The sequence below is a fragment of the Nestor notabilis genome, unplaced genomic scaffold, assembly GCF_000696875.1.
Source record: "Nestor notabilis isolate BGI_N333 unplaced genomic scaffold, ASM69687v1 scaffold25467, whole genome shotgun sequence".
NCBI lineage: Eukaryota > Metazoa > Chordata > Aves > Psittaciformes > Psittacidae > Nestor > Nestor notabilis.
The window spans coordinates 45,927-117,042 of NW_009938180.1; the positions used below are offsets into that span (position 1 = coordinate 45,927).

Consider the following 71,116-nt stretch of genomic DNA (forward strand, 5'->3'; position numbering starts at 1 on the left):
AGGAAGCCTGCAGCCACACTGCTTCATTCTGGAGAAGCGGTAGCACAGCTTGGGCAAACATGGCTGGTGAAGGTGATGGGATGGAGCTGAGAGGCCTCAAAACTTTTGGTCCAAATACAGAATCTGACACTAATCCCCACACATGCTGCCAGAGGTCCTGCTTTGATGACAAAAGTAGCATCACTTGTCACAAGCAGCTGTGGAGCCAGCTCCCACCCTTGCCTGTCACACAGTGGAACCCAAGAAGCTGCATGGAAGGAGTCCCAGTGGCTGTGACACACCAGGGCTGTCCACAGTGACATTATTGCCCATCCCTCCAGTGTGATGCATGGCACACAAAGAAATGGGCAGCACTTGGGCTGTGCAGCAGGTGGCTGGGTTCCTTTGGGCACAGGGTTAACAATTGCAGCAGCTTTGCCTCGAAGGCACTGGTGCAGACCCAGCAATGTTTTGAGGAGCTCTCTGCAGGGGCAGTGGTCAGGGATGAAACTAATTTCTTTGTGTAGGGTTTGCACAGTAGTTGTGTCATGCTTTTACATAGCTACAGGCTTTAGGTTATTTTCACATGCCCAGAGAGTGCCCTGGAGAGGAGCTCACTTTGAAATTAAGCATGGGGACCAGCAAGCACAGCTGCTCTTTGAAGGAAGGAGAGTAGCAGCCTCTCAGCCATACACCTCTCCTTGGCTCCCTAAAGAGAGTACCAGAATACAGTGGAGAAATTCAAGATACATGGTGTCACTGCATGATGCTTCACTGCTGCCCAAGAGGCACCCTCTCCCCTGGCTATCCACAGCACTCCCCAGACAGGAAAAGAGTGTGCTTCTCCAGAGAGCCCCGGGCCAGGCTTCAGCCCCTGCAGGTAGATCCTCCATCTTCTGTTGGGAGCCATTGGCTGGTTACTGGGAACTGGGCTTGGCTCGTATCTTTGGAAGTCCCATAAGACAGAAACTCAAACTTCACTGCCCCACAAGCCTGTCTCTGCCAGGGGATAAGCTGCAGCCTCCATGGGGTGGTTTTAATTCTGAGCAGATTCACAGTCTGATCCACACAGCTGGGACCCACTGCAGTGATAAAAAGGACATGGAAGGCAACAGGGAAGGAAGAAGCACAGTGGAAAAGGCAGAGGCCTTTCTGTGCAAGCTCAGAGCTCAGCAGCTATGAGCTAAGGGAACAGGGATGTGAGCTGTGGAGAGGCAGCTCCCACCCTTTGCTGCCGCCTCCAGCACAGCAGTGTTTCTTGGAGGCCAACACAGCACTGCCCCATTCACTCAACTGTACAACCCTGGAGCGGGGAGCAGAGCTGAGGCAACAGGCACGTTCCCCTATAGCACTGCTGGTCTGCCATGGAAGCATGGATCCAGCATAAGAACGCTGCTCCAGCAGCTGCAGTGTTAATGCATGGCACAGAAAAAAATAATCTTCCTTTTTAGTTATTGCATTACAGAGGGTGGAGGCCTAGGGGAAGGGTGTCATTGTACTGGCCCTCGCTGGCAGGGGAGAGATGTCTTCTGGGCTCCAGCTTCCTAAGTTGAAGCCAAGGCATTATCCAGCATAACTGACCTCTCCTCCTTCCATGAAAGCCCCCTCCCTGCAATTAATTCGAGTTCTGGAAACCCCTGATTTCCGCCCTGATTTCCCAGCTCCAGCAAAGTGTCTGAGTCACCCTGCATCTCTCCCACACAGCTCTTCTTTACCAAAATGACTGACTCTGTCATTCAGAGAGGTCTGTGCTTTGCTGTCATCAAGAGGGTCCATCAGACAGCCCCATCCTTGCATCTCTGGGTTTGTGTGTGTGTGCATGTTTTCATGTGCTTCTGTGCTGAGCTGGCATGGTGAGGAGAGGTGGCCTGAAGTTACAGTCTGCTCTGATTTATCAGACCACTTTGAAATCCCAAATCCTCTAAACATGAAAGGTCAGAATTAGACAAATGATTCCAAGCGCTGGCCCTGGAGCACCATTCGTACAACCTGATAAAAGTAGGACACGTCCACAAAACTTCAGCCATCCAAACATCACCTGCTTAGCCCGAGTTCATCATTGGCTGGGTGGTGAGAAGAGGGAAGATGGGAACGGCTGCCCAGTACAGCCATGCAATGCTGGACAGCTGAAGCAAATGCTGAGCTGGCTAGAGCCAGCAGACCCATTCTAGGCTGCCTGGGTAGCTCCTGATGGCTGTATATGGTGGAGATGGTCTCTGCCATCCCTGGGAGCTGCTGCTTACCAAGGGGCTTCAATGCTGAGCCAAAAAAAAGCTGAAATGGGGCAGGTGGATGGGTTTCCAGGCCAGTTTCCTACAGAAGCACCACTGATGCTCTAACCCTCTTCCTGGGTTTCCTCATCAGTTTTGAACAGGTTGGCAAGTTTTGAAATTCACTGGGTCCAAAGGGGAAGGCATCTCAGGAGCAATAAATTAATGACAATAAAATACCCAATGGGGAAAAGAGATCCAAACTGGAGGCTCATGTTGAGGGATGAAGAACCACCTCACTTGCATTAGATACCAGAAGGTAGACACAGGAAAAGCTGGCTTCATCGATTTCACAGACCCACTTGCTTTTATAGCTTTGCTTCCGTGGGAAGAGGAGGCTGAGTTTCAAAATTTAACCAAATTAGTAAGTGTGGATTAGGCATGTTGTATCATTCCAACCCTAAGCTTGTCAGGGAAGGAGTCAGAGCTTCCTATGGGTCTGCTAAGAGTTACCCAAGTCACACAGACACAGGGATGCATCCCCTTCTGAGCTGCCCTCCTGGCAGCAACCCCAGAGCAGTCCAGGAACAGATGTACAAGCCCAAGGAGCAACTCTGCTCAGGACAGCGCTTGGTGCTGGGAGCAGCAGTCCCGTGATCTTAGTCCTGCCCAGGGGTCTACAGTGCTTTCCAAGTGGATGTTGTCGACTCAGTGCAAGCCTAAAGAACTAAATCCAGCAAAAGGCAGGGACACCACGCGAGCAAGAGACGGTCATGCCTGCGGCACATTAGGTTTTTTTAGTTTGAGGGATCTTTCTGATTAGGCTTGTTTTCTATTTCTTCTGGAAATACCTGGGATAGAAATCAGATTCTTTGGAGTTCTTTTGCCTTCCTCATTTCCCAAATGCTCCACTCCACTGTCAAACTCACAGCACCAAAAGCAGGTGGATTTCCTTTCACCTTGCAAACCCCAGTGAGACTGGTTTTGTAAGGCCTGAACGTGCCATGGATCCCAGCTGTCTGTCACCCACCCTGGGATTCATCCCTGTCGGCATGCCAAGAAAAGCTTTGATGCCAAGGATATATGTGATAATTCTGGTTTGGGTCATGGTTGAGGAATGAAGACAGCTTCCTCTTTCTGTGCTCATGACACATCGTAGGCCTTACAGCCCAGAAGGTGCACACAGTTGCAGTCTGACCTGGTCACAAGCACAAGGTCAGCAACATTTCACCCTTGTGTAAGCCCTTACTCAGAGGATCACAAAGTGCTTTGCGAATGCTTTCTTATTAATCCTCACTATGGTTCTGGGAAGAAATAAGAGACACAGGGGAATCACCTCATTTGCTATGGAGAGAGGGCACTTTCTGGGGTGAAACAAGTATTTAACAGATGAGAACAGTGCTGCTCAACATAACACACCAGTCAGAAATTAAACGAATTAAAATCGTGGTGAATGAGAGAAACTTCAGGCAGGAATAGTGTGATTAATCACACTGAAACTTGGCTAAGACAACAGCAAAAGGCGCCATGTGATTTTTATCAGGCTCTGTTAGTGCTCCGTTCGTATGCCAGTATGACAGATAATGCAGCATCCCAAATGAATGGGACATGGTGGCAGGATCGGTACTCAGCTTGGGAAGGAAAGGGCTCGGAAAAACTTCCAAAGACAACAGTGTGATTGGGGTTGTTAGACATGACCCACTGATGCCCGTCAAGCCTCAGGCGGATGCATGAGTGCAGCACCTCTACTGATTCACGGCTGTGAAATTCTTGCTCCTTGTGACTGCAGAGACATGTGGCTCTCAGCCCATAACCCACGATACTGTTGTCACCTGCTGTTCATGTCACACTGAAGTGCTTTTTCCCTTTCCCACTGCTGAATTTATGTTGTTTCAGGCAGACAAGATGAAGCCTTTACCTGCAGCTTTACTGTCTCATGTAATCTGTGCACCTTGGACTGCCTACCTCTCTTCGAACCTACCGTTCCTTTAGAAAGGTCCTCAGCTCAGCCATCTGCTCCAGTAAGCTGCACTTGCACCTCATTTGCACAACATCAAAGGCAGGCGCAGCTACATAAGTCCTCACCATTGATGAAGCTCAAGGAGATTTACAAATAACCCCTAGACTATTGTCAAAGTGGGATTATCTGAAAAGCGAACTCCACACAGTTGCAAAATGCACACTGCCTGGTCCCCAAACCAGGAACATTCCAGATGACAATACTGGCAAAGAAGAAAAGGTCAGCTAGTTTTCAACTCCAAGATTTCATGAGACATGGATTTGCCAATCCTTCCATTCTAACAGCTCATTTCAGAGTAGATTGTACAAGACTGAAGGATAATAATAGGGACTAGGAACACTGTGTAAATTGTTGTATCACTTTGCAAATGCTACCAAATCTGCTCTAGATGATGGCAGGAGGTGGAGGATGAGATTGTATAACTTGAATAAAATGAGAGCTCACGGTCCCTTCTTTTTTCTGGATACTGATAGCTCTAGTGATTACCAGTGCCAGCTCTGACACCCCTGTGCCTCCATCTAGGCCACATCCCACTCTGAGGTGGCTTTTGTATCCTCATTGCAATGGAGTATTTTATTCCACTAGGGTTTATTATTCTTTTATATACCGAAGGGCTTCAGCCTAATCTTTCAACAAACAAAAGGAATCTTTCAACATTTCAATGCTGTTGTAATTGGCTCCAAAAATAGCTCATTCAGAGACACATTTCTTAAACTTCTCAAGTCCAAGGATCAACCTTTTTTTGGGAAAAAAAATAATCCAAAGACTATCTTGTATATTTTTCATATAGCAAATCAAATAAACAAAAGACTAAAATTTGAAAGTTAGTCTATAGTAGCTTTTATTTCCCCCCATTTTGTTTGCATGCTTGCTTCTGTGGCTGTCAGAGGGGAGGAGAGAGGGTTTACTATTGTTTCATGAGCCACCACTGGATGTTTTATAGACCACCAAAGGCCCATGGATCACAGTCTGAGAAACACTGTTTTAGAGACAAATAGGCTCATCACAGGAGGCTCTTGCTCTCCGCTCTGCTTTCTGGCTCATGCTGCAGCACACTGTGTCTTTTTGTCTTCAACTCCTTTACCTTGCCCACCAAAGGACACTGGTTATTCCCCCTGTGGACCAGGTGCTCTGCACTGCTTAGTTCATGCTGTCCTGTCCTTGCAATTACTGTGCATTCAGTTTATACCCCTGGATCCATGCCATGCTCCATGTACTCCACCCAGGTCAGCACCATGGCAAAGTACCATTGCTCAAGGGATGCAGAATAATGCCAGCTTATTCTTAAAAAAGAGTATTAAAGTATCTTAAAAAAGACAGTACATGTCCTCTTGCAGGGGATGAGTTGTCTCCACTGCTCCTCTGTTATCGTAAGCAGCTTTTCCTACCAGGAAATCTGGCCTTAGTGCAGCTCTTTCTATGACCCTCTCAGCTTTCTCCAAATTTTGCAAGCAGACACCTTGGCACCTCCAGTTGCTTTCAGACTCTGTTAGTGTTGGCTGTCTGGGACTGATAGCTTCCATCTTCGTTCTCCTTGTTTCATTAACTGTCACACTGGGGATTTGGATCTTCCCTGGAATCAAGTCCTGCAAAAAGATATACTCTACTGCAGTGCTCCGTTTCACATAATTGCCAGAGAAGCTGTGCAGTTGGTAATGACCTAGGTAAAGAAAGATACTAGGTGTACTCAGGATATGGCATTCACATACTGTACTTTCCTAAAGGTATAGCAATGGATATGTTCCCTGTTTTGATTGTCCCAAAGCCACAGGAAAAAGGGAATTAAGGGAATTGATATGTCTGGGATAGATGCCAGCTCTGATTTACTCACATTTTTACCCTGATCTGAAATACCTTGGTCAGAGATGGAAAAGTTTTATAGAACACATAAACCAAATCAGGCCCTGCAAGTGCTGGTATCTCAGCTGGCACAGTCCAAGAAACATAAAAACAAAGGAACTGGGAATCAAATGGGCAACAGCAGCTCTGTAAGAAATTTCTTCTCTTCCTACAGAAGGTTTGGACATTCCAGCTTCGCCATGGCTGATACCTGTATTTGCAGTCTGCCTTCTGACCACAAAGTGCCTAAGGTATCAGAACACCAGTGAGTTAGGACATAGGGGTTGGCTTGGCTCCTGGAAAGAGGATGTGCTTTATCATCAAATCCCAGCATGATTTGGTACAGGGAGGCACAGAGCAGTCAAGGCAGAGTGGTGAGCCCAAAACAGGGTTGCCTTTGGAAGCAGTATAAAAAGAAAATATCCTTGCTAACATAACCTCACCTTTGAGTTTAACCTCCATGTTCCCTCAGAGAGTGCAAACATGCCTGCACATATTTTAGGCATAGCAACCCACTTAGGAAGACTCAGATGTAGTATAAGTCCAATTAAAGCAAAACGGAATGAAAGTCCCAAATTATTTCAATGTGTCAGAGTGAGGAGTTTGCAAATCCACTGGTTATTGCAAAGTTGTTCTGGGAAAAATAATGTATAGATTCCATCTCACTTTGCTGAACTCCATGGGAGTTTTGCCGTCAACTTCAATGGGAGAAGGACCAATACATATAAGCAAGCTTCAGTCATGCATTAATTAGTCGTGCTTCAGGCCAAATGCATTTGCTCTTATGCCCTAATCCTGCAATGAATGTTCTAGAGAAAGATCTCTGTCTCTACAGTAGTGTCCACTGCACTCGTGCCAGCAAAGTCTAACTGCAAGATCCCACCTGACTGTCCAGAAACCCAGAACATACCTGTGCATTAATCTTATTGAGATTAATATGAGTTCAATCAAGAGCAGAGTTTGATGAAAATATCTCATTACATATCAAGCTGGGGGGTGGATCAAAGATTTTTTTTTTTTAGCTCAGAAATAAAACAAAAGATAAATAGCACTGGAAAAGAAGTAGTTTGCTTTTTTGTGATGGCTCCCTTCTTTGGAAAGGTGAATACAGAAACCACAAAATTATTACGCTAAAATAATCAAAACACAAAATTAGGCAACTATTTAATGCAGGATATCATCCATAATTCTTTTGCTTGTTAAAATTCCCAAACACCAGACAGTGAGGATGAAGTGTTCTGCCCGCATCACTCACCTTCAACCTGTGTTCAGAACAAGGAAAATAGTGAAGAACTCTTCTTGACTTATAAAGCACAGGGCTGGGGTTTGGTTTGTTTGTTTGTGTGTTTTTTTGCCTGTATTTGAGTACTAACAGGACACCAAAATTCTGGTATCATAAACTAGATTTACACCAGCTCAGTGTGCCACCCCAAAGATGTGCCCTTGATCCCTCCAAGGTTATACTCTGCACTTCATCTCCCTGCTCTCTTAAGGTTTTCTAACACAGAGTTACCAAAGGGCAGGTACTGGTAAGTTTTTTAAGCTTACTAGAAAGCCAATGTAATTTATATCATTCCGCTAGAAAGTTTGTTTTCAGTACAAAATACTTTTTAATCACCTCTGTTAAGTCTTTCTACTTCATCCCATATGGTTCCTATGGAAATCACAAGTCTTCCAGAACTGCAAATTCTGTTTCCCAGCCAACGTCAGGAAAACTGATTTTTTCCACTACCTTCTCAGATAGTATTTGCATATAAATACTGTTCAGATCTCAGAAAATATATTTGAAATTATTCTTATTATTCATTATACTGGAGACCTTCCATGTTTCCACAAGCAGCTGTTTCACTTTTTCTCCCTTTCCACATAAGCAAAAAAAATGTCTCCCATTTGCTTCTTCATTAATTCCCGGCTCCTTTTTAGATGCAGTTCTTCTTCACCAGAATTCTCATTACATTTTTAAAAAAATCAAAGAGAAAACAATAAATATCAGCAACTTTTTGGCCAAAACAGTACTTCCCCCTCTTGATCCCAGAGTGGCTGGCAAGGTTACAAAAGTTCTAGTTGGTCTAAAGAACCAACCATTTTAAAAAACTCTCTATTCAAAGTGAACAATAAAAATGTAAGTGCTCCAAATGACATAAAGAAGGTTGACAGGAATCTTTGCCATGGTTTGGGAACTTCTGTGTTAAGGAAGAGAGAAAGAGTTGCATGTCTTTTCTGTGTGTGATAAGCTACACTGAGCTGAACAGAAAGTGATGGATTTCCTTGCCAGGGTGAATATCTCACATGCTAATGACAGGTAAAAGAGTCCTACTGCTAAAGTCAGCAAGAAACAGTAAGACTACTCACTGCTACATATTTCACAAGCACACACTGATGGTACTGCTTACGCATTCACTGAACTTCCTGGGTTTGTTGGTGGTGCTTTTTTTCACGGCTCCTTTCTTTCTGCTGACTCCCTTTCCTGTTTCAGGGCTCCACCTCACTGCTGTGTACGCACTTAGGATAAGTATGCACTTACAGTATGATGATCCTGAAACACAGGAATGGACAACACTACCCATTAGGCAGTGCAATAGCAGGACATGACTACAAATGGGTAACAGCACTGTCAGTGCAAGTGATGTGCAATTCTTTGCTTCCAAGTCTTGTGAAGAACCATCTTTCACCTGTACTTGGAAGGAGGAGCCAGAAGGGGAGGTGCAGATGGAGCAATCTGTTTATCCTGGGCAGGGAGGAAAACAGAAATACTTTTGCTCTCCCCTATGTGGATCACTTTTGAAATTCCCACTTGTTCTGAACACTGTCCCAGACAAGGAGCAGGCAGACCACAGCACCAGATGAGAGTCACATGCTGAGATCAAGTGGTGAAAATCTTTTCTGTGTCTGCATCACTCCTGCAGGGCACCTGAATACCAGAGATTCATGAACATTTGCAAAAGATTTACTTTCTCAGCACGATCATTCTTGAGACTAGCATAGAAAATTAACAATAACATAAATTTCATCTGTCCCCTTGTTACCTCCTCACGCACTTCAGGATTCTTCAGGATCTTCTCAGTTGTTGACAAAGAAGTTCTCCTTTATAAGAGCAGAAAAATATGGTTTGTTACTGTCTTCATCATGTTGTGAGATATAAAGAATTCTTGAGAAGATCATCCCCTCTATTCATATAGCTATAAAGCAGCTACAGCACTAGCCAAGAGCCTATGTCTTTTCATTATTCATTAGCTAAATTTTAGGAATTTTCAAGGCTTGATCAGCTGGGAGGTGGCTAAAACAGTGCTACGAAGGGCTGTGGTCTCTGGGCTTGCAGTTGCAGCATCCATGGAAATAATACCTGACACAGATGCTGGCAGTCATGGGTGAACCTTCTTTCAGAGGAAATGGAGATGCACTGGGAACCTCCCAAGAGAGCAAAAGAATGCTTCCAGACAGTCAGGTGAAGAAGCCTGCTGGCTCCATCAACCTGACGGACTTGGCAACCTCTCCTGCTCCAGCTGGCCAGGATCCTGGAGTCTGCAAAGCTGAAGGCAGAATTACTGAATTATGGGGAGAAAATAGATAGCTGCATACGCTTATACACAGTGATGCACACATACATATATATATACGCCCACATACATACATTTATACACATCATGGAATGAGCAGCACCTCCTTTAGTAAGCTTGCAGGATATATGAACTCCTAGTAGGACTTAAACCCCTATGCCTTATCCTATAATGACTAAGCTGGTCTCTCTGTTGGGCATGTTAACTTTGCAGGAGACCTCTGACATCTTCCTGGAAGAGATTTAAAGATGCATTTTTATTAGCATTTGTATAAGAAAGAATGACTAAAAGCTCCTATCTGAAGCTAGCCCAACAGCCTCACATTCCCTGGGTTTCTCTAAGTCTGAGTCCTCAAAGCCCTTTTACAGCAGAGGCCAAATCCCTCTTCAAGCTCCAGTCTGGGTGCCAGGCTTGCTTGCTAGGCTCCCAAATTCTTCAGCCCAGAGCAGAGTTCCTGCTTATGTCAGCAGTAGTTGGCCAAGAGAAAAACAGAACAATACAGCCTTTATAGATTAACAATATTTCAATTTACTATGAATTATGCAGTATATAACATGGCTCAGAGGAGTAATTTGTCATTCTTAGGGATCCTTACTTTTTCTAACCTTTCCTTCTCTTTCTTCTCCACCTTTCCCTTTTCACTTCTCTTCCACTTCTATCTTTTTACCTCCTTTTCTCCCTTCCAACAGATTCAACTCCATGACTCCACTCCAATCCCTATCGCTATGTTATCTGCTAAAATCACTAACAACAGAACATCTAAGTGGAGACGTATTCCAGTGTCCTGGAAAGGGATGCATAGAGCAAAGAGAGCAGGATTTGAACTGCATGAGGACTGGGATATGCGAGAAGAGTTACATGCAGGAAAGGCATGGTGTACATACACTGGTACAGGAAAAGGAGAGAGCTCGCCCCCAGCAGTGACTGAAATAATTCTCTACAGCATTTCTGCATGGAACAGTCAGTCCAAGAAAAATTGTATTTTATAGTCAGAAGGTGAAAAATAAATAGAAAAGTGTTCCATCTTTGGGGTGTTGGATATTTGATGTTATCTGGAATGAGTGTGTGTGTACATGTGCACATACGTCACTGTTGTTATTCTATTACATAGTGCTGTTACGAAATTTCTCTTCTCATTTTGCATAAATCTTCCTTTTCAGACATGTGGTCACTGGTTTAGGGAATATTTACTATCAAATGCCTCAGTTTTTGCAGACCCAACTTCTCCTGGTTTCATTCTCAGGACTACTCAGCATAACCAGAGCCTTTGCAACAGATGTCCCAGACTCTGCTCTTAAAAAAATTATCCCGACCAAAATTGGTGCTTTGGCTTGTGTGAACTGCTAAACATCATCACAAAACAGCAATTAGGCTGTAAGCTACTGACAAACTTTGCCTTAATATTTAGGTCGCATGGAAGAATGTAGTTTTGGACATAAAACCAGCATTCACAGGTTGCCATATTTGTCCAAACTCATCTTTGGTTCTCTCCCAAAAGCTAGCCTCCCATGGCTGCTCATTGTACCAAGATGCCTGCTCAAGAAAGGAGAAATCCGTTCTCCACAGCAAGTACAGGTTTTCTTCAATTCAGTCCAGAATCTGAGCTTCCAACACTCAGGAGTCAAACAACTCCAGTGCTGAAAAGGCCCAAGTTCCCTGTGGACTGGCCTTCTGTGACAATAAGGAGTTACATCTCCCAAGCCAGGACCCAGGAGATGCTGTGCAACCTAAGAACACTTGACTCACCAGTGAAGACAGCTTCATTACTGTCTAGCTACCACAAGGCAGATCCTATCTTACTGAGTTCTTGTCACCAGACAAAAAAACCCCACAAACCAACTGTGTCACTCCTGTGACAAAAAATGTGAAATAACTGAGGTCTTTGCCTCAGCTACCTTGTAGGTCTGCTTGTGCTCATACGCCTTGTTGACCCTGATCCTGGATGTAGGGGGGCAGAGATGTTCCCTATCACCCATGGAAGAAATCAGATCCAGGAACTGGTGCCCAGGTCCTCCTTGCTGCAGTGTGCTTACCCTGCTTGCTGAATGCCAGGACAGGAAATATAAGCACTCATGCTGATCCCCATCACAAGAGGGTGCTGATCTTGTCCTTCTTGCCATTTTCTCAAGTTGGAATTGACCGCAGGCAGAACTGTTCATGACACAAGCCACCTTACATCTTCTCTAGGACAGGAGGAAGCTGAAGATCTGCTGCTTTTTAGAAGACACAAACAAGGAGCCATGTCGAAGTAAAGTCATGAGGAACTTAATTTCAGCCTCACTCTTCCTAAAATCACTGGACTCTGTGCCAATGTTATATTTTGACATCATGTTTCCTTTCTTTATGTTTTTCTGTTCAGTGTAAAGTGATAAGAGAGCACAGAAACCCACTACAAGGACTGGAGACAGTGAAAGCCCTTCTGGATCATCTGTTTCAGAGCAGGTCTCTATCTATCCCCCAGTTTTCACTTGCTGGAAAGTTACCCAGCCATATGTTTGCAATTAAAGTCTCAGTTCCTCACAGGCTCATGGCAAATAGTCTGCTTCACCTGGGTCACATCTCTAAAGGGAATTTCCCCAGACTGGATTTGCAGGCCATATTCGGTGGCAGCTCTGACACAGGTATTAGCCATAATGGAATCCATGTCAATTATGAGTTCATCCATTCGTTTTTCTGTCCAGGCCTCCCACTCAAATTTCAGAGATCTCCTCCTAAAATGCAATTTGACCCATTTTGGAATGGAGAGAGTTCCTTATTCACTCCATTTGAGATCAATTAGGCTGTTTGATTTGGGATCCTTTATCCCTCAGTGCTCTTAGCCTGTCTGTTCCAATAAATGTTGCAAAAAATCCCAGTGTCTAAAATCCCTGCATGCTTCATGAACCCTATTTCCTACCCAGTAACTGCACTCCCTTTACTTCTCTTTCACCAGCCTGAGTCAATCACAGACTCTGGGGTTACTTTGTGCGTACCAGCTCCATCTCCCTGAACTGCCCTTCAACTTTCTGCCTGTGGACAACATGAGGATGAGGAGGCGTGATTGACTTGTAATGCTTTCTCCTGGCTGATAAGCTGAAGCAATCTCTTATGTGGCTAACCCACAATATGAACATACTCTCAGAGCTCACTTTTAATCAACTTCACTGATTTGCTTGAAATATTGGACAAATCATAGCTGCTTCCTTTCCCGATGGACAGTCCAGTGAGTTTGGGGATAATTCCAGCTTTCAACCCAAGGAGCAATCACAGACTTGCAGTGACTATTGGAGCTTGAGTCTTTTGTTTTATGTGTTGTTCCCAGATGTTTCCAGCCTCTCACATCCCTGTAGAACAAGCCAATGGTGTGGATTCAAGGCTGATAACGGAAACAAGGTCACAGGTTGTGGGAGGACATCTACCTGCTTTAATTCAACAGTCTTTAGAAGTTCTCCACATGTTCCAGACCAGAATAGCCTGCAAGGTTTCTGAAATCAGGGTGCACCCACAGTAGAGAAATAATTTAAACCTAGTACAGTGTAAACCTTTGACTGAGGAATGGGCCTGAGCACATACTTAACTGTCATCACAAAGAAGATGGCTTTCCTCATCAGGTACTCAGATGAATTGTTACATTAAGTCCAAGACCTGTCAGAGGAAAGGGATGAAATTGGCATTTCCCTCCTGAGCCTCTGGGAATGAGCCTGAACTTTCAGTGAAAGAGGTTCGTTTGAGAATCCAAACCTGAACCTGACACTGAAGTTGGCTGCTCAGCCCCTCTTCCTTGCGGCAGACCTAGCCCAGCTGAAGGTCTCCATGGCCTGTTGCTACACAGGGAGTTCAAAACCCAGATCTGGATTTTGCAGACTGGGATCATCTCTGACTTTCCCAGCTTCAGAACCGCAATTCCATTTGCTTTACGTCACTTGCCTGTTTGCTTTGGGGGAAGAAAAGACGTTAAAAAAACCCCAACCCACTAACAATCCAAAAGACAGCAGTGCTCTCCCAGCAACATTCCTCGCAGAGCAAGGAAGAAGACAATTAAGCCCAGCAGTACCCACATCCTTAGCCCTTTGGGCCTCACAGCATTTTCTCCCTCTTCCCTCTGTCTTTGTTTTGAGGGTTTTATTTCAATTTTTATCACTTTGGCTCGTGCTGCCTGAGAGGCAGGGGACCTCGGTAGTGTCCTTGAAGTGTTTACTTAAGATTGGAGCACACCCAAGAGGTGGTTTTCAAGGCCCCCACAAGCCTCTGAAACCCCACACTTGCATAGGGGGATGGCTGCAGCTGGCTCTGCAGAATTTGCCCTTGGGGACAGGTTTGACTGCCAGTGACGGAGAGGTGCCGGGTGTAAAGCACGTCATCTTCATCCTCCTTGTTTGTCGGTCCCGCTCTGGTATTTGGCTGTGGAAAAGTCGTTGTGCTGCAAGCTAGGCTCTGCCCCTATTCTGGATGATCTCCAGCAGCGCACAAGAACACTGCTCCTTAAGTTTCCTGAGCCTACAGTGCTGCCTCCTTGGGGCCCTCCCTGCACATCCTGAACCAAGGACCCCTGATACACTCCAGGGAAACCAGACCTCCAGGCCTCTGTGTCTTGTTTGTTTGCACTGCTAATCAAAGGACACATATCCTCACCCCTGCAGCCTTGTAGAAGCTCTAAGTTAGGGATCATCTCTTTGGTGACAGATGACAGTCAATGCCCATAACATGCCGGCTTTGCAAAATTTTTAGCACTGTTACTTTTTATGGTAGGCTGCATAAAACGTAACTTACAGATAGATCCAAACAAAGCAACTAGATCATCTTTAAGGCCCCTTCCAACCCGAATCATACTATGATTCTATGATAATACAGTGTTCAGTGCATCCCCATACTCCTTGCCATCACCATTCTTGTACAACCTCTTAAACTTGGCCAAGGCCTATGGATTATCCAGAGTCATCATTTTATGCAGGACTTCACACCAGGGAATCTATCCTGCAGGCAGATTCATCCTGCTTTTCTCCATTTGTAACCTTGGTGGTTCTTCACTGAATGCTCTCTGTTTCCTTGCTAAAGACTTCTCTTTTTCTTTTCATCGCCACAAGCCTTCCTATTCTTTCTGGTCCTCCATTTCATAAGCTTTTTCATGATTTTGAATTCCTTTGCTCTTTCGGAGAGGGTAAAAACATTTTATATTGGTGATAAGGTAATATTTTGAAAATTAACTTCTCATAGACACACTATATAGATATATGAGCACACACGTTCCACTTTGACACTGATTTTGAAACATTCAAAATATATAACCAAATATATTTCATATTGGAAAATACAAAATTTCAGAACATTCAAAATCTGTGGAAACAGAACTTTCTTGCACTATAAAAACGTTTAATTTTGCCAAAGACTGGTTTTTCTTTGCTTTTCTGTTCTCCAGTAAAAATACTCAAAACAGGTACTTTTTAGTGTTTGCACAAAAAATAACATGTCTTGTTTAAAAATCTTCTAATGAAAAATGTCCAGTAGGTCCCAGAGCTGGGTTCATTCCATGGTCACAATCCCTATTGATGGTGGTGTGGTTAGTCACGCTTGGTAAGAGATACAATGAAGAACTAACAAACATCCTTGCTGTTTTGTGCTTGTCCCAGCCTTCCTCCATTGCAGGGACCCCACTGCGCTCTGATCTCTTGGCAGGAGGCAAGGTGGTGTTTGTTACTTATTTCGCACCAGCCATGGAGCCTCATTTGTTACGCGGCCTCCCAGGACAATCCTGGGTTCTTACATGCAATGAAATATGGTTCTGTTGGTGCAGGCTGACGGGCCCTCTCTGCATGCAGCTTGCAAGGAAACTCACCCGTGGCATTCTGGCACCATTCTGAGCCCATTACCTCTTCTCCTGCTGCTTCTGCTTCCCCTGTCATTTTCAGTGTTACCATGGAATGAGGAGTGAGCCCCAGAAGAGGCACATACCTAGAAACACAGCACTTGTCCTGCTGCTGCTAATAACTATTGACACTTGGTTTTCCACACCTCCACAGAGGTGAATTAAGCTTTCTTTGTTGCACAGAAGAGCTCAAGCCCAACCATCAGAGCAAACAGAAACCAAATTCTGGTGATATTTGGATCCAAGGCTGGAGCTGCACCTTAGATATCACAGCTTAAAGCCGTCTGCACAATCTTGGCTCTTTTCACACTGCGCTTTGCTGCTGCCAAACCTCAGTATCAAATCAGGAGGCAGGCATGGAAAAGAAGATAAGAAAGAAAATGAGATAAAAGAATAAGAAATGTCACATACATGTTTTTACCAGCTTTCTAGGGTTTTTTAGGCTTTCAGGTACAGTTGTCTCATTGTGTTAGAATTTTTTCTGTAATCAGAAGGGCTAGGAATATAATTATAGATTCATATGTATAATCATAGAACCATATATATAATCATAGACTCATAGAATGGTTTGGGTTGGAAGGGACCTTCAAAGGTCATCTAGACCAAGCCCCCTGCAATGAGCAGAGACACCTGAGAGGTTTGAACAATCACACGCTATCAGTGACTGGAGCCTCACAAAGAGCCCCAAACATGATAATGCATCTCTAGTTAGCAACATCAGGATCTATAACACTTCCCGATCACATCAGTGAAAAATCTTTCTTGTCTGCAGAGCAAACTTGTGTCTCTGAGGTAAGCAGCACATCGTAACCCAAGAGCTGTGAAACATTTGTCAGCAACCTCTCTTTTAAATAGAAGTCAGCATGTTGCAGCGAAGGCCCCAACCATCTTGCTGAAAATCAAAGTGATTAATGACAGTAATATGTAATAATTAAAAAATACTCATTGAAGGGGATTGTGAACTGTTTTTGACTAGTGTAAGGTATTGCCCAGTTGGATTGAAAATCTCTGGGATGTTCTTTAGGGATACAGCAAGGGACAGGGGTCCTGGCCTTTGAATGAGGCTCTATGACTGTATGGTAACAACACAACATCGCAGAGGAATCACATCTCAGCAAGAGCTCCAGTCTTCTGGCCAGAAACACTAAAAATCCTGAGTGCCAAGATCAAATTTCCACAGTCACCTTGCATCAGCCTGACTCTGCTCACACTGCAAAGTCAGTCACTGGTGGTGGGAAAAACAGGCTGTGCTTCTGAAAATCCCCTCTCAGATTTATTTCAGACTGCTATAAAATGTTTCTTCAACTCATACATCAGTGTAAACATCCATTCTTCAGAAATGGCTTTGTTCTCTATTCAAACTTTGTTTCCCAGCCATCGGAGACACAGGCCCAAAGTGGTCTTGGGCATTCCAGCCAAGACTTTAGCTCAGAGCAGATTCCTTACTCCACCATAAGGCCCAAGCAATGTCGATTAACGCACCATGCCCAAGTCTCTGGTCTTACTTGCTGGTGTAAGTCATTGGAAGTCCACTGCTTTCCTCAGGGCCAGGATTTAACACATTGTATTTAAACTACCACTGAGTTCAAAGGCCATTCCTCTCAATGTCAGGACTAAAGCCCTCCTAAAGAAGCCATGAGCAGCGCTAGGGAAACTGAGAAATCTCAGCCTTTGCAAATTTATTGGAGGAATTTTCCCTTAGTAACAAACCCCTTAGCATCTTTTGTTTTGGAAAGTATGAAAATGTTTCCATATAAATTTTTCCAAAATGCAGCTCTCAGGATTCGCACATTGCCCTGATGCTGAGAAATCCCTCTGCTCATCCCAGAAAAAGGAAAAAAAAAAAAAAAAGACAGCCCATGGAACGTCTGAAAGATAGCAGCATCCTCAAGCTAGCCTATCCCTAGCCTCAGGGTAGAAAGCTAAGCCATGTTATCCCTGGTTTTATCCCGGGTTCCTAGGGATTCTTGTCAGGTTGCCGGGGGTCTGGCATCTCTGGGGGTTTTGTCTGCATTCTGGGACAACACTCCAGGTGTCTGTGGGCTTCCTGTTCCACAGCACAATTGAGCGCAGCACAGGGGCCCCAAGCCCTGGAGAACAACACAGCCGGCTGGCAGGAGAGCAGCTGCACTCCTGCAGACTCGTGGCTGGGGCTGGACTCACCAAAACAGAACTACTCTCGAGGATTTCAGCAGTGACGAGGGATGATTTCCTGACAACAAGGAAATCTTTACATTAGAAATGTCCCAGACAGTCCCAACTGAGAGGCAGCATGGTGCTCCGGTGAGATGGAAAAGTCCTCTGCACAGCCTAGCAGCTACACCATGAAAGCACAAGGCTCAGGAACCTGCCCCCGGGCTGCTGCTGGGCAGACTGGGACTCTTTCCAACCAGCTTACTGCCTATCAAAGCCCTGGGGTTAGCTACCGAGTTATTCTGACTCTCCCCATACCTCTCTGCAGAGATGCTCCCTCCGAGGAAATGAGTCCCACCTTACAGAAAGGCTGAAAAACCCTTCAGAGGTGCCTGTGTGTTGACTCAGAAGGAAAGAAATTGCATGTGTCCACCAACACTAAACGTCTTAACCAGGGGCTCTGTTGGGGCAACAGGCTCGTGCTATGCCGACCCCAGGCCAGCCTAGGGTGCCCAGCTCATCCAGCCCATAGCTTAACGGTTTTTTCCCTCTCTGCCTTTTTCACACCTACTCATTTTCCTGCACCTCGGCATGTGCTCGCACATAAACAGCACGGACAGTGGGTGGGTCCCCCAATTACAAACAGGGCCAGACTCTCAGTTTGAGCTCATCACAGATGGCCTCCACTCTCTCCTAACAATAAGAAGAGCACGCGGGCAGCAGAGTTTGCTTCACAAAACCCATAGCTCTCCAGTAACAAAAAATGACAGGCCAGGAACCCCTCCAGGCATCTCGCGTGGGTTTTTAATGCAACATTCGGGCAGAATCTTTGTTTCAGGTTTTGCTTCAAGTTGATTTCTGAAGCACATACACATCCAAGCCTGGGCCTCCGGCCCCCCAACTTGTGGAAGAGCTCTTTGGTATGTGAAGTCCTAATGTCCACGTTGCAGAGCTCTTCTACACTGTAGTGTGGGCTCTGCACAATGCCTGTCAGAATGAAATGGTACAAAATCTGTTGATAGATCATCTGTGGAAGGCTTGAACTCCAGCCAAGACAGATAAAAATAAAAGAAATTAAAATAGTTGTGTGTGTGTGTTTTATGAAGGGAACATTTATATTTTTAAACTAGGAGTAATTGTATTCTGTATCTGAAATGGCATCTGAAAGTGATTTAGTGGAACAATGTGGTTTCTGATTGGTGCTTGAACTAGTTCCAGAACATTTTTTATAATAAGCATCATAAAGATCCCAATTATCTGATCCTTTTTCCTAACATGGTCAGAGAGGATGTTTCCAAAGAAACAGCTTTTGGGTTGTTTTTTTTTCCTTTGTGGCACTGATCCCGCAAACATTTACATACATGTTTAATCTTGTGAGTAGCCCCAGAGAAGTGAACCAAGGCAGCCCTCAGCAGCAGAGCTAATCGGAGAGTAAACTACTAATGTTCAGATTTGCTAATCAGGGCAATCCATAGACTTTCAGGGAAAGGTCTGCTTGTTATTCTGAGAGCTGTTCAGGATGCATTTACGATTCAATAAAGGAGGCCCCAGCATTACCAAAATAATTACTTACTCAAACAAGCCTGTAAAACTCAAGGACTGCCCCAAATAAAAGGAGACTTCCCCAGCCCCCCCCGCCCCCTTCCAGTTTAATAACATAAATCTAGTGAAATGCATCTTGCTGCCATAAAATTGGTTCTACATGCCTTAGCAACCATTGATTTACTAAGTGGGCAGGGAGGTCAGATCCTACTAGGAGGGCTGAACATATGTAGAGGACTTTTAAATCTGAAAGTTTTGTCGACCCAGAAAAATGGAAAGCAGTTCATATCTTACACTGTAACTTCACTCTCCAAAATAAGACACATAAAAGCAACAGGCAATGCTACTGATTAAAATGGAGCCATTTTTATGATCACTCAGTAAAAGGGATAAATAATCACCCTAAACCCCACTGTCTGTCCCAGGGGGGATTGTCCCTGACTGCAGAACTGGCTTTACATTGGCAGCATCACCCTTGCACTGGGACCCTGCAGGAGGGCTAGCTGTCACATCCTGGGTATTGTCTTTCTCAAGCAGCCCTCAGCAGGCTGCAGGCACCGCTCCAGCATCGTGCAGGACACCAGACCTCCTGCCATGAGCACTGAAGGGCAAAACGAGGCATGGATCAGGATGGCAGCAGTTACGTAAGGTGGCACTCTGGTAGGAGCAGCGACAGGGCCTGCTATAGGACAAATGATTTCCTCCTGACAGAGACAAGAGTCTCTGCCTTCTTCGTAACATCTCTTACACCAACCTTCCTGAACTGGCTTTGGCTAGTTCCTTTCTGCTATGCACTGCAACAGTGGAAATATAGGCCATTCTGGACACCAGAGTATTTTCAATCACCACCTCAACTTCCCTCTGTTTTGAGCAACACGGGGTTTAATGTGCTGCAAAGAACAGTTGGTTGCTACCTCAATACCCACACATGGCAACTAAGAACCTGCAGAGGTTCTTGTGTTAAAAAGGACTATGCATGACATCACCCTCAGGGTCCTCTTTCTCCACCTTGTTTTTATTTGGAAGAAGGAAACTCTTCTCTATATAGCAAAGAAGATACATCCAAGACGAGAGCAAGGGAAACTGCTGGGCAGTTGTCCTTGTTCAGACTATCTGTGGTTATGGGAAGGTGTGAGGGATTAAGTAGTTTGCTTAGCCTCACACAGCAGGGCAGCCAGAGCACCAGCAGTGGGCTTGCATTAGTAGTCAAGAGGAATAGGAGAACAGTTTTAAAAAATGCCAGCTGACTGCTTGTGGGTATGAGCTGATAGAGACCATAAACCATTCTTTGCAACACTGTTCCTTGTTCTCTGCAAACTCACACTGAAGCCTACTGTGGTTTTGCAGTACTTCACACCTATCCCGCACCCACTTCACCTATAAAGTCTTTTCAGAGTCCTGGAAGGTGCTCAAACCCACGTAGCCCCTAGCACTGTGCAAGGCTAATTACCCTGAGTGTTTGGGTGGACCTGGAAGTGTCACCTAACTGCAGCAGCTCCCTCTCTGTCAGGCTGCCCCTGGTTGCTTGGATCATGTTCAGATGATGTGTGAACACAGAGGTGGCCAAAAATAAATAATAGAAGACGCCTTACTCCCCTGAGCACTGAGGTGCTTGTGCCGAGAAATATTCTCATTTCTTGCTGTGTCTTTTTGTGGTGGTTTTCCTGAGACTGAAAACACTCTTGCACTGCAGAAGATGCAAAAAAATTCAGCATTGAGTTTCATCTTTTTGAAGCTTTGTTGCGCCTCTAAGATAATTTATGAGGTGTCAGGATTTTCCAACCACAAATGTCTTGGACGAAAACCGTTTTTACACTACAGATGCCATGAAATAGAAGCAATTTCAGTCTGTTTTTTCTACAGCACTGTCTGTGTCCACAATGAAGCACGGGTTCAGAGCTCCTGGAGATTATTTGTCTAAGAGTTGTCCGGGCCAGCACTCCACTGAGGCTCAGGCTGGGTTTGATTCCCCACCTTTGCCTCATTGCCCTGATCTTCTCTGTTGGGAGGGGAACTCCCATTTCCTGGTGCTGTGCCATGAAAACATGAACTTGCCAAGTTATTCTCCATATGTGTGTATGTGCGCGTATGTGTCAAACAAGCGAGAAGTACCAGAAGTAAAAAGATCCATTAACAAACCACATTTTGCAACATCTACAAGGATCCCCAGATTTCTCCTGTGTGGATTTCTCTTCCCCATGCTTTAGATTTTCAAGGGGAAAAAGGAAACCAACAAAAACCCCCAAGAACCCAGTTTAGCCGCCTCTAATCCAGTATGCACCTCAGTCTCCATGAAAGTGTTCTTGGGACGACAGCAGTATTTCCCTTGGCTGGGATGCCCAGCCTTCTGGCTCCTCTGGAGCTGCAGAGCTGTAGACATTCCGCTGAGTAGTTTGCAACCCTGCCTGCCAGGAAAACCCAATGTCTCCATGGAGAAATCTCAGCGGAGAAGTTTGATACTCAATCAGGGATGGAAAAGAAGGGAGTTTATGCCTCCCTGAGATCAATCCCTTCCCTAAAAAAATGTGAAAGCAAGAGGAAAAAAAAGAAAAGGGATCATATTCTTACAGACATGGGCCCAGACACACCAGTAGCATTGGTGTACAGTGTACTGTTTTTTGTCCGGATGGGCCTAAGTCATGGAGGCTCAGACCAAATGTCTGTTTAGGTCAGTGGGAGTCTATCGACTTTGATTCAGGCCTAATGTTTGGATCTGAAGCTGGACTTCCAAAGTCTGGGCATGCTTGCATCTTCCAGTGAGGGGGGCTTGGTTTGGCCTGGCTTTGAGATAGGAACCAGCTGCAAATGTAGGTCTCCAAACATGTTCTAGAAAAGAGGTTATAAAAGAACCCCTTCTTGCTCAATTCATTTATTCCCCATGGGCCAGATCTGACATCTTTATTAACACTGAGCAGAACCTTGCTCCAACAGCAGTTACATTGGTTTGAATAGGGCTATTCAAGAAGTCAGCAAGTACCTAATGTTAGCAAGGGTAGCACCATCTAAGGGTCACATCTGTTTGCTTCACTGACATACATGTTTTTTCTTCTTCCTGCCATTAGCGCACACTGCTACAGAAAAAGCACATCAGGTTCCCTTCTTCCTGGCATCTCTTCAGCAAAATGCTGCTTGGAGATTCTTCCTTACTGGTAATGTGATAAGAAACGGAAAGTGCAGGAGCTCAGCTTATAGCTCTAACAGCTAGAAAAATATTCCTGTAATAAAAAGGAAGCTGTGATCAGAAGGTCAGAGCTCATTCCTGAGCATTGCTCTAATCATCTTTTGTCTGCTTTCCCTTCCAGACTGAAAAATAATGCCCACATGCGAAGGCACAAAGACACTACTGCCTACCTACACCTTTTTGTAGCCATCCCTTCCTAGAAGTCACTCTCTTGTGAGCCACTTTAAATATTAAGTCTACTGTTTTGGATCACTTCTTTGACAGAACCAGGTAAGGGATCACTTCTATACTCCTATGATTGCGGATAGAAGCAGCCAGCCTTCTGGCATAGTGCCTGCGATGGACAGCATGTATCAGCCTCATTCATTTCCTGTCTTTCTACCCTGAGTTCTGAGACATGTCTGAAAACCAGCTTTGAACTGGGCACTAAGGCTATTAGAGAGCTGAACAAATCCCAGATTTAGACAAATAGGTGTACCTGATTCACATGATTTAGAAACACCTGATACCTGAACATTTGCTTTTCTTCCTTCCAGGACAGTGACCAGCTCTTGGCCCTACCTGTTTCAGGGAAGACTAACTGCAGAACAGCAAAGCAAAGCAAAATCCATCCCCTCTGGATTCTCACATCATTTTCTCCATCAGGTTACCTCCCAGTCACATAACTAAGGATTGGCCCAGGTAGATTTTCTTCTCCTTTCTCCAGGGAGGCAAAGGTATTTGTACTGGGATGTTAATATGAATCCTCAAAAATATTTGCATTACATTTCCTAAGAAACAAGGCTGCTTACACAGAGTGGCTGTGTCTGTAAGGACAGTTAAGAGTCTCTTTCCAGTTATGAAGAATGCTAAATGTGCAGTTCCAGCAGGCTAGGATTTGCATAATAAATGCATATGATCCGCTAGTGTCAACAATGGTTTGGTACCTGATAGTTGTGTGCAGTGCTGCAGTGACCCCAAACAATCCGTGTTCCCCTTACCAAAAAGGAGGCAAAAAGTCTCCACTTATGATAGTCGGCTTTCCTGACCCCTTTGAGGAGTTAGGGTGATTTTTTAACTAATTTGCATAAAACTACTTCTTTCCTGCCAGTTTTTCTTAGACTTATTCTACACAGTGTTCTCAGATATTACAAACAAGTATTCAAGACTCTGCTGCTTTTCCTGTAGGCACTTACAGATTTTATGTGGGCAGCAAATTCTGTTTCCCTGGTCTCCCTCAGAAAACTAAATCGCCAGTGTAATGAGAGTAAGTGATAGACTGTTGTTTTTCAAGAAAGACCTTCTGGCAGAGGTTAAGAAGAGGATAACCTCTGCTCTTTTAGGCTCTACTCTGAATGAATAGATGAGCAGAAGACAGTTGCCAGTCCATGGAAGCACAAGATCTGAAAGGGAAGAGATGAGTTCTGGAAAGCTGCTTGCAGCAGAACTGGAATTATTGGTCATTTATAGTTTGGAAGCGAACATAGTGGCAGGACATGGAAGTTGGTGAAATAATTCGTTTGCATACACTTCACATGCAGGAATGATTTTTACATGAGCAAAATATCCTCAGGAGATGGTTCCTGCTTAAGACTTGAGATCTCTCCCCACTTTAGAGAACGTGGACGGATGGGGTTCTGGTGTTAAGTCCTGGCCTAATGCTCCCAGAGCCCAAAGGCTTTGCAACTGACGTTCCAAATGTGCTGGAGACTAATACGTGTAAACACAGCGAGTACTGAAGCACTTTTTGGAGATGGAGAGCAGGTTAAGTTGTTTTGTAAGATACAGCTAATGAAAGACCATTGTTGCCCTGAGGCGAAAGGAAGGGAATTACATTATTTATGTATTACAAATGTAGCCACTAAGGCATAAACAAAGCAACTTGCACAAAACCAGGCAAAAGAGGTTGCCGCAGAGTCAGCGGTTTCAACTCAGGTTTCCTGTGTCACAAACTAACACTTTAATCGTCTTGCTTCTCCATGAGGGAGAAACGAGTATCAGAGAACAGAGTGAGTCTCCACATTTTTCTAGCCCAAGAGAGAACTGTGTCCATTGTTGGGACTAGCCCCCTAGGAGGAATTATTTCTATTCAATTTGTGTGTGTCACAGCCAGATAATGCACTGGGTGGTATTTCTTTTTCTTCCCCCAATCTTTCTCTTTTATGACCACATGACTTCACCCCCTCGTGTGAGTGACAGTACCCATTAGACTAGACTCTGATGCAAAACAGCTGTATGGAGGGAAGGGGAGGAAGGGAGTGGGGAACAGCAATTTAGAAAACAATTAAGAACATCAATTCCAATTCATTTGCTTGGCCAGGATAAGTAATTTCTAAGAGGTAACTTGATCTGTAGCGGACCGAGATTAAAGGCAAACTCCATTATCTCTAGTTTACAGTCTGGAGGAATTTGTTTTAACTGGTTACCAAGGAGGATGCATGAAAAAAAGGAAAGAAAAAAGAACCATTGCCTAAAAATGTCTAAAAAATCCTCCCGTTTTCTTCTTTTAAAGGACACGCATGGATTTATTAACTCTGCTGAGAGCACGGTTGTGCTGCCTTGCAGGAGCAACGGTTCAGCTTTTTAAAACACAATCCTTGCCTGCAAGAGCTTAGAGATTCATTTTATCAAAATCAATTATTCCAGTTTTAAACTGCTGTTAAGATTTTGGTGTAAAGATAGACTAGAAACATGAGACACGGGGTTCAGAAGCAAAATCAGCATTCCACAGAGAAAGTAGCAGGGTCGGGAGGAGAAGGCAGTTTGCTGAGCACCAGGCAGCCCCAAGTTTTCTCCTTTTGGCTTTAACACTACCACATTCTCTGGATGTGAAAGGTGATTCCTTGCACTGCTTTACCACTGCTGTGAGCAACACAGTGGTAAAGTACTTGGACACCTCTCAGAGGTGCTGTGAGTCTCCATAAGTAAATACCTCAAAGTCCCTTTGAATACTGAGAGTCTGAACAAAGGCACACCATAGCAAGGGGCTATGTGACTCAGCGGACATGAACTCCTATACTCACACTAGCATATGGGATGACACCAAAAAGTACATATGTGAGTGGGACAGCCACTGCTTCTCTACCATGGAAACCCTATACTCCACAGCTCTCCCTCTTCACCTTCCTCGGCTCTCAGCACTTTGATACAACCCTGTGTCTCAGTCTTTGCCTCAACTCCTACAGGCCTTGATCCCTCATCCTTATTTTGCAAAATACAGTACTGTCAAGAAGCCAAGATACCCTACCACTTCAGACCATTAAAATGCTTCTCAGACCGCTGGAGTTATCACTTGGTGAGCCCTGGTACCCATTCTGGGCATTTCTCCTGGGAACCCAGAAACAGCAGCTGTTGTGCGTACAGGACCATAGAGACCACATGAGTCTTTGGATCTGACGTGAGAAGCTGAAGGGTGGGATAAAAGGAGACATGGAAAAAACCATCCATGAGCTGGCTTGAAGTTCAGAGTTGGCCTTGGATCTGCATTTCCCTGGCTGGATCCAGACTTCTACCTCTCATGTGCAATTTTGTTTGTCTTAGGGACAAACCACGTTGCTGCCATCATGAAATAGCCAGCCTGCGCTTTATACAGCTGCATCCCTGTTAGCTAAGACTCCAGGGTGATGTAATCGTGGAAATAGGAGCTGAAGAATGTGATGTGACGAATTTTCCCGGACCACCAAATAAATTAAAAAGTAGGCTCCAAGCCCAGAAAGGTTACCCTCCCAAATAAACACGTCCCAGTCTCCCTTCCTCACACACACTTACCTTCTTCCACATCAGGAAGCTGAACTTCTCACAGACTCCATTACAGGTTCTTCCAGCCAGTCAGCATCTCCCATACAGTAATTACTTTGGTATGGGCATTTAAGAACAAGACAGAACTGTATTTACTAGAAATATTCTCTTAGCATAAACTTCTCAGCAGACTTACTTTTGTCTTGTTGCCAGGAAATGTATTTGGGGCCTCTTGCTAACTTCACATTTCTTTGATTAGAGGGGCATGAGCAGTTTGTTCTGACAGGGAAAACAGTGATGAGAAGAACCAAGAAACTGGAAAGCCTTCTGCAAGCACATCCACTTTGCAACAGCATGTAAGACCACCCTACTCCACAATCCTTCTTGTGAGTCACGCTTCCAAGGGTTGGAAAGGAGTGGGGGGAAACCCTTCTCGCAAACATGCTTCCCCAGAACAGGGAATGTCTTGGTAGACAACCTTACAACTTGAGATTATTTAAGCAACACAATGGTTATTGTGAGCTCCAGGGTGAAAGAGGGGCCATTCCACAACCAACAGCAACAAGCAATTTGGGGAGCCAGCAAACAGTCAAAACTGGGTGGGTGGGGCAGGAGTTTAAGAAACCAGGAATATAGTCAGCCAAATTGGGAGTGTGGCCAGGAAACGTGAGAGCACCTTTCATCTGCCAAAGAACACCGCCAGGTCTCTAGTGAAAGTGAACGGCCAGGGATTTGGCCTCACAATCTGCTCAAAAACCTGCAAGGTGGGACATGCACATTCTGTGCCTGGGTCAGGTCATGATCACTTCATGGCATGAGACAAGGCACCTAGCTTCTCTGGGCCCAAACTCGTCTGTGCGCACAGCTCCCTGGGTTAGTACTTGCCTCCATCTGGAGGCTCAGTAACAGTTTGTTAAATGCCTGGTTCTTTTAAGAGTCAAGGTGATCCAGACAGTGCAAAGTACTTTAGTTTTTGTCCTAGAGAAACCAGCCTCCTTCAGAGTCTCAGTCATTAAGACAGCAGCAGTGGTAATCCAAGCTCCTTTGATGGAAGGGTAAGTGAGGAGATGATTGCCAAAGGAAGGATTAGCTGGTGGATGTCTTGAGCTGCAAGGGTGTCTCATATGGATTTGTGCAGGATTTTCACTTCAGCCGTCCTGGCTGGAATTCCTGTCCTACTGTACCAAGACATTCTCCTTGCAGGCCCTACTCTGCTTCCAGCAGCAGAGAGGGCTGGCCGAGGACTGGTTACTAGCTGTCATTCTCAGCTCCCTTGTGAGGGGAAGGTACAGAGCATGCCAAAGAAACCCCAGCCTCAGCTTGTGGAAAAACTTACCTGTTGTGCTCATAGGGAAGCGGCAGCTTTGGCCAGGGACTGGACTGATTCAGGTGGGATTCCCAACTTGGTTACTCAGTGATACAATACTCTGGGCCATTGTCTTCCCTTCTACAGTAGGGATTACCATACGCTCCTCTTTGCACTGCACCCTTTGAGACCTATGACTGAAAGTGCTGTAAGCTCTTTTGTGCTTTTAGGCCTAATCTTAAGTAAACACATTTAGAAGGCACAGTTCCAACACATATACTATGGCAGCAAGTTTCTCACTATTCTCCACTCAAAAGGAGAAACACAATCCCTGGTTTTCACCTGTCTGTGACTCTGCCTCCTCCTTACTCTTCACCTTTGTCTTGATCTTTGATTTCTGCCACTATGGATACACCAGGCTATTTGTGTGCACTCATTGTTATGGGACAGAAAGGGAGGACAAACTGCAAGGCAGGTTAGACCTACTTCTACATTCTCTAGTTATGTGAGAATTTTCATGTTGAGAAAATAACTTTCTAAGCTTCATGGTACAGTTAAGCCTTAAAGGTTGCTAACTACAAATAAGATTATTATTTCCTAAAATGTCATTATTTGAAAGACATTCTCACAATGGGGTTTTTGAGGATGAAAATACTCCAGCCTTTCAAGTCTCCTGCTTTCTATGTCAAACATCCTCTCCTTTCCTGCCACCATCTTTGCAATTCAACACATGCCCAGCATGAGGCCCCAGCTTCTTTCTGGCTCCTGATCCCAGCTGCTAGATGCTGCTCTGTTCACTCTGGATTGACAAGCAGGGCACAAAGCTGGAGTGGAGCAAGGCAGTCTATGCCTATCTCTGTGTGCTGCCAGCTGCCTTAGATTTGCTTTATCACACAGATTAGAGACTCATCTATAAGTAGGTGTCCACTCTTCTATCACAGGACAGAATGAAGGAAGGTCCTGTTTATAATGTTATTGTTAAGAGGTTCCATTGGGTTGGTTTTAGCAGAAATGTGAGTTGCTTGTTTCCTAGAAGAAAATCAGTTACAAAACCAACACCAAGCAGAAAGGCTTTTTTGAGAGCAGGGGCTCTGATTACCTTGTTAATTTCAGGGAAAGTTATTTGGGAGGAAGGAGGAAGTAGTTAAATCCTTGTTTACCATGCTGGAAACCCATATCCCCTCAGTTTACACAAACAAGAAAGAAAATGGCTCAGTGGTATGAGCACATGGCTGTGACTTAGGAGAGCTGGGTTTGTTCCCTGCTCTAACGCTTACAACTCTCTGAGGCCCCTCTTCCCTCAAGGTGAGATTCAACTCATCTAACATTAGGTATATGGTCCCGGCTGAACACCAAATCACTAATCAGCAAAGAGAGGCAGGATATTCCTAATTTCACATTAGCCTGATAGCATTGGATGTACTGAAAAATCTTGCAGAGGTACTGGCCTTGCTTCCCTCATTATTACACAATTGTAAGAATCACGTGGACTAAACAGATGAAGACAAGATGAATGTACTCTTGCTTTCTGGGGTTCCCATACATGCAATGAAGCTAACTAGTCCTTGCCCACCTGACAGTGGGGTGGAAAGGATCAATGTACTAATTATTACAAAACTCTGAGATGCTGGAGGTCATAAAAGCCTGATCGTAAACAGATCTGTTTACCTGAGAAGGCAGCAATGGAAAGTAGTCCATGGGTTCCTAAATCCTTTCTGTTTGGTATGCGCACCTGTCCTGGTGGTTGCATGGCTGGTTTGGATCACCGCAATGTGCTCAGACATCTTTTGTGAGGTGGTATTTCTCTCCTTGCACTAGAGAACGCAGTCTGTTGCGGGAGACAGGGGCTGTGTCTGTCTGAAAAAGCTGCCTGTGCTGAAAGAGCCCAGAAAAAGATAATTAGTTACTGATCTCAGCTAATAAGGGCAAAGGCGGGGTTTGCTCTGACCACTGAAATCAGAACTAAAGGGACTATCAGACAGCAGCTTGGGAATCTGCAAGACCGAGGAGAACAGAATGATGGTGACTAAATCCTACCTGAGCAATGAAATGACTCTGTGTAGGGTGAGAAAGTACTTACTCAGGTCCTTCTGCCTTGACATCTAGACAGCTAGGGATGATACATAGCCTAATCACAGGCAGGGAGCAAGTCAAACAGCACAGTTGCTCTACAGACACTACCCAAACAAGAACCTCTTCAATGGCCTATGTTTTGCTATTGGTAAGTGGTCAGGGCTGCCTCTCTCACCAAATCAAGGCAGCCCAAATATGGTTCCTCTGGGAACTTTAACGTTTTACTGAATCACTTAGTTTCTCTTGATGACAGCTGCTTCAGAGTCTCAGTTGCTGGATGCCAGTGGGGATTTTGTTGATGGGGGTTTATTGACTTCTTGTTACCTTGAAGTTACTGCAGTGGTGGGAGTCACAGGTAACTCCTGGAGTCTGTTTATTTTATGGGTTTTATTTTTAAGAGTTTGCCAATGGTACCCTGAGAAGCCACCTGTTTATTTAGTAATGCACTCACATACTGATCCATAAATAAAACTAGTGTGTTATCTAATAAGACTCAACAGAGGGTCAACTCTGGCTCACTGGTAAACAAATCAATCCAGAGTGCAAAAAGCACCCCTCAGGAAACTGATCATGGCTATGTGGGGAGGGGCAAGCCAAACACCAGTGTAATTTTGTACTCCAATGAGTTTTCAGGAGTATCCATGCCCGTACCTTCTGAAAGGAAAATGCTAAAAGGTCCAAGGTGGCATAATTTCCAGCAACCTTCACTTTGGTCCTTAGTAGAGGCTTTCAGAGTTGTAAGAGTTCTTCAGCTGGGACTGAAGATCCAAGTTCCTCATCTGAGGGAGAAAAAATAGACTTGAATGCACTGAAGACTGGTCTCTCAGTGGGGTCCATGAATTCCTGTACACTCGATCCGGAATTCATCTCGCCTCACTTAAACTCGTAAAAATTACTTGTCTGAACCTAAAACAGTCCTGTAGGGTCCTTCTATAGCTGAGATTATAGGATAACCATAACAGGAGGGAAGAAGCTTTCTGGAAGGAGCTGATCTCTCCAGGGGTGATCATGGGAAGTCTTGACAATTACCTTAATTTCAAAAAACTTTCTCTTAGATGTACAGATTAGATTAGAAGCATGTCTGGTGTCCCCTGTGATCATATGCAGCCATAGAGAAGTGAGACGCGAAGTCATTAGGTCATCTTACCTGATCCTATGTGCCACATTACAAAATCCTCCCATGACTGAGAGGCTTAAAATATAAGCAACATTAATTCAAGGAGGCTGGGGCAGATATGGGTGGGTTTTACAAGTGAGACATGCCAAGTGTCACCCAAGGGATCCTGCCATTGAGTCCTGGGATAGAGCCAGGTTGAGCAGATGAAATCCAATGCTGATCCAGCAACAGTTCCCTTGGCAAACAGTGCTGGACCATTTCTTTGTGTGGCGGGGTATCCAGATTACATAGCAGCTGCTGTTCCACTGCAGTAGATGCCTTGTGAAAAGCTGGCAAGCCACACATATTCTAAGGATCACAGGTCACTTTGGACAATACAAGCAGCATATATTCCACATTACATGTATGTGTATACATATGTGAAGCTGTTAATTATATGTGAACACACGGAGAGAAATCTTCCAAAGATTTTTAAGCTAGAGCTGGGATTTTTGATTTTTTGGAGTTGTTGATGCTCTGTGTTTGCTATTCTATTATTGGAGGAGGGTGAGAGGACTTCCATGCTGGAGCATTGCCCCAGCAGCAGTGGCAGCAGGAACTGAAGTTGGTCCCAGCAGATTGCATGTGTACATAGAAGGCTGCTTATAAAGTGCTGCATACTACTTTGTAGAGGCTCACCAGCACTTGGGGCATGTGTGCCACAGTTTGGGAATCTCTGCTACAGATCTGGAAGAGACCATGTCTGAATCAGAATTTTACATTCACAGGGCACTGTCAAAGGTTAGGGAGTGGGCAGCAGTCAGTCATACTATACCAACAGATCAGTTCAAATCACTGTAAAGTGGCACAATTGAATGTAGCTTTCAGAAGGACTTCTCTATTGCTTGGATCTTTAATATATATATTTAGAATGAGATGAATGTATGGACCATGAATGTCTCCTGCATGGGCCAGTTTTTCTCCACTACCTGCAAAGACAGCCAGTACAATTATCTTACGTGAGACATCTATATTTAAGTGTTTCAAATCAAGTGAGATTATTTTTATTTAAGATGCCCACATCTCCCTGAGGGATTTACAAACACATGCTGATGCTAAAATTTGACTGAACTGGCCAAATGCTTTAGAAATCCCTCTAGATGCCGACCTCCACTGACAGGCACTTAAATGCTTTCAAATTTGGTCTCCTAGATAATTCTGAAAATGTAGTCATATGTGAAGCTGAGGTTCCTACAAGCCAAATCTTCAGGCATGCAAAGACACCAATAGGTATCTGCTAAGCCACAAGTGCACTTACAGGACTTCTGCATTTTCAAATGCCTCTAAAGTCCTTAGTCTCATAAGCCTCAAAATAACACAACAGGTTGAAATACTTTTAAACTCAGCATTTTTTGGAACAGAGCTACAGGGAAGAGTCTTTCTACCAATTTTCTGTATTTTTGCTGCAGGCATACACCAGCACTTCCAGTGCTTTGAAAGGAACAGAAGCTGTATGTTCATAAGCACAATGTTCAGCCTGAGCCCTATCCTTGCAGGACATATCAGGTTGGCCTAATAAGCAGGCTAACCACAACCATGCTGTTTCAATCTGCTCCAAGCACAACCAGAATAAGTTTATGTCTGCCTACAAAACACTCTGTAGTTCCTGTCGTGGCCTCATTTGTGGAGGTGTTTATCACCCACAGCTACCACTTAGGTAAAGCTGTAATGTGAGCCAGATCACACTTCTGTGCCTCAGTTTCCTTATCCAGAACACAAGGATAACACATGCTTCAAGGTCTAGGAATGTATAGTGTTATACAAATATTGTTATTTATGGTGATGATAAGAACGTGAGCTGCGTTTGGAACAAAGGTCTGGGAGCATCTACTTGACATCAATTGAAAGAGACAGGTATTAACCTGTATGTTTGAAATACAGCCTGTTGTTATTGCTCTCAGATAAACAGAATTACCTCCTCTTAAAATCAAAGGTAATCTGTTTTACTTCAGTGAGATGTGGTGATGTCCACAGAGAACAAATCATTTTTGGCAAGTGGAGGAGGGATTTTTCTTGGCAAGTTGGGAGAAGCATCAAAGGAAGAGAAAAGGGATGCAACACAACTGGTTTTAATCACACATAACAGTCAAGTTCCTCTGGACAGGCCTACTGTCTGATATGCCATTGTAAACGCCCTGGGGAGCCTGGAGTAAGAGAATGGAAAAAACAGGTGAATGGCATAAAGGTACTCGGGACACTCAGTGGAATAATTGGCAAAGCTTTTGTCAGTTGGCATTATGCAGTGATATATTGCTCCCATTAATGTAGTGCCTTGGTACCATGACTTCGATTTTTAATGGGTGTTTGGTTATCCAAGTCCATGTCTTTTTCTGGTTTTGATAGTCACAGATCCTCAGATCACACTGCACTTCTGTTTGACATTAACAATGAAGATGCTGAATTGGTTATAACAAGGATGCACTTTCATTCTCAATGTACAACCACCAGGGAGAAGGGAGACTCATATTTCAAGCCGGTTCAGCTCTCAGGTGCTCTGAATTGCTCTGGAGGTGCCAGTTTATTCTCCTTGCTGTCAAAGATCCTAAGGTGGCTGCTCCCTAGACCAGGCACACAGGAGGCTGCCTGAATGGGTGGGATACATCTGGAGAAAAAGAGCTTAGGCAAATAATTCTTGACAGTACTGTTCCTCTTGAAATGGCTGTTTCCTCTAGAAACTGCTGACTTGTTTCACTATATTTGGGGGCAGAGAATGTACTCATTTTATTAGCGTATTCTCTAGGAAACAAATGTCATACTTCAACTACTGCAATACCATATTACCATCTTCCATAAAATGTCAGTTTAGGCTAGATTATATAAACATCCAAACAAGAAAGTCAAACGAAAATTATTTGATATGATAACTTTGGTATTTCTGAAACAAAATATTTTAGAATACCCATTCAGCAATATGTTTCAAAATGATGGCTTCCAGTCAGGAATGAAAGGGCATTGGTAACATCTGACTTGCTTTTGGAACTTGAATAGCATGAACTTTGATGGAGCTGCACAGTTAGCATCACTGTTCAGCCTGCTGTAACAATCGCTTTCCTACATTTCATTTGGGTTGCAGTAGCATTTGGGAGCTACTGTCAGGACTTGAGGATCTCTTTTGCAAGGAATCTCATATTCATATAATGAAGATAATACCTGGCCTTCTGTCAAGCAGAATAGATGCACTGGAGCTAACAGGGAAACCAAGCATTACCAAGAGCTTTGGTAGCAGAAGCAGGCTTTTCTGCACTTTGGGTAAGCATTTGCTTGAGTTGCCTGGGAGGAACTTCTGATTGAAGGAGTAATTGGGTATTTTACTAATTACCTGTCAGTGGTGAATGAGGACTTGAGCTTGAAGGACCCTAAGTGTTCTGTGAACCTTCCCTCAGCCAGGGTCTCAATCTTGGATTAAATTTCTGGTACGTTGAGATTGGGAATGTCTTAAATGTGCACTGAACAAATGGGACTCAAACTCCCACTGCAACCTGATCAGCTAAAGTCTTCTTTAAGTGCATAGTTTAAATAAATAACCTGGAAGTTGACGCAGAGCAACTGAGTAGATTATCCAGTCTTTGAACACAAAAGATCAACTGATACATACATGATTTCTAAGCAAGATCCTCTGCCTGAAATCTGTGATTCATTATTATAACTATTACTATTACTATTACTATTACTATTACTATTACTGTTATTATTTACTATGGTAAAGTCCAGAAAGCCCTGATCTTTTAAGCCAAGAATAGCCCTTACCCTAATTCATGAACATTTATGGGTGGCCTACACTGGTTGACTGGGAGTTCTTGAATTAAAAATGTATCTATCTTGGAAAAGCAAGAAACAAAATATTATTCAGTCTGGAGCAGTCTCATGCATGTAAGCCCTGGAGAGCTTGTGTGTCTTTACTTTTGAGGTTCATTATGTCACCAGAAAAGCTTTAATATTTTACTGTGGAAGCAACGTAGCCATGAAACATTAATTTCCAGGAATGTGGGAACCATGAAATATGCATTTTTCTAGTAAATTGAGATTTTATTTGTCTCTGTTCTCACATAGCTAAGGGAACCAAATTTCATTACATGTTTACATATATGTATTCTGGAAATTCATAAAGGAAAGATGTACAAAACAGAGGAAGACCATTTTTGCCTTGAAAATTGTATTTCATTGATAACAGTACCAGTCATTTACATTCTACATTTCATCCTAAACCCCTTTACATTCTATATCCATCTTGGAACCATATCTCTCATTACTGAATAGCACCCACACTGCCCTGTGAGAGGTGGCAGCTGCTTAGATCTGTATAAAATTGTATACTTCCCTACTTCCACAATGCCATTCTCTCACCATTGTAGTGATCAACACCATTCAGTCATGCCTGGCACAGGCACGATTGTACTATGATCTCCAGCGACTCCCAGGTATTCTGTACCATGACAGATGACTCTGGCTGCAAGAAAAATGATGAAGGACAAATTAATTTTAATCCATGTAAAGGCCTTTTAAATATTCCTCTCTTATTGCTAACCAGTGTTACTAACTATAGGACTGATGCCTCTTTCATGTAAAACAAATGACAGGATTTCCTTCAGATATATGCACATACTCATATGCACGCAAAGACCACACCAGCTTTTAGCAGCCTTGGTAGAATGAAAGTATTGTAGTAGCTTATAGGGAATTTGAAGTACTTAGTTTTGGGGACAATTCCAGAATGTAAGTTTTCACCTAAGGTTTTTATCAATGTTATATACTAAATTTGCATCCATTACTAGTTGATTAGAATAGAAAAATTAGACAGTAAGTTCCAGAAGCATCTGTGTCATGGGAACTACAGGTTTCTAGGTTATATGACATGCCAGAATATTCACCAAAGCACCAGGGTTGTCTTCCTTAATGCTACAATTAGTGATGCCACATTAAGAGAACAATTACTGGATAAGATTTGATGGCAGGAAGCCCTCTGCCATAAGTTGGAAATTCTCAACATATGCAACCATACTGCTAGAGAAGATGAGTTATGCAATTAAAACCAAAACTGGAGATTTGTTATCGAAGGATGGCAGAGTGTTCTAGAATACATCTGAGAGGTTCCCTGATCTTGTTATCTTCAGGCTTCTATGTGAATTAATCTAACACAGATGACAATATTTAACACAGACAATTGTGCCTACAGTCATGTGGAGGATGCTTATAGAACCCCCTTCCATCAAACCATGAAGGTTTGTGATAATGTACCTCTTTAAAAAGGCTGGTTAGTTTTGTCAGAATTGCATTTCAAGGGAATAAAACACGATAAAGATTCTGACAGAGTCAGAAGAGTCCATTCTAATATTATTATCCAATTTCCAGAATTTTGAGCAAGCCATATTTAATTTGCTTTTTACTGCAATTAATGATATTTTAAGTGCAAATTATTTTAAAAGTCCAATTCAAGATAAACATCAGATTTTGTCTGAATGGAAAGGCCTGTGGTTGTGTGGTATTCCTTCAAAATTCTCCCTTCTTGTCCTCACTCAGAATGAAGCAGAATTTCAAATTCTGATTTTATTTGCAAAATGAACTTCTGCCCTAGCACAGCACTTTCTGTGCCTCCATGAGGAGGATGAGAAGCTTAATGTGTAATTTCTGTGAGCCATAAAGAGATAGTATTTGTGTTAGTATTTTCAAATCCAGGCTTCTAGAGCTGCTGTTTGAATATAAATCATAGATGGTTTTGGGTTACACTAACACCCTCTGCAGTTTAGTACAGTTGTTAATTAATACAATACTGTATTAGTTCTTACGGTCTTACTAGTAACGCCCCATGAAATCCCATTAGCTGCATATGGTGCCAGACTTGTTCTGAATATGGGAAAGCAAGAAATTTGCAGTGGTATGTATAATACAGAGAAGCTTTCAAGTGGTTTCCACTGTGAACATTTTGAAAAAATATTTTCCAGAATGTAATTTGTGGGGCAATCTTTTCACAAAATTTCAATGCAAACATGCATATATTTGTCATCTAAGTTTTTCCCCGGAGTGTGAAAACCGTTATGCACCACTATTGTTCTATGGCAGAAACATCAGGAAAACAAAGTAGTTCCTAAATGAAACTAAAATGGAAAATTAACCAGGTTAATGGAAAATTAACCAGGCCGTCTTATTGTCCAAACCAACAGAAATGCAAAAAACCAACCAAACAAAACTTCCCCAAAATGAATAACTGATGCCAACAAACGGATAAAACTTTCCTTATATTTTTTGTTTAAATAATTTAGAGATAGTAATGAAAGACAAAATTTGGGTTAGGTTTTCCAGAAGTATTTGAATTTCCTGCTTCAGTGATCTGATAGATCCCTCTTAAATTCCAAGAAGATTAAAATGCCATAGCAAAAATCAGGCTTATTCATTAACACCTCATACAGAACACTCCGAAAGGCATTAGCCACTATAGAGACTTCAGTCTTTATTATTTTCTATTAGTTTTGTCCAGTATTGACTTCTTGATGAAAGAGAGATGTGACAAGAAGCTCTTAGAAAGGCTTTTAAAAATGAAGAGAATGATGAAGGAGGCAGGATTTTAGAAGCAGACTATTTGCTGGAGTTGTAATAATTGTAATTCTCTCCTGATCCTCTAGGAGTTGCTGCCCTAGAGTGCGTGATAAGGAGGATTCTAGTAGATGCTTTTCTCCTTCCCAGTCCTGCAGTTCATCCATAGTCCAGTCTCTGCAGTCTCACTATGCAATCAGGAATGGCCAGGGCCTTTCTGCATGGCCAGCATCCAGACAGGGACACACTGCTCAGGAAATCCCTCCTGCCTCTCCTCTCGCAGGATGGTGAGTCCACTCATTTCAATGAGGCTGTGGAGGATGTTCAGGTCTCGGATCACACTACTATCCAGACAATCCAGGATACAGCCCTCCCTGGCTACATTGTCCTTGAGAATGATAACACCATTATCCTTCAAGCCATTCTGGCACCGGATGAGAAACTCCAGGAGATCTTTATCTGTCAGATATCCTACAGATGAAAAGATGGAAAATAGATCACTATTAACCATTCAAATTCCTAAGAATGATGCCTTGTTCTGAGTCTCCATACCCTATTTATTGCAAGAGAAATTCTAGTCCTGCCAGATTTAACTATGAAATCTTGGGAAAATCAGTGAGATCAACCATTACAAACTCAAATCAGCATTTAGGATCCTTATTAGTAGTAGCAACAGATGTGGACATTAGTCAATGGGAATAGTGGAGAAAATAGTGGGTGCTGAAGGGTTCTTTAATCTGGTGGTTAAAGTCATAATAAGAATCAGTGGCAGGAAGCTGGAGCCAAACAAATTCATATTGGAAAAAAGTGACAACTGTTTAACAGTGTAAGTAATTACCCATTGGAAACTACCAACAGAAGTGGTGTTTACCACTTCTTGAAGTCCTCAAATCAAGCGTGGTTGAATTTCTCAAGATATGTTTTAATTGAACACAAACTACTGGCTCAGTAAAGGAATGACTATAACCACTTGTGATACAGAGTAGATCCAACTAGATAATGTAACAACCCCTTCTGTCTTTTAATGCTACAAATCTCTGTAACTTTGTGTAACGTTATGTACCCATTAAAGGAGTTCTTGATCAAAGATCCCACCCGGAATGCAAGACCTTCCAAACAGCCAAATAAACTCTTTATATTACACCCTACTCTTGTGACTTCTGCATATACCATATACACTTAAAAATAATATGTTTTTCAGCATACTATTGAGATTGTGGTTTTTATCCTTCCTGCCCAAAGATCAATACTTCTGTTATGTTGAGAACAGGGCTCTGAGAAAAGCAAAATGAGAACTCTCACATGTGAAACATCTAAAATAAATTAACACGGACAGGTGGTCAGAAACTGAATGAAAAATTTTTTAAAACAAATAATTGTTTTCATTTTCTAGTCAAAATATTTAGTTCTCTTAATGGAAGATTTAAACTTTTATAAATGGAAGTTGTCATTTCAAAACCACATTTTGACATAGCATGTGAGCATGTGAGAAAGTTGGGGCTGTTCAGCCTGGAGAAGAGAAGACTGTGTGGAGACCTCATAACAGCCTTCCAGTATCTGAAGGATACTATAACTATAAGGATGTTGGGGAGGGACTCTTCGTTAGGGACTGTAGCGGTAGGACAAGGGGTAATGGCTTCAAACTTAAACAGGGGAAGTTTAGATTAGATATAAGGAAGAAGTTCTTCACAGTGAGGGTGGTGAGGCACTGGAATGGGTTACCCAAGGAAGTTGTGAATGCTCCAACCCTGGCGGTGTTCAAGGCCAGGTTGGACAGAGCCTTGGGCGACACAGTTTAGTGCGAGGTGTCCCTGCTCATGGCAGGGGGTTGGAACTAGATGATCTTAAGGTCCTTTCCAACCCTAACTATTCTATGTCAGGTTTTTTTAACCACCACCCCAAAAAAAAAGAAAAAGAAAAAATACCCAAAGCCTAAAGCTGAATACCTTTCAAGCTGAAGGAAAATAGTGATTTCTATATGAAATGTAAACTTACATTCTTATTTTTTCATAAAATAACAGCCTGGACTCATAAACTTATGCATACATGAGACAAATCAAGATTGCATCAGCAATATTCAATGAAGCTCTTGTACACCTAATTTGGAACTTAATGTTCTCTTAATTTAGCTTTTAGCCTACTTTCCTAAGAAAACAGGATCTTCATGGTGTTGCTCTCTACCCAGACAGTCCTGCCCTCGCTCCACCAAAAAGCATTGAGCTTGTTGGCATATTCCAGCTAAACTCAAGATAGAGGTAGAAGTTTAATTAATACTTAAGATCATTATGTATTTCACTGAAATTGATGGAGGAAGGAGATTCAGATCTGTGTCTATGCTAAAGAAAAGTCATATGCTCCCTTAGTTATCAGCCACATAGGTAATCAGCACAGCCACAGACAAGTCTTAGCTTATTCAGTCTCACGTTGACTTGGATTTGCTCAAAAGATGAGGCAGGAGCTACATTTACTGTAATGATTGGTTATTCAAGAAAAGCAAAAATATGAAGGAAAATTATATTGTTCTGGAGCAATTACAGCTATGAAGACCTGTTCTAAGAAGCTCAGTTTTATTACTTTCTAAGACTATGTGTAGAGGACAAGAAAGTGTTCTTGAATAAAACCACCTCCTGTGCAAATCTCTCAACTTTTATCCTTTTTTTTTCTTTTGCCTACCAAGAAACTTTCTCCAGGCTTTTGAAGCGAAGGAGTTGTTCTGGCCTCCTCTTGTGCTTTAGAATAATGACTTCTTGCCAGCTGAAACTGCGCCATGGACACTTAGGTTCACAGATTAGGAGAAAACCTTTCTGGAAGGACAGTTAGGCACTGCAGTAGGTTTTCTAGAAAAAACTGAGAGTGGTTGCGTTGGCTTGGAAGCAGATGAATTCTCATATGAGGGGTATTGTGGGGCATAGCTAAGTGAACCTATCTGATAAGCATCAATGCATGTATAAGACATGATCTTGTTTACAGGTATTGGTGCTTTCACTCTGGCATTTTTCAGATTGTTTCCTGAAATACCCCCAAGACATCAGATTCAGAAATCCCTGTTGGTGAGGCCAATCCCATGATTCTGTCTGCAGCACTGGCAACTAAGAACGAGCATTCCTGGTCAAGAAAACCCATATGTAAGGCCTATTCCTCAGATGTACCTTAGCATGGAGGCTACTTGCCAAGAGCATGTACGTTCCTCCAGTACGTGACCTTAAAAAACCCAAGTTGATCTGTACACACTGTGCATATGGCTGGGGAGAGCTCTCAGGAGTCTCTTGTGAGTTTTAGGAAACAGTCCCAAAGAACTGAATCTCCTTTTACAGCTGCATCATTCTTTTAACATACACTTTAGCACAGGCTGCACAGTTCTCTGAGATGCTGGGCTGGATGAGTCATGCTGAACTAACCTGAAACCCACTGAATCCAGATGACATCATATCTTTGTGGGGCTGGAGTGAATTCCTGGAGGCTTTTGCAATAATACATCTCTACTCTGTCCTCCTTGCCCTGCAGGTAGTTCGGGACCTCAGCCAGGAAATTCTCCATCATATCCACCAGTTCCACACTCTTGAAAACTGGTAACAGGACATGTTTGCTGATACGACCTATTCCAGAGCCACAGTCCAGGGCGCGGTTGGTGCCAGCTTTCCCCACCCCCTGTGGGATACAAGAAAATCAATTGAAATCTGAAAAATACCACCTGAAAGATCATAGCAACTATGTTAACTGCTATGGCCTTCAGTACACCAAGCCTAGTGTCTTGTTTCCTTATTTGTGCAGCGCTTTTGCAAGACTGGTAAGAACCTAGGACAGTATCAATAGAGCTTTCAGTACCTATGTTTGAGTCGAGCTGGGCTGCTATGTATCCCAGGCTGCTGTTGACGGGACTTCCTCATTACAGCCATACATTTATTACTGTACAATAAGTTTTTGCTTGGTATATGAAAAGATATAATCTTTCACAAGCTCCTATCTTTCTCAGAAGATCCACTGGTATTCGTAAAATCCTTGCAACTTCATCTATCACATACTCACACCTGTCCTGGGTTCAGCTACAGCAGTCATTTTTTTCTCCTTCTTAGTAGCTGGTGCAGTGCTGTTTTTTGACTTTCAGCTGATAACACCGATGTTTTTAGTTGTTGCTCAGTAATGTTTACTCCGACCAAGGACTTTCTCAGTCTCATGCTCTGCCAGGGAGGAGGGGAAGCCAGGAGGAAGCAGAGACAGGACACCTGACCCAAACTGGCCAAAGGGGTATTCCATACCACAGCACATCATGCCTGGGCTGCAAATGGCTGCGTTGTTCTGAGTTACTGTCTGGGCTTAAACCACACCACCACCTCTCAGCTAACTACATGGCCAGATAAGCCTCATTTTGAGCCTTGTAAATGCCTAACAAAAAAGTAAGCATATACCAAATACTGCATTCAAGAAGAAACTTCTGCAGCAAAGAACCCCTGAGGTGCCCATGGACATCACTGCAGATACACAGCATCCTTGTGACCAGAGTGCAGTTTTCAAAATAAGCTATGTTTGAATGAAGAAGTTGGAGTTGTAGGTAAGTTATGACAACTTGAAGAGTTTGGACGGGAGCACGTACAGAATTTCTTTTTTAGGCATAGAGACAAGAAAGATTATTGAGTAAATTTTGCATAACTGTTCTTTTTTTCTTCATAAATATCATCTCTGGACAGAGATCAGACATGAAAAAATGTGGCACAAAGGCTATGTCTATGAAAAAATAATGAGTCACTGTAAAAAGAGCTTTATAATGACAGCTGTATTTCACCCCTAAGGCTTCCATTCTAGCTATAAAAAGTCTCTTAAGATCCTGCTGCTGTTCTGTAAAACAGAAATTTTAAGTCTGTACATGCACTGACTATGGGATTGGAGCTCCTCTGGCCAAAGTTATCTGTTAAACAAATATATTAAAAGCAAATGTAAACACCTTTTGCCTGTCCCATGGAACTGAGTGTTGAAGTGAAAGCTATGGGCCAAAGTCTCTGCTGCAACTTCACTGCTCTTAAAGGAAACAAGCAGGTAGAGTCTTGCTCTTCCTGTTTACTGGGAGACCTCCTCTGTAATGACCAAGCATAAATCACATAACTCACCACATTTTCTGGCCTTGCTTCACTGGATAATTCAGTAGATTATTAAGGTCAAAGGACAGTTCCATCAATGACATGACTATGAATAGCCTGGCTGAGCATCTGGTTACACAGAGTTAACTGCAGAAAGAGCACGAGGACCTCAAAGGCTCTCACCAGCCTCTAGGGCTGCTGGTCACAATTTGTATACCTAGGAAGATTAATCTCCTGATGTGTGCAAGAATCCAGAAGCTCTCAACCCTACTGGACTCTGGACACTACCTGTTTGTAGTTAGCCAGAAAACGTGAGCCATTCTTCATTCATAGTCTGCAACTAGGAGCATGTGGCTTTTACTGATGACCAGTAAGTTACTAAGCTGTAACCAGGATTTCACGAAAGGAGAAGGAACTGTGTTTGGATCATTATGAGGTGGATTTCCATACTGTTTGCTGGCAGATACATACAGGCCTACACTGATGTGGTTAAGTAAAAATCTTTGAGAAAGCTGGTGAGAAGACCGAGATGATTTATCAGAACAACAGAATCCAACAAAAAGCCATAGAACTTCTTTGACATTTCTGTTTCAGAGAACCTATAGTCACAGTACCTCACTCAAAACAGGGAATTCATCTCCCATAGTGTGTCATGGCAAGGACCTATGATAACACATCTCCATTTGCCATGGAGAAGAAGGAAAGGGAACAAGCATGAGAGATGAAGCTTGATTCCACACTTTGCTGAAAGGGAGCAAGAGGATCAGGCAGTCAGTTGAGAAGCCCTGTGAAGCACCACAGCTCTGTTTGTAATGAAAATGTTGACATAAGTCCACATTCAGCTAATATATTCTCAGTTTGGAAGTGCTCAGAGCTTTGAAAGGGTATTAACATTTTCTTTGGAAGGCAATCATTTTCCCAAAAGCCTAATTGAGTTGAAAATCGGACTCCTTATTTAAAAAAACAATGTAAGTGAAAATTTTAAGCCAGAACAGGCTTCAGAATTTAACATTGACTGCTCCTCTGATTACCTGCTTCCCATTACTCAGAATCACTAGCATTTACGACACATACACACCCAAAAATTCTTCTGTAATGCTAAATAGGGCACTCACAAATTTCTTTAGGGATAAGAGAGCTATGGAATATGTTTCTGAAGCTACTTCAAGTCTTGGAAGGGCAGGAAGGCAGTGTAGATATGTAGGATAAAAAATAAATCAGAGTTCAACAAATCAATAAAAATCACAGTGGTTTTCTTTCTATTAAAAAAATTTTAAAAATCTGGTTTTCAAAAACATGTTTTCCATGTCCCTGATCAAACAGAAGAAAAATCACTCTCAAGAAGCTTTTCATTCAGCAAGTAACCAATCAGGCAGGAGAACTGAGGGCAGAAAGGTAAAAAGGGTTTAGGGCAGAAAGGGAGCTGCAAAGTTAATATAATCTGTATTATTTCACATGCCTATAGCTTACAACTGTTCCTGAATTAATAGTTTCTTTGTTTTCTTTATTTCCTTTTTTATACATTACCTCTGGATTAGGCACTTGAAAACACACTGTCAATGTGGATATCAAGGCTTTAACTGGAATGAATACACTGCCATAAATACTCAATGCTATAGCTCTGTTGATAACCCTTCAAGTATGACTGTACCTAAGACAGCCTATAGCTTGTCTGTACAGCACTGTTGGCTCAAGTAATGTTGGTCTTGGTTTGAGTTCTGCCCACACACACATAAAACCTCTTAACTTGAGCACAGTGGCACTTTTAACTCAATTTGACTTGCCTGGGAAGGAGACAGGCTAAAATATAAGTGAAGTCCTTAGTCCTCTCTGTAATTCCTTCCATGTGCCTAGGCAATATAAATTCTCCAATGGTAAAGAAATCTGTAGCTCAATTTACAGTGGTGCTAAGAATCATGCTAAGAAATTCCACACCTGAAAGTATGCAACATCAGTCATGTAAGGGAAATGTCACTGTGTGGCATTTCCATACCAGGCAGACTAATTCAAGAGAGGTAATTTGAATGAAACTGGGCAACTGTTTTTTAAGGAGCACTAATTTTGCCAGAAAATCAAGTTTTGGAAGAATAAAACTCTCTGCAAAATTGGTATTTCAAATCTAGAGAAGAGTTACAGCCAAAACACATGGGAAAGAATGTTGAAAATGTCAAGATATTTCTATTTCACAACTTTCAAGGAAAAAAACCCTAACTTGTCAACTTTTCATTTCTAAACAGCATTTTTCACTTTGGAACTGACTTGAACTCTTGAAAACAAAGAGGGAAGTTTCTCATAGGGGAAAACAATTAAAAATTAAATTAAATATGTTCAGTTGATCTGAAACTTATTTATCTATTTCCTGATTTTGTCAAACATTTTAAGAAGAAAGTATAGTTTATATACTATAGGTGAAGCAAACTGCTTTTTTCTACCTTGATCACCTTATTGAAAAAAAAAAAATAATTCATGGAGCCATAAACTTGGGAAGACATAACTCAAATTAGCTTTACAATAAAGTCACTACTACAGAAAGCCAGCAAGTATCTGTGTCTGATTGAGTAGGATTCAAACTGCAGGAGTAAGAAAGGAAAATAAACCATAAATAACATAACCAATTGACTGTATCTCAACAGAGTACAGACTTTAACAGACTAAATCAGAATCAGCAAAACATGCAGATTCCTTTCTTGGTTTTGATTTTTCTTGTTTGATCTTGGACATTCAGAGTATCCTTTCTATCCCTAGCTAATAATAGGAGTAGGAACTCTGCTCTGGAGTATTCTGTATCTGTCATCACACCTGATGCATTGGGTACAACTTCTCTTTGGCATGTGACACTGTGCTACAGACTGTACTTCTTTCCTTTTTGGGTCTTGGACATGAGAAAATGCAGCAGTGTGGTATAAACCTTCTGCTCAGGAAACGGCATCTGTATGATGCCTAGGAAGTGTAAAATGCTTCCCTGAGTACAATCTTATGCACCATCTGAATTCCACAAAATGTCCTTAAAACAAGACTTAAGTAATATTTAAGGAATATACCTTGAGCTGGCTCAAGGCTTAAAAGTAGCATTTTACTTTTTTGGAAAATGCCATTTTACCATCAGTTTCAGCTGCCTTGCTGAACTTCATTTGTATTTTCTTATTTTGTGTTTGTAAAAAGCCTGGTACAGTCAGGCTTTAAAATGTTTTGAAGCCTTTTTGCATTGGCATTAATACAAATGACTGTAAATGAAAAAATGTAGCTGTTCACTCGTGTTTTGCTGGCTCGCTACCCCAAAAGCCTCCCTGTATCAGGTACAGCAAACTTTGCCATCAGTTGCTCTTCACTGCTATACAGGATTTCTATCTGTTGGTAAGCCACACTCATTTTCCATCTCAATCCATTTAAACTGTGCCCTTTTTTATACACAACATCTAATTAAGCTATTGAAGTTTTTTTCCATAGTGGATCATTAAGACTAAAAAAAGGTCATCTGGCTATCCAAAATTTGTACATTTGAGCAGAAAATGAAAGATTTATAGTAGCATTATACAAAACTAGTAATTTTGTGAACAGGAGAGCTTAAGAAATTTATTTTCCTTTGGCTTTGTGGATTCTTTAACATCTCATACTGTTGTGGAGCTAATTTAATAGGCTAATTTAATAGGCTTTTTCCCTGGGAAGAGGCAAGACCAGTCAGAAAACCATCAGGTCACACCTGTAAAGATTTGCAGATTCCCCAAGACATCAACAGGATTTTCAGAAACCTAAGTGCCAAAGTGCTGTTGCTGTTGTAGGTGATTTTAAAATCCTGCTTAGAATCATAGAATAGTTAGGGTTGGGAAGGACCTTAAGATCATCTGGTTCCAACCCCCTGCCATGAGCAGGGACACCACACACTAAACTATGTCGCCCAAGGCTCTGTCCAGCCTGGCCTTGAACACAGCCAGGGTTGGAGCATTCACAACTTCCTTGGGCAACCTATTCCAGTGCCTCACCACCCTCAAAAATGCCATGCTTGGCATTTCTCTAGATCTCAGGTCAAAGCAGACCTTTGAAGATGTTTACAGACCCTTAGAAATCTGTTTGCAAAGGTCCCCAGTGACACTGGAACACGGAAGAAAAGAATATTTTTCCTAATGGGTAGCTTATTCTATATACTGCTCATGTTTGGGGGCGGGGAGAAGAGGCACCTTGGAGCTGGGTTTTGTTGCAGTTTTCTCAGAAATATCTATAAATAGGCAAAACAGAAACTTGGCATTTAGTCTCAGCTACTTTCCCAAATGGACTGCAGGAATTTGCACAGACAAATCTCCCACTGAAGCCAGTAAGGATTTTATTATGAAAGGTCCCAGTCCTGCACTGAGAATTAATCTCCCACCCAAACACAGTTAAAAGAACTTGCCCAATCCTCTTTGCAGCCTTGGAGTCTAAGAAAAGGATGCAAAACAGGTAAATAATGCCATAAGGCTAGGCAAAATGTATATTCCTGATGATGCATGAGCTGGCAGAACACATTACTTGAGCCAGTGACAGTCAGTAACATAACCTGTGACTGCATATCAAATATGACATATGGTGCCATTAAAAATATAAGTGATAGGGCACAGTGCATGTCATTTATAACACATCACTGTTGTTTCTTGCAGAAGATGAGATTAAATGACTCACCCCAACAAACTTCCTGAGAAACTCCCTGGAGGATTCAATGTCTGTATTGGAGAGTTCAATGTAGTCTCCCATCATGCCCTCTTCTGTGGCTGGCACCTCCTGGTAGAAGTGTTTGGCCCTGGCGTAGAACTGCATCTCCCCATTGATAACTTGACTTGTCAAAGCATAAAGTTTCACTGCAAGCAGATAAATCACCGTATTATTGTTAATGACAGACATTTCTGGTTTAGTTTATTGCTCTGGAGACACAACAGTAAAGATCTATAAACTTAAATTGAGCCTTCAAACCACCAAACCTCTGTTTCTAAAGCAAAGGTGGAAGGAAAGGTGTTGGATTTAATCCTTCAAGACTGTGAAGAGACACAGTCCTCCTTGGGCAAATTCAGTGCCTCCCAGGCTCAGACATCATTTTTGTCATCACACTATCTTTCATGTCAGTGAAAAATCATCTCAAGTTTGAAGTGAAAATGCATGCTTAAGAGAACAAGGGGCTTGATTTGCTCCCAGAAAAGCTGTGGGTGGCATTTATTGCTCTACAGGGTCACCATTTCCACTATCACAAACCTAATTGTTGCACAGATTTCCATATATGATTTCTAGTCATTGACAGCTGCACAGAGAGCACACCAAGAGAGTGGATGAATGAGGCACTCCCTCTGTTTTATTTTTAGTGATACTGTACAGTCTGTGGCACTGCAAGTAAGCTGAACCAAGAAGCAGATGGCAGTCTCAGGCCTAAATGTGTACTAACGTGGGGAGACCATTTAGAAGAGACAGTACTAAATTTTCATCTGATGGATCAAGGAGCAAGATAATCAGTGGGTGATACACCAGGAAGTTCCTGTGTGCCAGAGCCTGGTTGTTTCTTCTCATTGCTTGTCTGTTTTGCTGCTATTATATAGCAATCAGAAGTGAAGGTTTATTAAAGTGAAGGTTTACTAAAACCTGTGAGCTTTGCTAGGTAAAGGATTATTATATATTACTCTTTAAAAAACTGATGTCTGTCCTCCACATCCTGGGTTTTTCTATATCCATGTGCATCAGCATATCAAAAGCAGTTAGTTTTGCAGCTTAAAAGTCTGGATTGAGACAGCCCATAAACAGTTTTCTGAAACCAGCTCCTTTGATTATCCCATGCACATGCAAGTGTCCAGGCATTTTCCTGTGTGTATGACAGACCTTCCAACAAAAACACAACTACAGGCTTGCTTGTGAAAGCTAAGCAATAAGGAGGGATGAAGTCACACTGGGAACAAGTCCTTGCAAGCACCACCTTGCAGTGTGAGACCAGCTCTGCTGCAGATTCCCTGTGTGTTCAAAGAACTCAAAATGATCCAGCAGCAAACACCTTTTGGGTTAATAACAATAAAAAGGGAGAGCTTCCTATTGGCTGCGTACATAGAAGGACTGGGGAGCAGTACTTTGTCACTGCACCTTTTAACTTTTCACGGGAGCACTGCCAGTCGCTGCTGGGAACAGGCCATGCCTTGCTTACAATGGCTGGGGACAGGAATTATGCCCTCCACACAGAGGAAGAGAGCTAGGCCAGAGACCCTGAATATAAACCTGGAATGTATTTATTGAGGGCAAGCAAGCTCAGCAGGGAATGATAAGTGTGTGCCTGCCCATCCTCAGCAGGAGGATGACATTTTGGAGGCAAACAAAGGGGGGACAAAGGAAGTAGGATGGGGAATAATTACCACCAAGGACCACTCAGAACAGAATAGTGCTATTGGGTTACACATAAGCAGCATGCCTGGCATATCCTTCCTCCAACAAAAGCAGCATTACCAGCCCCTCTTGTCATCACCTGCTTAAGTCAACTGCTGAATGGATACTATTAAAGCTTTAATCCATTACACATTTATGTTATGCCTGAGAAATTTATACCACAAGAAGCACTGAGCCCAGCAAGGGTCAAACCTGGGAGTTTTACACACTCCACTGATTATATTCACACACTTAGAATAAACCATTTAGTTGGAGAAATTAATGCAAAGGGGGCAGCAGCCAATCCCCAGCACAACTTGGCCAGGGTGGCTCCCAGAGCCTGGGAAAAATCTCTATCAGTGGCTGTGATTCTTCCAGTAAACGATCTCCATCTTCCCTCCCTGGGAATGGCACCATCTTGTTTTCTCGGTGTCTCTTTATTCTCCGATTCAGATGCCAGCCTGTCTGGTGAACAGAACTGAATCGCTGCATGTTAGCTTTGCTAGCTCTTCCATGTAAGAGTCCAGTGATTATTTCTAAGCCTTGTTTAATGGACCAATCAAGGGACAGTGATTTATCCTGTTTTGCTAGATTGAAGGGAGAGGCATTTACAGGCTGTCTGCAGGCAGCTGGCAGCATGAACAACAAATATTCAGAGTCCTTCTACTGAGGCAACACATGGGGACGATATGCTATTCAGGATATCAGATGTCTAGTGTGTGCTCTCATATTTCTCACTCAGAACTAGTATCAGGGTTGCAGAATGCCTGCCGGGACTTGCGTGCATACAGCAGCTGACTGCAGCTCCTTCTGGGCCTGCTGGGGCCCCAGAGCTCTGCCTTACGTGCTGGCATCCAAAACCAGCTCTGGGCTTAGCATCCAGAGGGTCTTCTCTATGTATCGATCTTTGCCAAGATCTTTTTATGCAAGTCTCCCACCTGAGGGCATGCAAGGACACATGCTAATAATGTAAAGGGTAGCAACGTACCCAACATCTTCTCCTGTGGACCCACAGTCTCACTCATGCAGTGTGTTATCATATAATCATAGAATAGTTAGGGTTGGAGATGATTTCCACCTCTTGCTTCCTCAGGGTTACTCCTCCCTCTAATGAATTTGCAACACTGCCAACCCTCCCAGTGCACAACCCAATTTTCCAGATACAGCCAGTCAGCCTCAACTCTGATGTGCCTTGCAGCTGTGCCTGACTGCCTCCAGCAGCAGGACCAGAGGGAGAGGGAGGTTTCCCAGCTTACAGGAATCTACCCTAAAAGAGAAGTGTAAGGAGGCACATGTCCTTGGTGGCAGTTAGTGTTGCAGCTCTGCTCCATCATACCTCCCTCTCATCACAGGACCTGTCTGGTCTGAGGCATCTCCCTTTCCATGACCCATGTGGGACTACCTCTTGCATCAGGAAATGAAATACCTGTGGATACACAGTCTGATTTCAATGAACTTTGTAAAGTAGGGCATAGGCGGGATAGGATGATGGAAGCTGCAAGTCTTTCAGACATTGCAAGGGGCAGCTGTCTTTCACCGACAAAGTTTTCAGTATTAAGGCAGGTAACTTGTAAGATTTAAGGTTAGAAATGTGTTTCTAGTAAAGTAAGAAGAAACTTTTTTCATGGTACACTTGGTCTCAGCTGATCTGCTGGCAAGTCCCCCAAGTGGAGATGGTTAAAATAAATCCACTGCAAAAGCAGGCTCGGAACAGGAACTGGCTCCCTAAAGGTCACTCCACAGTCATGAGACATTGATTTTCAGTCTCTGCCAACACAGTCAGGGTGCAGAATGGTGATCTATAGTCGAATGCCAACCCCTGGACTAGACAGAGAGTATCTACCTAAGACCTTTTGCCCTGCAAAGTCCAAAATGTTATCTCCAGTATTTTCTAATGGACCAGTTCAAAACTTTGTTTCCCAGTGCATCTGGTCTAAAACTTTAGAGAAACAGACCACTTACTACATGAGGCTGGGTGCAATCCCAACCTGCAGTAAATTGTCTTACAGTTCTTGGTTATGGGGTTTACTCAGCTAAATTTCCCTGGCAGAAGTAAATGCTGCAAGTAATTTTTTTGAAGTTTTTATTTGTTAACATTATTTTGTGGCTCCAACTGCTCTCTGCAGGATACTGAACTAATTCCAGTCTTGATGAGTATTCCCTTTTACATGCAACATCTGCTTTGTGCATCAGTCGAAAAATAGTTATCTGGGTGCAGGGCAGAATTCACCTCTCTACTGCAGTCCAAGAACCATTTAAATTCTGTTTTATAGAGAATGAACATCAGCCAAGCCCCAAAGCAGATATCATTTAAAGACACGTGCCTCACACATGGGAATATTTGTCTCTATGGACCAATCATTTAAGTTTTCCACCACAAATCTCACCCCACTGGCACCTAGTCCCACAGCCTATGTAAACATGTGCATAATTTCCAGAATCTGAGTAGCTCCATTAAAGTCCACTGGGCCAAGGGGCATTCGCAAACATTTAAGTACATTATTGGATCAGTGCCTAAAGTTACTCACGTCTTTTATTTATAAATGTTACCCTGGTCTGTAAAAGTGACATGTTTCTCTTAACAAGCTATGATACCAGATACACTCAGCTCATAAGTAAACATGCCCAATAGTGCTCCACCACTGAACCTAGCAATGGAGTGGGGGAAGCATGGAGTTAGCATCGCTTGAAGCAAGCTTTCTACCTTGCTGACCCTGGACAGCACTGCAAGTTTCAATATGAGGCTTGATTTCAGTGTTCTTATTCACATTCAGGGTTAAGCACACCCTACCCGACTAGGTCACAGTCTTACTATTGCTTTGGTTTAATGCTGTTTACAAAGAGATATCTGGATGTAGTCCTGAAGCTTGAGAAGTTCAGTTCGTTTCTGAGAAGTTCAGTTCCACTCTGAACTGAGCTGGTAAATGCCATTCTGCAGAGACGTTCAGACCTGCCACATTCTGTCCTCTCATTCAGAGGAAGTACTGGTTCACAGTACAATCCAGGTTGGAAGGGACCTAAGGAGGACTGTAGCTCAAATTTATGCTCCTCAAAGCAGAGACAGACATGAGGTCAGAGGAAGTTCATCATGACTTTACTCAGCTAGGTTTTGAAAACCTCCAGTGATGGAGAATTGCACAACCTCCCTGGGCAACTGTTCCAATGCCTGACCATCCTCATGGGGAAAGAGAGTTGAACTTTGTTTCCATTTATGGCCACTGTCTCTTGTCCTCCTGCCTCACGCCACTGTGCAGAGCTCAGCTTCATCTTCTTCACTATCTTCTTGTAGGTATTGGCAGGCTGATACTTGGTCTCCCTGAAGCTGTCTCTTCTGGCTGAACATGCCCCATTCCATTAGTCTCTCTTCACAGGGCAACTGCTCCAGTTCCCTCACCACCCTGGAGGTCATCCAAGTCACTCTGTGTCATTTCCTGCATTGGGAGTTCAATTGTCCATGCATATGATCTAATGACTGTTGCATAAAAGGGGATCATCACTACCTTTGATCAACTAGCTATGCTTTTGTTAATACAGCCGCCTTTGCTGCCAGGACACAGTGCTGGTTCATGTTCAGTTGCTATCTACCAAAACCCTATTAGCAGGGCTGCTCCCTGGCCAGCCACTGCCCTGTTCATGTTCTTGTTGCCAGAGGTTCTTCCCCTCCAGGTATAGGACTTGGCATTTATCTTTGAATTTCACTAGGTTCCCACTGTCTCTTTCCTCCAGCCTGTTTAGGTTCCTCTGGATGGCAATCTTGACCTAGAACTTGCAGACAAGTCCTGCCAGTTGGCTGCAATCTGCCAATGTGATGAGCAAGCAGTCCTTCACCTCCTCTTTATCTTATTGATAAAGGTGTTAAACAAGGATAGGTCCCAGGACAGACTCTTGCAGTAGTCCTCTTACCTCAAGATTTGACCATGACTTTCTGAGCCTGATCGTCCAACGACATTTTAACCATCTGATTGTCCGCCCATCCAGACCACTATGTCCTAGCATGCTGTGAAATTTCTTGCATGTGTATTCACAGTGTGCAAGCTACCCCACAGTACCTGTCCTTATGAACACTTTGACTTCATGACAATAAGCATGGAGTAACAGACATGCTGTATGTTCACATGAAGGCTGGACTTACAGTACCTTTTCCATGGAGTCAAACTAATTTGGATAAGCTGGCAGCAAGCTTGGAAGCTCTTCAGCTAAGTTTTAATGATTTGGGTCATAATGAGCCTGGCAGGGGGGGATCTTTAATCTGATAGGACCATTTCACAATGTTTGTTGGCTGGGAATGGAAATTCAATTAAAATTCGGACTAGAAAAATAATATAGTTTTACAAGAATAAAGCAATTAGGCCTGGAAACAGCTTAATGATGGACTGATGGATTCTCAGTCATTTGCAGTCCTTAAACCAAGGTATTTTTGCCTTCATAAATATATATATAGTGACGCAGTCATACGTTACAAGCATGATGCAGGAATTTTTACATGAAATTCTAAGCTAGATGTTCATAGTGGTACCTTCTAGCCTTAAAATACTTACAACAACAGTTAACACTGTAAGAAATCCTGCTCAGTTTCTAATATGTTGTGTTTATTTTCAAAACAAATGAAAGAATAACATTTTCACAGACTTCTTGAGATTCCATCAACCTATAATTGACTTTCCTTCCTTTCCATCTTTCCTTCCTTTCCATCGTTCACAGCTACCTACCACTAGGGATAGGAATATTTATCTTCCATGTTTCATTTTAAATAGCTGCAGATATTGATTCATTTGAAAAACCACATCAAAATACAAAGATAACACAGAAATGTTTTTTCTCTTTACAGAACTCATGAATTCTACCTTCTTGAGCATAGTTCTCAGTAGGGTCTGTGTAACTTCAAACAATAAGATAAAATAATCCACTCACCTAAATGGATCATTCAAATAGGAACGAGGCCTCAAGAATTCACTGCGAAGAATAGCTTAACAGGTTTCACTGGCACATCCTTTCCATTTTAAATTCCTATAGTTCTAATACTGAGTGTAGGCTGAACAATTCTGCTTAAAATGTGACCTGCTAATGTAATACAGACTCAAGTCAAATCTGCATTTTAGCTATACTGTCCTGGGGAAATTTTGTTTCTTATTCAGGATTAAATTTTCGTCAGAAATGAACATTCATTTTCTGCATTTAAAAAAAATTGTCTTGGCATCCTCGACCAGAGGCTTTCACTGGAATTCAGCTATAAACAAACATTTCGGAAGCATTTTCCTCCCAGTAAACAAATAGGAGGTTAGACAGCCTGCTGCAGAGATAAGGATTACAATGACACCTGAAAAAAAATTAAATCATTACCTTTCAAGCACTTGTCCAAAACAATGCAAATGACAGGGCTAAGCACACACCGAATGACAACAGAATGGGTTATCAGGCAAGAGAAAGTAAGGCCTGTCAGCTCTGCTAGTTTTGCATTTGTCCTTCCAAGTTCCAAGCAGGTCAATGAATATTTTACTTAAATGGTGGGAAAAAAAGGAACCATCAGCTAGAAACTGAACTTTATTTCACTCCTGTGGTCTTTCCTTTGCCCTCCTCTAACAATTTGTGGAGTATTTAGGTAAAACAACAGGGTACTGAATGAGATGGAGCTGAGAGAGACTACTGAATGGTTTAGCTAGCACTGTAGTATCCTAGCCAGGCTTCTCAAAACTACTACTTAATGTCATCAATGTGTCTGCAGTCTACCATCTAACATTATACGTCTTTCTGGAGCACAGCCACACATGCACGCAGACGCTCCTACACACCAGCTACTCACCCAGAGGAAGCTTTTCCAGCAGATAAAGGTAACTCTGAAAGAAGTCATTTTGGATTGCCTTATGCAAGACAAAGGACATACTGTGCCGACAGAGTTCTTCATCTGTCTTGTGCCAGCGCGACTTAAAAGCCAAATGTGCTGCTTTATACGCCATGATGATGAAGTTTTTTGCAAGGGTGGACAGTTTCTGTGGCTGGTGCTCTCTGGAGGACCTGTCCTTCCGAAGAGCAGAGGCAGTGTTGTTTAAATTGTGGCAGTGTGCTGTCATTCTATATCAGGGTGTGTGTCCAGAGCAGTGCAGGGGGTGGAGGCGGGCAAGAGGGGAGTGAGAAATGCTGGCTGTTGGCACTGGCTCAGAGTAATCTCTGGAGTGTCGCCCTCTGAAACGAGCAGGTGCTGATTGTGATAAAAAACTCAAGCAGGAAATTGCTTAGCTGGGGTAAAAGTATATCTATTCCAAGAAAGTGGCTTTAATTCAATTACGCTTTTCCTAATCTATTTAGCCTTCACTTCAAAGGAACTCTGATACTATCCAGGATCTCCCATCTCCCTCTTTTATATCTCACAGCATGATTTAGTTTCTCTCTCTCTCCCTCGCTATTTGTTTTTCAGTCTGGGGCACTCGAGAGGAAGGCCAGAAGACAGAACATGGATATGCCTCTAAATACACACTACTGTGTGTGCTAATAAGCTGTGATTATAGAAAGCAAAGAGAAAGCAACAGATTCAGCTTCATGCTTTGCCACTGTGTATGGCCAGGGCATGCCACTCTCTATACATTCTATACTCTCTTCATTTAATCTGTTTAAATGGTCATCTCATCAGCAGAGGCTAACTTGAAGAAATTACTGTCTGGGAACACAGCAGTGGTAAAGCCAGAGAAGGGTAAGAGCTTTTTGCTTTAGCTAACAAAATATAAAGAAGAACAAGGCGGCTCAGACCACTACATTGAAGGGGGCTCTATATCCTAAGTATGTCCCATCCCTGAGAAGGATCAGGCCCTCAAGGGACAAGGAAAGACAGGTACTGCTTCAAAACCTTGTCTGCCTCTTGGTAGTTCAGGCACTCGGTGTGGTTCAGCTTCAAGCCTCCCGAGTTGCAAAGGTACCCGGCAAGGCGATGGAGGCTTTGTACTGATTGCACTGACCTCCACACATTGTGCACATGAGGGTTCCCCTTTACAAGCTGTTTATTCCAGCTGTCTGCATTGTAAGCACACTATAACACAGCAACACACAATCAGAAAGTTGGATGTTTCCAATACAAAAGGGCTGCCATATGTCCTGAGCAGTACTGAAACTCCCAATAACCATCTCATTAAGATTCGGAGAGCAGAGCAAAGATGACTAGCCTGCACCAAGGAAAACCACTAGTACTTCAGCTACAGATGATGCTAAGCAGCATTTTGCAACGCATCAGTTAAACCATATTTTCCAATATGACTCGCTTCCTTGAAGCAGTCTATCTCTGTATCTCTACTTTGATATTACTTATTAAAAGTACTCAGGGGAAAAAACATTCCTGGGTATTACTGCCTTTCTTATTTCCCCAGCTACCATCCTGTACTACTCATTCTCACCTAACTGCACTGGCACGCTGTTTCCACAGCGGTTCCATTCAATATGAATGTGCTGGTGAACAGATCTGTGAATAAATCTTACTCAGAAAAATATACTTTTCTTTCACGTTGGATCGGTTCCCCAGTCCAGCCCACAGCTGACTTAAGGGAATTTTTCATGTGCTACAGTACGTGGGCTGGAACAGCCTCCTGGGATGGCAGTTTGGAGGAGGTAGCCATACAGTCACAATACACAGTGGCCTTACCAGTAATGCAGACCTCCTCCCTGTCTCCCGTCAGAAAGGTATGCTACAGTGGTTTCCATGAGAGCCAAAAGTAATCTAAATACTAGAAGATACGTTTCTATGCTTCCACCCCTTCCTGCTCATGCATTCCCACTGTTGGGATCTCTGCAGAGCTATTTCAGCTTGATCCGTTAGTTGGCTTTTTCTGTCTGGCCAGCACTGTGAACCAGTTCAGTGCAGAGCTTAACAATTGCCAGAGAAGTGCAAGAAAGGAGGCAGAAATGTGCAGTTGAGGATGGATTGGGGAGAGTGGGATCATGGCAGTGATCAGCTCTACTGCCAAAGTTTGAGCCCTTCCTTCAACAGAGGGCAATGTTTTTCATGCAACCTTAGACACTTCAGCCATCCCCTGAAATAACTCAGTTTCAAATTTCTTCCTGGTTTATCAGAGAAACACCAGGCTCTCTCCAACTAATTTTGCAATATCTGGGCCCATATACAATCCTGGTGTATGTCTTGGTTTTCTCACAAAACTGGCCCTTTCTCTTTGTTTATCTATTTTCAGACACTTGCCAATTAGTGTGCACGATGCGTCAAGGCAGCATGTTAATGCTTTGGAAAGACGTTGCACAAGCTCACTTTGTCACCGACAAAAGATACCCCTAGGAACTCAGAGCCCACCTGTTCTGCATTTGACACCGTGTTTCACATTTGTCTTGGCTGTAGTTTTGGCAATGCCCATTGTATAGCAAAGTGACCTCTGCTTAGAGATAGCAGTGACTCCAAGCATGAAACCTAAGCCCTGATGTGTCCTAGTGGAGTCAAACGTTGGGACAGCACTGTGGAGGGTGCTGGGATCACAGCTCCAGGGCTCCCTGTGGCTTTGACGCTTGTGAGGTCCTCAAGGGCTGGGCTTTTATGTTCACTGGGAGGATGTAAAGTGCAAAGGCAGAAAAGGGCACTGTTTCTCCAGCCTTCTGTGCACAAAGTGGAGCTTAACTCTCTTTGAAGTTGCGCATTTGGGTTCCCTAATGCTCACCAAACGCCCTGGTGACTGTGACTTCAGTGAATCTCTCTCAATTTATATCCTCTGAGAATCTGGTCAATTACAATGAATACATACACATGGGAAGCAGAGGATATTTCAGAGTCAGTCCCTATCATTTTAATGCCCTGCTAGTTATCTCATAACATACTCCTAGCCCACTTTCCTTAGGAAAAAAGCTATATGCAATCATTTTGTGTATGTCTCCGTCTATGACTTTTGTGTATGTCTCTGTCTATGACAGGTCTCATCCTGGTGTCACCCAGCAGAGTGAGTTTTGCTCCTCTGAGACACCATAAAACCCATAAGGATGGACAGGCATAAGTACATCTGCACCTGTCTTTCCAAGGTACCATTCTCAACCATCTAACACAAATGTGTCAGAAACAACAGTCCACAGGATTAGTTTTTTAGGCCCTCTGATAAATCAGTGGTGGTTTTGACCCACAGTAGTCCTGCCCCACAAAAAAAGGGAGAAGATCTACAGAAAGTGTCATAAACAATTCTATTTATTGCATTTGCACATGATCAAGACTATGTTCCTCTTCCAAACATCTCTATAACCTAAAAGTTAGCACAAACACACACTCAGGCCTCAGATACTAGTGCTATGTAGGTGAATAATAACAGCATCAAGCCATTTAAATTACTTTCAAAGCACTTCCTATTGCTGTCAAAGATTAGGCAGAAACGTAGATTTGTGCCCAAAGGTGCCTGGAAAAGTCCACAGAAATACCATTTGGTTTTGTTTGATTGCATGTTTTTCCCAAAAAGTGGATGGTATATTCTCTGCCTATTTGTTAACAGCAGCGTCTTAATGTCTTCTGCTAAGAACAACTCACAACTGCTTCACATTGTCTCCTAACCCCATATTCTGAATAGGAGTAGTAGTAGTCTACCCAGAAGCTGCAAACAATTCAAGCACTATTACTTACCCTCCATCTCCATTAAAAAGGAGTATGGGGCTTGAGTATGGGCAAAATGGCACCCATACTACTTGCAGGATTATTGCTGAAATATGAGTAAACCAACTCTCAAATCTAGTTTCTTTTCCCATATGGCCATCTGACTTTTTTGGAAGTTGAAGACAGCTAGCCATCTTTTTTGTTGCTAGTAGGGACATTGGAGAATCTGGACCTCTGGGTAAACTGAAGCCCTACACTAAAATTACAGGAGACACAGGCATTGCCTTGAAAAGCTTCTGGTCTAAAGCAAGAATTAGTTTGCATTTATATTGGTAATCAAGTAGTTCGCATTCTTCCTCGTGAAATCAGCCAGTTCTAGGACATCACATTTAGCACAGATAAAATGAAGGATCAGCCTGAGTGGCTTCTTGTTAAAACACCTGCAGCTGATCTTCACTTGAAAGTAGCAGGTTTAAAATAAGGTATTAGATGGCTTATGAGTCACTGCATGATCCAAGGTAGATCTATTGGAACATTAGGGTATTTAAAAAGAAGTTTGGATTACTTTTATAATAGTAGGTAACTACCACTGCACATCTAAGCTGCACACACTACTTCTGAAACACATCAGCCGCACAGAAAGGAAAAACATATGCACTAGCTCTATGTATCAAGCAGGTTACAAAGGGCCAATTTTGCCTCTAAATTACTGTGTTCTGCTTGGAAAACACCTGGTATGCAATCTAAATTCCACACGGAAAAGCCATCAGGATTGCTGTAAGATGTCTCTTTATCTTAAAAAGGCTTCTATATTAATTCTTCTCCCTCACACTCATGCCTGGCATATGCTGTCAGGAGTAGATGTGGTTAAAGCAAGAATTTTTTATCTTTGACAACAAGTTTTTAAAAGTTCCTGAGAACCACAGGGTCAAGTTGACAGAAAAGGCACAGGCTGAGAGCACACGTGCAGTTATGAGGGCAGTGAAGAAAAGCTGCAGGTTGGATGGCAGGTGGTAACCTTTACAATTGACTTTGCTGCAGCCAGAAAAGCAACTGCCTGTATTGTTGTGACTGCAGCTTCAGTGGCTTGTTCGGAGCAACAGTGTATGCCAATATCTGGGTGTCAAGCTGGGAAACAGTAATATGACAATGGATGTACTAATTGTCTGACTTGTTGAAGTCCAGAACTCTTAATCACACTCCTTGCCCACCTAAACTCTGCTCATGGGTCCAATTAGACTCAGCAGTCTTCAGAAGTATTATTGTGGAAATAATTTGGTTTTGAGTTGAGTACAGAATTGAGAAAAACCAGTGTTTTGGGTTGATGAGAAACTGAAATATTTCTCTTTTCTCACCCAAAAACTATTTTTTGTGTTAGGCCAAACAAAAGGTTTGGTTTTGTCTGCAGGGCTATTTCCCTTCTTCCACTTCTTTATTTGTTTATTTGTAACTAAACTTAGGTAAATTTGGTTTCAGTGTATCATTTACAAGTGCAAACAACAATGATGTTGTTGTCACCAGTAGACTAGTCTTGCAAAATCCCTCTGTAGCAAAAGGACCCAGGGAAATGCAGAGCAAAACAGGTCCTTGGGCAAAGACTCAATCTTGATATAGGACTTCTGATCTCTCACGAGAAACCCTTGCTTTGAACCACATTTCCAAAGCAGAGTTCACCGTCTGTAGGTCAGGATGACTCATGTCCTTCAGGGCATTTCCTGCACAATTCCCCTGCGCTTTCACGGGTGCAGTCACAGAAGCAATCTGTTATCATTTATAAAATTTGAATTTAGCAATCTGGAATTCCATCTGAAGCAACAAAACACAGCATGTGAGCCCTATGGGCAAATACATTATAATTCATGTAAATGGAATCGGCCAGAGCTTTATCCCTATGGAGGGAATACACAGTTCTTCCCCTCTAATACTTCTAGCTCTGAAGCCAACACTAAATTACATTTTTGAGTGAGTGAAGCCACTCTTAGGTAAGAGTAGGAGCCTGTCTCATCATGTCTCAAATAGTGACAGTCACAGTGGGACCGTGATTTGGAGATCCATAAACAGTATGCTAATGTAAATAGCAATATCTGGGGAGGACTTCTGCATGCTTTGGCTGTGAGGATTTTATTTGGTTCCAGTTAGGGACTCTCAGTAGGGCTGGGGCTGAAGGGAAGGAAGGGCAGGGTTCCTGATGAAACTGCAGAAGCGGCTGTTCTGTTGTTCTTGATAAGAAGCATGACAGCTGTGCCCACAACATCTGGTTTTCATTGAACCCTAGTGAGAGTTCCTTGCTGAGTCTCTTCCACCCCATATGTGGTGGTTTAATTGATGGAGCCTGAGAAGGTTTTAGGTCCAGCATGGAATGCCGCCTTTTACTGTGATATGTGACTCCAGATACAGTAAGGGCTGGGCTGCTCAGAGTCATCTTTTAATTGCATTTCTTCTCAATATTGAATTTTGCATATATTGCCCTCTGTTGGTTCAAGCACATAATAAAGCTCATTTTCTAGGTGGAAGCTAACAAAAATCTCCTTCTGGCTGAGTGGCAGGGTTTGTGGGTTTTGGAAAATGCAGGATCAAGTTAGCTGTAGCCTTGTGCATGTGTGTGTGCATAGTTCATACCCCCCCATAGTTCTGTGTTTAAAGAATGCAGGCACAGCTCTTTAACCAAAAAGGAAGGGGGTCTGGAGACTGGCTGTCTCAGTCATTGTGGACTGCACATAAGAAGAGAGTTTTAAGGAGTGACCGGAGGGGATAGTGGTTTGCTGAGCCAGGAGAAAGAGGATGTTGCACACTCAGGAAACAGCACGAAAAACAATACAGAAAAGCCTATGGGAGAACTGGGCAACTGGGAGATAAGTCTTAATGTCTTTCAGCTCTGGCATGTAACTGTCAGAAATACTTTGTTAAAAAGTCTCTCAAGGCTTTATTTTCAGTTCCAAAGCAAAAGAAAGATGGCAACCCACACCATCAAAGCTCCTTCTACGCACAACACTGCCAGAAAAACATGCCCTTCCACTTCCTTTCAGCTGGATCCTTCCTACCTAAGGCATATGATTGACCCACCTGCTCAGACCAAAAACTATATCCTGCCCTGTTATTTTCTTGAACTCTTCGAAGGCCCAGACATGAAGGCCCCCATTCTGGGCATATGAGGGCACACACTAATGATGTAACATGAGAGTGGTGATGCCAGGAGGGAACAGCCTTTCTCTGGAGTGTGAACATCATGACAAAACAGACACTCCAACCTGAGGAAGCAGAGAGTGCAATGGGTGACACCAGATGTGTAGAAAGAATTGATGTGGGTAGACCATGAGTTAGACAGATCGATCATTTAACCTTCTGCAATATGCCTCTCTTACTAGAGAGGCTGAGATGTAAAGATCCAGGCTTTCAGATCTGAAGCTCTGTGGACCCCTTCCTGCTGTTGGCTAGGATGGCAAACACGTTGGTGAGGTGGGCATAGACCCACACTGGACAAGAAACTGCCTGTATGGCAGCCAGTCTGGAGCTGCTCTGGGATGGTTTGGCCAGCCCATTCATCCGTGCCACCTGAATGGCCACGGTGCACAAAGAGCCTGACCCCTCTCTGCTGCTGGTGAGCTGCACTCTACTTAACTCTCCCTCAGCACTGTCCATATCATGAGTCTCTCTCACCTACCTAGCAGGCAGAGCACACAACCTCTTTAAACTTAATTAACTTTCAAACTCTGTGCACATCTTTCAATGGTGATTGCACTTGGCCAACATGTCATAAAGTCATTAGAGGGAGAAGAAAAAACCTGATGAATGCATGGATAGGTAAGGCAAGATAAAACTAATTTCCTGAGAAAGCCAGAGGAAAACAGTGTGAAAGGAAAAAGAGAAGTTCACTGTAGGGTACAAATCTGATAAGTGACCTCGAAAGGCCTCTTCCACCGTTAGCTCCTGAGAAGGAATGGTCTGGTAGAAGTTGGAGGCATGGGCTTGCACACCAGAGAAATTAGAGGAGGTCAGGAGCTGTAGGAAGCATTTTTAGTGGGTCAGTGTAAGTACCACAAGTATACTACCCCCTGCATTTTAGATACAGTGTATCTGTAACATTGCTTACTTTGATAGCCTTCATCCTTAACTGGTCTCTGAGTTGTATGGACTTTCACAATACCAGGAATTATGCAGTTAAATCCTGTGCAGGCCTTGTAACATTAAACTCAGTTTCTGGAAAACTAAGTGGTAAGTACCAAGATGCAAGAATACTAGATTAAGGCCAATTCCCGGACAGCATAAACACACAGGGACATGGATTGCAGAGATTATAAACACACATCTTGTGAAATACTGCTCTTACACAGCAGAGTGGCTCAAAATTTGCAAAAACCACCTTTGCTCTGTACTGAAACTAGAACCCTAAATTATCCAGACTGGAAACTATTTATTTTGCATGAACACTTTCTATCTGAGCTCTCAGACTAGAACCTTTCAGAAGCCAACTGTATGTGTGTTGTCCTTTGGAACCAAAAAAATAATCAAGACATGAGAAGTTTGAGATGGTTAAATGTTTCCTCCAGAGGCTGGGGATTAGAAGTCTGGGCAAGTAGCAAAGGAGGAGAAAAAAAAGAGTAAAATAAAAGAAGAAACTCTTAAACGACCTGACAAGGGAAACTTAAATCTTATTTTTAGGGGGTTTGGTTGTACTAAAGCTTGAAAAATTAAATCCACAGCTGTCTCCAGAGGGCTATATCTCACTAAGAAGGCTTCAAGTAAGTTTATCATGTATCCAACACCTAGACATTGGACCTCAGGGACCACTAGGATAATATTTCCTCTGGATTAGCAAGAAAGCTAGCAAGTGACATTTGTATGAGACTAACTTTAAGTTTAAGGGGTTTTATTATTATAAAGTGATAAATGAAGAATGAGCATACTGGGAAGGAAAGTTCTTGCAGTTTGTAAATCTAACACATCCCCAATATTTCTTAAAAAATGCACTGTTATCTCCTAAATTAGTTTTATTTGGTGACATCAGTAATTTGACGGTTTTATGTCTATCATCCTCCCAGTGAGGATCAATGTGTTCTTTATGAGCAATATTTTTAATCTTATAATCCCCTTTATAAGTATTGCTTTTAATTTCAGAGACTATGAGCACTGGCATTGAGACAATATAACATGTATGAAAAAACTTCAAGAAAGAAACTATAGGAAACACTGGGTGGATCTGGCACAATTACAGTGCTTTTCTTCTTCTGGGATTCTTCACTACTAGCCAATAAACCAAAGATACGTTGGAATGCTATTAATTAACTCACCTCGCTGTGCCTTGCCACAACAACTGATATGCCCCTGGGTTCCAGGGAAATCTTATGAACCGTATGATATGGAATTCTTAGCTGGAGCTGGGTGAACTAAGGACAACTTCAATATCTTAACTTCAAAATCTGAAATCCAATAGCAAATTGAGTTATGTACAGAAGGCACAAAATAAAACTCGAACATCTACAGAAATGCCAATGTTGGAATTTTGTAGGATAAATCACTTTTTATTTATTTATTTTACACTTTCTGTGCCTGTTTAAGATACACGTGTGAGGAACAGACCACAAGTCCCCACAGCAAAATGCCTACAGTCTGTGGATGGGCTACAGAAATCTAGCATTATCCTGTTCTGCCCATGAAGCACATCAGTAACAACTGTGTTTTCCAGTTCTACAGTTACACACCTATGTGCTACTCTGTGTCCATACAGATGCGTATGTAGGATGTGTAATGAAGAAAAGGTATACACAGCAAAATTAAATGAGGAAAGTGAAATGAAGGGAATTACTTAACAGCTTACAGATGGTAACTAAATCAGTTGAAAGCTGAAGGATTGTTTTTTCAACACACAGCTCAGCCGCATTGTAAAACTTCCAGTATTGTAACCCAGAAGCTCATGAGAAATAGTAATTACCACACCTGAACTCCTGGGCTCTTGTATTTTCTTACCCTCAGGCCAGACAGACCAGCCCTTGATCCTTCCTTCCACTGCTGCTTTCCAGACTTCTGGAAAGTACAGCTGTCCCTTTCCACCTCTCAGGTCTCCTGTTGCCTACCATACACTTTGTTTTGCACACCATCACCTTCCTTTTCTGACACAGTCTCTTCCAGGTGCCCCATACACTCTTCTGCCATTCGTTCCCTCGGTCTCACAGCCAGCAACCCCTCTGTCTGTTTCTGTGCTGAGCTAGGACAGTATGTGGAATGCACACTGCTCCAGAGATCAGGCTGGTGGCAAGTCACATCCACTCTTTCAGAGGCATTCTAGAAAGCTCCTCAGGAAAAGATATCTTGCCTGGTATCATTCTACCCAGAACTGATGGCAAAGGTGGAGTATGAAGCAAGGTCTAGGCACTAAGTGCAGCCTTAAGGCTCTCCTAACTGCGAGGGAAATGCAGCCACAGTTCCCATGATAAGCCTTTACTCTGCATCCTGTCATCGGCTCCCAGCTGTCACATAATATATTTTTTCTTACAAGTCTCTCTGTTCTATACACTCTTCCAGTTTCCACCCCAGACATGTTGCCACAGATTGCCCTGGGAAGACCAAGTTAGGGTGAAGGGACAAGTGCACTAAATCAAACCGAAGTACAGCATCTGCTTGGGTTCTTGATGAGTCTAAAACCGACTCACCATCCGCCCTACCCAATGTACTACTTCCTCTACTGTTATCAACCATGATGTAAATAAACCAAATTAGTGTAAGAACAGAACCCATGAAAGAATTTACTGTACACTCATCACCCACATTTGCTTTCTTAGATTTAAAAATCAGAGGGACTTCCACAACCATGTAGTTGTCCCTTCAGTATAATATGCATCAAAGACACCCAACCCTGCATGAAGACCAGCCTTATCACTACCAAGGTGAAGGATTACTTCATCCCCATAAATAATATAAGGTCATCCTTCTTACCTATCCAGCACTTGAAAGGTTTCAGCTGAAGTACTGTACCCAGGTTTGGGCATGACTCTTCAAGAAAAGTAAGGGCTGACTGAGTAGCTTTGATAGATGAAAGGAAGGGCTTTCTTGGAATAACAGCAATTCAGTCCTGGAATAGATTCCCCAGGAAGACTATAATGCACATCACTGAAGATTATATTAGTGATAGGAATACTATTGGTACAAATTATTCGGCTTGGAGCAGGAAGATCGACTGAAAGAGGTTGCTTCAGCACAATTTGCTTTGAACCTGAGTCTGAGCTGGAGCATTTGTTTCACAAAGGCATCTACTTCTGACATAAAGATTGGTAATAGCGGGGAAGCATCCAGCCATAAATCCTAAGGTAAGTTTTTCCACTGGTTAAGTGCTATCCCACTAAAATTTTATGGTTGATTTCAGGTCTGAATTCACCTAGCTCAAATGGCTCTCCTTTGCTTCCACTCTGCTACACTTCTCATGTGCTTTGGTTAAAATTAAGTGGAAACAAATGCACAAATGCTGCTATCTGCAAAAGGTGTGGGATTTGCCCTGCTATAAAGAAGAAGGCCAGTGTTGTCCAGGATGGTTAAAAAACTTAATGAAAAATATTTGGGCTATACAGTGTTGCGCAAAATTTTTTATTTATTTTTTTCCCTTAAGGAAATTACTATTGTCTGAGATATTTATAATCAATTATTGGAAACTGAAGTTTACCTTTTGAACCTGTTTGAAATGAGTACTTTGCTTAAAGTCAAATGTCTGAGGACACCAGTTCAGCTGAGGTACCCATTCCCTACTCTCCCTTTGCTTTTTTTGTCAAAACCTTAAAAAAATGACATTATTTTGGAGCGAAGTAGAAAAATTCAATGATCACATGCAGAATCCTTTTCTTTTGCAGAGAAGGGATGAGAAAGAGGGGGAATTCCTGATTTATGATCAAATATAGACTTGTTCAAGTGCAAAGGAGACCCCTTCTTGAAAACACTTAAGCTGGCGCTTAACTTTTATTACTGTGGCAAAATTAAGCATGTGCTTGAGTGGTTGCAGAGTCTGAACCATAAAATGTCATAGCTTTTATAGCTATGAGTCTGCTTTCTGCCTGCTGCATCTAATAAACATTAAGAGGTGAAATTCTGTCCCCATTGGGGCAAATGGTAAAACTCTCATTGACTTCAGCAGAACCAGGATTTTGCACAAAAAATCTCCATCATTGTCACTGCAGCCCACAAGATGACATTAGCAGAGTGAGGCCATCTGCTCACTCTTGTATGGACACTTTTATATTTAATCTTTCTGTTTTCCTTAGCTTAATTAAAATTAACCCAAACTGGAAGCACATCATTGGCTCTTTGCATTTCAGGTTGTTTGTCAGAAAATAAGCAGAAATTAAATACACAAATTCTAGTGCACTGTACATACTGAATAGTGCACTGTACATACTGAACAAACACATAGAGAACATATTGACATATACATATGGCACTTAGGGACATGGTTTAGTGGTGGACTTAGCACTGCTATGATAACAATTAGACTTGATGATCTTAAAGGTCTTTTCCAACCTAAATGATTCTATGATTCTATGAAAATACGCGATATGGCTGTTCTGTGTTCCTCACAGCAAAATTCCCTCTTAAAAGGTTGATCCCTTAAGGAAAAAAACCCAAACTAATGTAGCACCATTAAAGTACTTTTTATATCTTCCAACACTACGTAGATCAACCTTGCTCAGGACATGAGTAAACTGATATTTTTTCCGTAAGCAGCAACCCTAAAGTCTCAAGTCAGGTGCTAAAAGTCCAGGTAGATGGTTGCTTTGCCACATCTTCAGCTGAGCTTGGGTACTCTATTCCTGCCTTGCAGGCATGCACAGGCCTGCACATGCAGAATTTGTTAATACTCCAGATGTGGAGGAGCACTGAGGCACAAGATGGCAGAGGTCAATTTACCACCAGCTGGATATACTCACTCAGTCAAGTGAATGAGTGCACAAGGCCATCAAACAAGATCACTTTCATGGAAGTGAGAAATCTTGATTTGAATAAGCTACGGGAGAAAACAATGCACCCTTTGCTCTATAATGTCTAGTTGAAAGAAAGTTCTGCTTCTCTATGAAGAGGTCTGCTTCTTTTCACATCTTTATTTTTTTCTTTCTACATCTGAAAAAATAAAACCCTACAGCTAATTTTCTTTATTGGTTTAAATAAGCCTCAAATTAATGCATTTACTTAGGTCAGTGTGAAGTTAGATATATTATAAAATTCAATTCAAACTCTCCATAGAGAATCCTGTTTTCATTTTTGTGAAATTTCATGTTCAAGGATAACAAGAGCACCCAGTATTTACCAGCACAATCATATGTTATATGGAAATGCCCTTCTCTTGCATGGGTGTCCCTGTCACTGCTGATCAAAAAGGCATTCAAGAATCACCTTGGTCTGTGTCCCAAGATTAATTTAATCTAGAAGAGTTAAGCCAGACTTTTTCTTTGCATATCAGATTTTGCTTTGCCTCATCTCACTTCTTCCTTCCAATATAAACCTTTAAGCCCAGGGTTTATTACCTCCATACCTCAAACACTTACTGTGTGACAGCACATCAGAACATCATCATCTCCATCCCCTGCTGAGCAGCATAGTCTAATCACTTAAAATGTTTCTCCGAGAGTCATCCTTTCAGAATGTTGTACTTTATTTTAGCTAATACAAAGCCTTAAGGAGTTTCATTCATAGTTCATCTTTAACATGTCTCAGAAAATATCCTGTATTCACTATTTTTCCCTTGAAATCCACCCATGCTCTTTTTTTCCTGAGAGTAAGGTTCAGTCTTAAAATGGAGAGACTATAAATCTCAAAATTGCTTTGGTTTCTTAATTGCACAAGACAGAAATTAACCTACTACATTTTAACAATTCTATCTTCTATGGAAAAGCAATGTTTCTTATTCTGTTTGATTTTTTTTCTTCCATAATGATATAAAAAAATTTGTGTAGGACTCAATGAAACTTTGAATAAATTGTTTTCAACATATAGTCTCGTGGTTATATACCAAGGGCCCATATAAAGCTCACTGAAGACAATGGAAGCATCCTTTTTTACTTCAAAATCAGGCTTAGCTCCAATACTTTTCAATCATAATGAATTTGATTTATACGAAGAAAACCAATAGGAAAAAATTACCAAATTACAAATTACAAAATTACCATGAGACAGTATGGTGGGTGTTGCTCCGATGTCATGGACAGCATTCCGTCTGTCAGGTTAAGAACATCTGGCCACATCTTGAGGAAAAAAAAAAACATTCCATTTTTTGCATTAAAAGGGTAGGGTTTCCACAATTTTAATGCAAACAAAGGACAAAAATGTTGTTCATTTCTTTGTCTACATTTATTCTATAAAAATGTTGTTGTTCATTTCTTCTACACATATTCTGTCATATTTAACTTGAGAACACTCCACATTTCTTTCCTCTTGTTCTGTTTAACCACCTGCTTCGCTCCTCTCTCACCCAACTTCTCTTCATGCAACTTTCTCGACCATTCTCTTTCTATTCTGCCTTTCTTTTCAACTCCCATGTTCTTTTCACCCTTTTTTAAGTTCCCTCACTAAAAGACTTTTCTTCTACCTGATTCTAGAACAGAATTTCTTACAACTGCTCTAAGAAAAAAAAAAACAAACCCCAAACCCACCCAAACAAAAGAAAAAAGGACAGAGAGGTACTGCATATTCCAGCTTCTCCTTGCAGCCTGATTGGCCTTCTGCCTCAAACACCACTCTTTCATTCTCTCTGTGTATGCTTCTAACATGCAGGTGAGGGGAATCTCCAGGGTCCTATGGTAATACCATTAATCTCATCAAAGTATAACAACACGAATGTAAGAAATTGTGCAAAGCAACATCAACAGCTCAGGGAAAAGCTGTCAAACCAGACCTCAGGAAACATTTGGTTTACAATTTAATTTTAAAATAATCTACTGTGTAATACAAGGTTTTTAGTGTGGCTTTCTAAACCCAGCATCAACTGGTTGTCACTGACAAAATTATCTGATCTTGGCACTGCTTATGGCTCAATTGCTGCAAAGCTGAGGTGTTCTCATCTGGCCTCTGTCAGGCTGAGGCAGGCTTTGCTGTCCTTCCAAGCCTTGACAAACAGCCAATTTTAGCCTAAACATCGTGGCACACTTAACTGCAAAATTTGTTCTTTTTCTCATATTTTTCAGGTCTCACATTCCTGTGTATCGTTCTCATCTTGTAATCCTTGACCTACTTTTTCATAGGTGCCTAAAACTATTCTCTATTTATTGGCTTATGTAGCCAGATTAAAAAAAGAAATTCTCAGTGAAATAGGTGGAGATTGTCAGGTACTTAGTACTCAGGAAATATCAGACTATTTAGTTACATACTTGAGAGTTTAATGTTTGGCTCATGCTTATCTGAAGAGCTGCCGAAATCACTGAAGAATTGTGGCTCTGGTAGGTAGCTGTATATATATTTTTCTTCACGACAGTCATTAACAAATGACATATTACCATAATAAAAAAAAAAATAAAATAAGGACAGTAACAGAAGTGTTATGATCTAGCAATGTTTTGTAAATTCAATGCTCTAAGGTAGCATTTTATATTTCACAGGGTACTTTCTTTTTCTGTTTTCTGTTAAAACAGAGGCAGGGCACAGTACATACACCCCAAAATATTTTTTTCTGCCCTGTTACAAATTATGAAAATATAAAATTTTTTAGTGTTTAATAGGATCAGTAGACATTAAGCATTTATTCTTTATACTTTGCCACAATAAAAACAAATGCTTAGTTAGCTGACTGTTATTTATTTCTGTATTACCCCTATGACTCTGCGTAGATGGCCACTTCAGTTGTATGTAATGGGGCTGTAGTACAGCAAAGAGCACTCCAGAGAACACCACATGCATGGATTCTGCCCCCCATCTTATAATCAACTACTGTGAGTTGCTATGGAGTGTTATTGTGCTTTCCTTCTGAAACCTAAACAACTATCCCTGTTCCTCAAACAATTCTTGCAATAAACAATCTCTGCCAATTCCACACAGCTTTATTTTTATAAATATAAAAGCAGAAATTAAACCCCTATAATAATATAATAATATAAGCAGAAATGAACCCACTACTTTGAGAAAGTACAGAGTTTACAAAGCAAAAAGACACTGCTGCCTCTAGTTCTTTGTGTTTTTTTCTAACTAGATGGACAGCAAGACCTTTAGGCACCTGGGGATAGGCCTGCTTTATCTCAATCATGGATATTAGAACACACAGCTTAGAGCAATCTCCATTCCAGACTGCATGCTGCCCTGATACAAACTACAGTCTCGTTAGTTCAACTACAGTCCATTAATATAGTTTCTGATACCTCTTGGATATGATGCTGTTTGGTTGTTCTTTAGAGTCGCTGGGAAACAAGGCAAAGAGGCAGAGGATTCAGGTGCTGGCTGTACAGTGTAACACGATTTTGGATTTCCAGCCACCTTCCTAAGTCTGGAGCCACAGCAGTATCATCCCCCATGGCTCCTGGAGCAACAGTGTTGCTGATCCAAGAAGATTGTTTCAAAACACCTTGCTGACCAAGGCTGCCTTAAAGCTGGGCTTAACTATGAGATGGTGCTGAGGAAAAGTGGCAGCTCAGATTGCCACAATGGGGCAGGACACCACAACAGCCCTTCTTCAATACTCCCCTAAATACTGCAGTGAGAAACATGAAGTACCCTTACCCCTGCTGCTCACAATGTGCTGAAGTATCAGGTATGAAAGAGGTGGTATCCTTGTGTAAGGGCACAACTGTTTCTTGACTCCCTCAGAGCTAAAGGACCTGTGGCCACGTCGTGCCTGGACCCCTGCTTTCCTCAGCACCATTAATTTTGCTGCGGGACCAGCCCCACCGCCCTGCCCTGTGTGGGGCCTGCAACGCCATACCCACTGGCCTTTCCATGATGGAGCAGGCAAACCCTAAGGCAGCAGCAGGGTTGGACACTCGCGGGGGTGCCGAGGCCCGTGGGGCAGCCCCTGCCCTCAGGGATATCAGCTACACCGAGGTCCTGGGCCGGGGGTGCTTACCTAGGCCGGCGGCCGTAACCCATC

General features: G+C 42.5%; 1 protein-coding gene across 1 annotated transcript; it reads right to left on the reverse strand.

Annotated features, from left to right (window-relative positions):
* Window positions 1-37,279: 37,279 nt before the first annotated feature.
* Window positions 37,280-54,541, reverse strand: METTL11B (methyltransferase like 11B). Its single transcript, XM_010019209.1, has 4 exons — window positions 54,319-54,541; window positions 46,809-46,984; window positions 40,482-40,731; window positions 37,280-37,554 (listed from the first exon to the last, which is right to left on the reverse strand). Exons 1-4 carry the CDS (start codon window positions 54,470-54,472, stop codon window positions 37,280-37,282), a joined length of 855 nt encoding a protein of 284 aa, XP_010017511.1. The 5' UTR covers window positions 54,473-54,541.
* Window positions 54,542-71,116: the final 16,575 nt, after the last annotated feature.

Bases quoted from the DNA above. Each gene is read 5' to 3' on its own strand.
- METTL11B (XM_010019209.1), bottom strand. From the start codon at position 54,472: ATGGCGTATAAAGCAGCACATTTGGCTTTTAAGTCGCGCTGGCACAAG. The intron at 40,732-46,808 runs GTGAGTCATTTA...TGTATCCCACAG, and splicing joins TTCTCAGGAAGTTTGTTGGG to GGGGTGGGGAAAGCTGGCAC. The intron at 37,555-40,481 runs GTTAGTTCAGCA...TTTCATCTGTAG, and splicing joins CTGGATTCAGTGGGTTTCAG to GATATCTGACAGATAAAGAT.